Raw genomic sequence first — 72089 nt, 5'->3', positions numbered from 1 at the left:
ACTTCGATCGGCGGATCCGGCGGAGGCTGCGGCGCAACCCCGCCAGACGCAATGAGTATCATCTGCTGGAACTGTCGAGGCCTCGGGTCGGACTCGACAGTTGGCGAGCTTCGCTGGCTAGTGAAGCTTTACCGACCCACCCTCCTCTTCCTGTCTGAAACGAAGATGAGGGATTCTCGTGTGAGGAACTTTATGTGGTCACTGGGCTTTTCTGGCTGCTACGCTGTAAGTAGTGAGGGTCTCGGAGGTGGTCTGACTTTGTTCTAGACATCAGCTGCTGAGGTAACAGTTAAGGTGGCTAATAAGCGATGCATCGACACTTTTGTTAAGTTCAATGATGGTGGTTCTTGGCGTGCTTCTTTCGTTTATGGGGAGCCCCAGAGAGAAGATCGGCCTCAATTCTGGGAGCTCCTTCGTCGCCTGCAACCTATGTGGGATGGACCGTGGCTATGTTGTGGTGACTTCAATGAGGTGCTTGCTCAGGACGAACATTGTGGTCCTAGGGACCGGTCCGAGTCTCAGATTCAAGCTTTCAGAGAGTGTTTGCTGGACTGTTGTCTAACGGACTTGGGATACTCAGGACTGAGGTTTACTTGGTGCAACAAACAAGAGCCGGGCTGTCATGTCAAGTGTCGGCTGGACCGTGATGTTGCAAATGGTGCTTTCACGAGTTTGTTTGATGACTGTGGGGTAGAGAATCTTATTGCAACTTCTTCTGATCACTACCCTGTGCTGGTTTCTTTAGTTTGCAGCGATCGCCAGAATCGGATATCTCCTGTCCAGCAAGGTTTCAAATTTGAGGCTATGTGGTTGAGGGCCGACGACTACAAGGGGACTATGGAACAAGCTTGGTCTGACGTTCGAGCGGGCTGCCCGTCCTTGGAGTCCACCTGGTCTAATCTGAAACATGTCGCTGGCTCATTACGATCCTGGAGCAAAGAGGCCTTTGGTTGCATCAGAAGGAAAATTGGGAAACTGGAGCGACGCCTGGCTTCTATTAGGTCATCGCCTCCAACTCCTGCTCTGCTCGCGGAGGAACGGTCGATCGAGGGACAACTTTGCGAGCTTTTTGAACGTGAGGAAATTATGGCACGTCAACGATCCCGGATTGATTGGCTGCAAGCGGGAGATCGCAACACGGATTTCTTTCATGCTAGGGCGACTGCTCGTAGGCGGACGAACAGGATACACTCGCTGATCCGTGAAGATGGCTCCTGCTGCAATTCCCAGGGGGAAATCAAGGGCCTGGTTCAAGACTTCTATGATAAACTTTTTACCTCTGAACCTTGCCAAACTGCGGACAGGGTCATAGATGCCATTAATCTTAAGATCACGCCGGAGATGAAGGAGGATCTCTGCAAGCCGTACTCTAATGAGGAGATCAAAACCGCTTTGTTTCAGATGGGCCCGACGAAGGCGCCGGGTCCTGACGGTTATCCAGCTTTATTCTATCAAACTCATTGGAGTTTTCTTGGGGAAGATATATGCCAGGCCATGCGTGGTTTCCTTGAAGGGAGGCCCATCCCTGAGGGCTTTTGTGACTCTGTCATTGTTTTAATCCCCAAAACTTCTTGACCCAAGCACTTGAAGAATTTCCGCCCAATCAGCCTCTGCAATGTGCTTTATAAGATTGCTTCCAAGGTTCTGGCCAATCGGTTGAAGGTTCTCCTACCGGTTGTGGTTTCAGAGTGTCAGAGTGCTTTTGTGCCGGGAAGATTAATCATCGACAATACTTTGATTGCTTACGAATGCTTGCACACGATCAGAAGGCAACGAGTGAAGAAACCTTTCTTTGCTCTCAAGATTGACATGATGAAGGCTTATGATCGGGTGGAGTGGAGCTACTTGCATGCTTGCTTGGCCAAGTTGGGTTTTGCTCTGCATGGATTGACACTGTTATGAGATGTCTCACCAAGGTCCGTTATGCTGTTCGAGTCAATGGTGAACTCACTGATCCGGTGGTACCCTCTTGAGGCATCCGCCAAGGGGACCCAATTAGTCCCTACTTGTTCCTCTTGTGTACCGAAGGTTTGTCTAGTCTGCTATTCCAGAAGGAGTGTTGTGGCGAGCTACATGGAATCAAAAACGGCCGGCAAGGCCCTCCTATCTCACACCTCCTATTTGCGGACGATAGTATCTTCTTTGCCAAGAGCGATCAACGTAGTGTGAACTCATTGGATTCGGTCTTATCCATGTATTGTGAAGGTTCTGGTCAGGCCATCAACAAGGAAAAGTCATGTATCTTTTTTGGACGACACTGCCCGGAGGAGGTCAAGAACAGAGTTAAGAACCAGCTGGGGATTTTCAATGAGACTTTTCACGATTCTTACTTGGGCATGCCTACGGAGGTTGGTAACTCACCCACCAGCACCTTCAAATTTTTGACGGACAGAGCCTGGCAGAATATTTTTGGGTGGTCAGATCGGCTGTTGTCAAGGGCTGGGAATGAGACGTTGCTGAAATCTATCACACAAGCTATTCCAACCTTTGTCTCGAGCTGCTTTCGCCTTCCGGTTGCCACCCGTGAAAAATTCAGGCAGATTGTCTCCGATCAGTGGTGGGGTAGAGAGGATGGAAAGAAGAAGCTACAATGGCGTTCCTGGTCATGGTTGACAGCCCCTAAGTTTCTCGGGGGTATGGGCTTTCGTGATATGGCGTTGTTCAATCAGGCTCTTCTTGGTAAACAAGGATGGAGGCTTCTTTTTGAACCAGGTTCGTTGTGCGCCCGTGTACTGAAAGGCAGATATTATCCAAATGGAAACTTCTGGAATGCCTCCGTGCCCCGGTCTGCTTCGGCTACCTGGCGTGGTATTATTCATGGCAGGGACCTGTTGAAGAGAGGGGTTCAGTGGGGTATTGGCAACGGACGGGACACAAAAATTCTGTCGGATCACTGGATTCCGTCTATGCCTCCGGGTGTGCTGCAGCCCCTGTCGCCTATTCCGCCCTCTGCTACGGTCCATTGCCTTATGCAGGAGGAAAGGGGGGAGTGGGACGCGGACACTATCCGAGCCTTTTTCCCTGATAGAGTGGCGGATGACATCTTGCAAATCCCGATCGCCAGGAGCGGTGGGAATGATTTCCCTCGATGGCCTTTCACGAAGCTTGGTGTTTACACTGTCAAATCTGCTTACAATATGGCACGAACTAACAGTTTTCTGAATGCTAGGAGCAGGAATGGCCTCGGCCAAGGCTCGAGATGGCCGGACGAGGAGAAGTTGTGGAAATCTTTATGGCGTGTCAAAGTGCCCAACAAGATGAAGATCGTTTTGTGGCGTTTGGCTCACGACTGCCTCCCGTCTGGGGAACAATTGTGGCGGCGCCATGTCCCTGCCAGGACGGACTGCTGCTTTTGCGCTCGGCCGGAGAGTGTGGAACACACCCTGCTGTTCTGTCCTCACGCTCGCGCGGTGTGGGACGCGCTCAAGGACTCCTTCTGCATCAGGCTCCGCCGGTCGTCCTTCTCTTCCCCCAGGCAGTGGCTTTTCGACACCCTGGCTGGCTGCTCTGACAAGGAAGCGACAATTGTCACCGTCGCGTTATGGCATATATGTGAGGCGAGGAACGAGGCGAGGAATGCACCGGTGCCACCTGCGCCGGCTTCTATGGCGTCCAGGGCCAAGGTATATATTGATCTGATTTTCCAACATCTCTACAAACCAGTCCCTGTTTCCGGGCGTGGGATTCCGTCTTCAGAGTGCAGTTGGGCTCCGCCGCCGCAGGGTTCAGTGGTGGCCTTTTCGGATGCTGCGGTGTCTGGGGAAGGGCAGAAATCTGGTTTACGGGTGGTGGTGCTGAACCATGAGGGTGCTTGTGTTGCTGCTTGTTCTGAACCCATGAGGGGTGCGATATCTCCTGAAGTGGCTGAAGCTTTTGCTCTCCGGCGTGCCGTCAAGCTTGCTCGTGAGATAGGTTTTGATGATGTTATCTTCAACACGGACTGTCTCTCTGTGGTGCAGCGCTTGCACTGTCCTGCCAGGGATCATTCGGTGGTAGGATCCATTGTTGCAGATGTCAAAGATTTGGCTAATGGCCTTTCCTCTGTGGCTTTCCAACATGTTCGTCGGCAGTACAATGTTTTAGCTCATATCTTAGCTAGATCAAGTTTGATCTCGTCTAGTCTTTGTGTTTTTCTTTCTGCTCCGGATTGCATCCGGGAAACTCTATGTAAATTTGTTGCTTGATCAATAAAGCCCGACGTTCTCTCTCTCAAAAAAAAGGTTTGTCTTCCAAAAAACATGTTTGGTCAAACTAGGGCAAAATTCATTCAAACTTAAAATAATTTGATACAACTTCATTGAAACTAAGAGAAGATAATTTAGAGGCAGACCACGGTGGTGGAGCTCCTCCTGCGAACTGCCAAGATGTTTCAATGGCGGTCTGCATGCTGGGCCACACCTCCTCCTTCTCCTCCTGTACCAGAGGTAGGCTGCGCAGCATCTTGCTCGGCTGCTGCTGGCAAGAGTTCTTCATCTTCGTCATCAAATTTGAAGTCATCCTCTTCGTCTTCTTCATCGTAGTCGCTGGAGTGCGCATGGGAGAGAAAGTCATCCGAGGACCACCAATTGTACTCCTTCTCCACTTCTCTGTCCCAGTAAGATGATGATGACCGTGTGTACTTGGGGTCCCAGCGTAGCTCCAATGGCAACCCTTGATACTCCCTTTGGATGAACTCAATTCGCGCCTGCCCGAGGAGCGGCGGCGCCACCGGGACGTGGACGACGTTGGTCATCCAGCCCTCGGGGAGAGGACGCAACCAGCCGGCACGGGCGAGTTGTCGCGCAGGTGTTTGAGCGCCTCCGCCTCCGTTAGCAGGCGCGCCTCGTGACGCTGACTCTGGCGGAGCCGCTCCGAGGACACCTCACGCTCACGGCGAGACGCCGCGTCGCGGTCGGGGTTGCGGTTGCGGCGATACATGGTGGTGGCCTCTCGCCGCGGGAGACGCCGCTCCGAGGACACCTCACGCTCAGGATGAGATTCCGACTCCGCGTCCGTGCGTTGGAGCTGCAGGTGACGCCGCTGCGAGGACAACTCACACTCACGGCGAAACATGGTGGTAGCAGCGGGGGGAGACGGTCTGGTCTGGCAATGTGGGGGGAGAGCGGCGGAGACGAGAGGAAACGTGAAAATGCGAGAGAGAAGAGGCAGGCGGCCGGCGGCACGGGCGAGTTGTTAATAAAGATGGACGCATGCATCACCATGATGCATAGGCCGGGGGGCATGCCTCTATTTCAAAAAAAAAAAAAGGCAGCCGGCGGCTTAAAAGCATCACCGGACGAGAGGCAGGCGCCCAGTAACGCCGAATATATCAACGTGCAATCTTTTCGCCCTTGTAAAACTCAACTGAATTAGGTACGAAATAAATCCCATAGTTTATGGTAAATGTTTGGGGCCGAAGCGCAGGCTAAAGCGCTCGGCTGGTCGCTTCCTTTTCTCACGCGCGTGATACACGCTGGCACGCGCGTGCTCAGTGGACCCAAACGTCTTCCTTCTCTTTTTCATTTTCTTTCTTCCTTTTTCTCTGCTTCTTCTTCCTTCCGTCTTCGTTTGATCCCATCACGCCTCCCGCAGTACGAGCTCACCGGCATCAACGGCGTGACCCCCTGCTGCTTTCATTAGCATCTCCTACCGCACCATTGCAAGCATCTTCTTCCCCCAATGAAACCCACAACATGCTCCTCCACCGATGGTGCAACCGGCGACCCAAAAGCTACAACCAACGACAACAAAAAGCTTCAACCTGAAGACACCGGTGCGCGTCCTGCGATGGAGCAAGCCACAACCTGGAGCTGCGACAGAGCTAACGAGATGTTGCAACCGGCGACCAAGTTTGCTGGAACCGGCGGGGAGGTTTGCTGGAACCAACACCCAGAAATGCTACCACCGGAGTTTGTTCTGCTGGAACAACGACGTTTTTGCTACAACCGTAGCCTGTTTTTGCTGCCACCAGTGACTTTTTTTGCTACATGCATGCATAGCGGTGTTGGTCGACGGCGGCGATGACTTTTTTTTTGCTACAACCGTCGTTGTTTTTGGCTACGACCGGCGAGGTTTTTTGCTACATGGCATTGACTGGTGGCCGTCGTTCGTGCAACCCAGTGCAGCGACCGTCGACGAAAAAAAGCTAGAACGGGCATGAGTAAAAGCTTCAACCGGTGCGGGGAAAAGCTTCAAAGGCGGGGTGGATAAAAGCTTCAACGGGCGTGAAAAAAAGTTTCAAACCGAGGTGCGAGCGGTGACGCTGAGAGCTGCAGCCGACGGTCCGGTGGTGCTTCGATGGAAGTGCTACAACGGTGGCTAGGTGCTGCAACATAGAGACGTCGGGTGGCACGGTTTTGCTACGAGGGGCAACGACGTACTGTTGAAACTGGCGAGGACGGGTGCGAGGAGGGCGGCGACCTGTCTAGTGCAAAAAAAAAAAAAAGAGGGCAGCGACCGGTGTCGAAGCAAGCGGTGAGGACGCCCAGCGTGCTGGCTGCCTTAAGGCCTACTGGCTACACGTGATGGGGCGCCATAGGCCCATAGCTTTTCCTTTTTTTTCGAAATAAACATCCTCTTTATTTATTAGTAATAATGGTTACATCATCTATAAGAAAATTTACAATATCATTCATAGGTTCCTCAAACCAGTCCTTTGTCTCAGAAAATTTGGCTACTCTAGCAACTTCATGAGCTACTTTATTTGCCTTCCTATTACAGTGTTCAAATCTAACTAACGAAAAATCACAAACCAAAAAATAACAATCCTCAAACACAGCTGCCGCCGCTCCCGCTGTATGTCCTCCATTCTTCATCGTGTCAATTACTTCCATATTATCAGAGTTAACAACAAGTCGGTTACTTCCCGCCTTTTGTGCAACCGACTTGTTTCTCTAACGGAGCAATTTCTTTTTCTTTGACAACTCAAACGAAGCAGTTAGCAATTGGGAAGGCTATACATGCAAATCCTGCCGCTCTAACTTAAATCGTATGGTACGGGCGCGATGCGACCGGCCGAAATTTCGGCCAGCGCACCCGCGCGTATCACTGCCCATAGTTTATGCATGCGATCCACCCGGCTTTACTGTCGCCTACTAATCAGGGCACGTCTCCTCTTCATGCAATGCAATGCATAGGTCCTGGAGAGAAGGGGAAGAGACGAGGATGCGGGCGATTTTTTGGAGAGAAATCAGGGCGCGTTGTGATCGAGTGAGGTGGGTCAAACGAGCCGCGTGGGGAATCAATCGATGCTGAGTTAATTCCATTGTGACCATTTTTTCTCTCCGAAAGTTCGCTTCACCGTTCAAACCTATATATCTATACTCTGAACCATTGAAACAGAGTCCTTGTCACGTCAAAGAGTGGAATCAACGCAGCTGTACACGCAATCTACGGCGCCACAGATCTTTGGAAAGCCCAGCTAGTGCAGCTTTGGGGTACGGCGGATTTTGTCTAACCTATTGCGCGCGCAACCCATATCTAGTCCACCCATCATGCACGTCAAATCAACTATCCCACATGCACATCAAGTCAACAGGCTGCATGTATCTCTCTCTTCTTTCTCCCAAACAAACCCATCATTTTACCACCCCTTTGTAAACTTAAATCATTTATATCCTCTAAACCATTATTTAAATTTTATTTTATTTTATATATTTGAACCTCTGACGCAAAGACCTTTAGAACAAGATCAATGTTGAATATATTTGAACTAGTTTGAATTTTTTATATTTAAGTTTACCACAAACACATTTTCTAGCAACATTCTTTAATTTGTACATGCCTCAAACAAGTTCCATCAACATTTCATCGAAGTTCAGGAAAGCTGTTTATAAAGTTCTCCAACTTCAAATACATTTTCTAGCAAAGTTCTTTAACATTTCTAACAAAGTGCAAACCCATTGTTCAAAAAGTTCTTCAACTTCTGATTTCATTTATTTAGCACTTTACAATAAAAATGAGAAGTTCTTCACAGTTTGCAGAAAAATGCAAACCCACTATTCAGAAAGTTCTTCACTATTTCAAACAAAAATGTGTTTCAAATGTATCCAAGACTGATCTTGCTTTAAAGGGCTTGGCGTCACGAGTTCAAATATGCAAAAAGTTTCAAAAACGCAATTTTGGTTTTAAAGATACGAGCCATCTAAAATTGTCAAAAGAAAATTAAAAGTGATGGAGTTAGAGGAGAGGGAAGATAAAGTAAGCATTGATGTGTTGATGTAAGACATGCATGTGTCAGTGTGTGCACAGGAAGAGAGAGAGAGAGCGCCATGCACATGCAAGGGCTCGCATCCACATGAAGGGGAAATGGCAGGGATTGGAGTTGCGCGCGTAACCAGTTGGGCATAGACATATTGGCGATGTGATTCAGGCATGCATGCAGACTACTGTACATGTACGACGAGATGGCGCAGCAGAATGCATGGAGTAGGGTCAATGGTGGTGCACGTGGTATTGGCCCAATATGAAAAAAGCTAAAATCTGTGACTGCATGCATGCAGAGCTGGGGACGTGAAGTTCTCGAAGGGCCACTGGCCGATCTTCGTTAGAAGAAGAAGAGCAGTACAACACCGAGAACAGTCCAGGAGGTCTGGGTCTACCGGCAGGTGATCAGAGAATACAAGCGCAGGACAATGAGCTGGCTAGCTAGCTAAATCAGCCACACATCCGGCGGATCTCCACACTCCAAACGAGATAAAATTGAGGGGCGACTCGGGAGGCGATCGTCGATGCGGACGCCGGGGTTCGCCCCCGCCTCTCCCGATGACGGTGGGAGGCACGTGGGGGGGCCGGTTCTGGGCGCTGGCTGAGTGTTGGAAACGATTGTTTTGGCAATGCTTCACGATATATTGATCGGTGCAAAGCGCACGTATATATGGAGTACAAAGTGGGCCACAACCTCAACTATACAAAGACTAGGAGGTGGGCCAGGCTATACAATATACATGCACAAACCATATATTTAACACCCCCCGCAGTCGAAGCGTCGCCGGAGACGCAAAGATTGGACCTGAACTCCTCGAAAACAGAAGTAGGCAGTCCTTTCGTCACGACGTCGGCGAACTGCTGCGCCGTCGGGACGTGGAGGACCCGGATGCGCCCAAGAGCCACCTGCTCACGAACGAAGTGTATATCGAGTTCAATATGCTTCGTTCGACGATGATGGACCGGGTTGGTGGAGAGGTAAACGGAGGAGACGTTGTCGCAGTAGACGAGCGTAGCCTTGTGAACATCACAAAGCAATTCCTGGAGCAGCTGACGGATCCAAGAGCATTCAGCAACGGGGTTAGCCACTGCTCGATACTCAGCCTCGGCACTCGAGCGGGAGACGGTTGATGACCCACAAGTATAGGGAATCTATCGTAGTACTTTCGATAAGTAAGAGTGTCGAACCCAATGAGGAGCAGAAGGAAATGATAAGCGGTTTCCAGCAAGGTATTCTCTGCAAGTACTGAAATAAGTGGTAACAGATAGTTTTGTGATAAGATAAATTGTAACGAGCAACAAGTAACAAAAGTAAATAAAGTGCAGCAAGGTGGCCCAATCCTTTTTGTAGCAAAGGACAAGCCTGGACAAACTCTTATAATAGGAAAAGCGCTCCCGAGGACACATGGGAATATCGTCAAGCTAGTTTTCATCACGTTCATATGATTCGCGTTCGGTACTTTGATAATTTGATATGTGGGTGGACCGGTGCTTGGGTGCTGTTCTTACTTGAACAAGCATCCCACTTATGATTAACCTCTATTGCAAGCATCCGCAACTACAACAAAAGTATTAAGGTAAACCTAACCATAGCATGAAACATATGGATCCAAATCAGCCCCTTACGAAGCAACGCATAAACTAGGGTTTAAGCTTCTGTCACTCTAGCAACCCATCATCTACTTATTACTTCCCAATGCCTTCCTCTAGGCCCAAATAATGGTGAAGTGTTATGTAGTCGACGTTCACATAACACCACTAGAGGCTAGACAACATACATCTTATCAAAATATCGAACGAATACCAAATTCACATGACTACTAATAGCAAGACTTCTCCCTTGTCCTCAGGAACAAACGTAATTACTCACAAAGCATATTCATGTTCATAATCAGAGGGGTAATAATATGCATAAAGGATCTGAACATATGATCTTCCACCAAATAAACCAACTAGCATCAACTACAAGGAGTAATCAACACTACTAGCAACCTACTAGCACCAATCCCGGACTTGGAGACAAGAATTGGATACAAGAGATGAACTAGGGTTTGGAGATGAGATGGTGCTGGTGAAGATGTTGATGGAGATTGCCCTCTCCCGATGAGAGGAGCGTTGGTGATGACGATGGTGATGATTTCCCCCTCCCGGAGGGAAGTGTCCCCGGCAGAACAGCTCTGCCGGAGCCCTAGATTGGTTCCGCCAAGGTTCCGCCTCGTGGCGGCGGAGTCTCGTCCCGAAAGGTTGCCTTCTATTTTTTCTCATCGAAAGACTTCATATAGGAGAAGATGGGCGTCGGAGAGCCACCAGGGGGCCCACGAGGTAGGGGGCGCGCCCAGGGGGGGCGCCCCCACCCTCGTGAGCAGGGTGTGGGCCCCCTGGCCTTCATCTTTGGCGACGATTTTTCTTTATTTATTTTAAGATATTCCGTGGAGTTTCAGGACTTTTGGAGTTGCGCAGAATAGGCCTTCAATATTTGCTCCTTTTCCAGCCCAGAATTCCAGCTGCCGGCATTCTCCCTCTTCATGTAAACCTTGTAAAATAAGAGAGAATAGCCATAAGTATTGTGACATAACGTGAAATAACAGCCCATAATGCAATAAATATTGATATAAAAGCATGATGCAAAATGGACGTATCAACTCCCCCAAGCTTAGACCTCGCTTGTCCTCAAGCGAAAAGCCGATAACAATAAATATGTCCTCATGTTTAGAGGTAGAGGCGTCGATAAAAATAAAATACGGACATGAAGGCATCATGATTATTTCATAACAGCAACATATATAGATTTTGTCATATGATTACTCATGTTCAAGTGATGATCTTTTCACAAAGCCAAAGTATGAATCAGAAACCTTATTGAGCACCAACAAATTATAATCTCAGTCATTGAAGCAATTGCAATTTATCATAACATCGGAAAGAGTCTATGTCAGAGCTTAAAAGCAAGTCCACATACTCAACTATCACTTAGTCCTTCATAATTGCTAACACTCACGCAATACTTGTGGTTACAGAGTTTTAATCGGACACAGAGAAAGATAGGGGCTTATAGTTTTGCCCCACAACCTTTTACCTCAAGGTCAATGTCAACAGTAATAATTCATGCTCCCCCACATCCAATTAGATATATATATATCATGTTCTTTCCAACATGCTGAGCTTGCCAAAGGATAAAATGAAAAAGGAAAGGTGAAGATCACCGTGACTCTTGCATAAGGTAGAGGATAATAATAAAAGATAGGCCCTTCGCAGAGGGAAGCAGAGGTTGTCATGCGCGTTTAGGGTTGATGCACAAAATCTTAATGCAAAAGAACGTCACTTTATATTGCCCCTTGTATGTGGACCTTTATTATGCAGTCCGTCGCTTTTATTACGTCCACAACAAGTTCGTACAAAGCTTATTTCTCCGCACTAATAAGTCATGCATATTTAGAGAGCAATTTTTATTGCTTGCACCGATGACAACTTACTTGAAGGATCTTACTCAATCCATAGGTAGATATGGTGGACTCTCATGGCAAAACTGGTTTAAGGGTATTTGGAAGCACAAGTAGTATTTCTACTTGGTGCTGAGAATTTGGCTAGCATGAGGGGGAAAGGCAAGCTCAACACGTTAGAGGATCCATGACAACATACTTTATCTCAGATGTAAGAAAACATAACTCATTATGTTGTCTTCCTTGTCCAACCTCAACTCTTTAGCATGTCATATTTTAATGAGTGCTCCCAATCATAAAAGATGTCAATGATAATATATCTATATGTGAAACCTCTCTTTCCTTATTACTTCCTATTAATTGCAACGATGACCAAAGCTATATTTGCCAACTCCCAACAACTTTTAATCATCATACTCTTTCTATGTGAAGTCATTACTTTCAATAAGATCAATATGAACTCTTTGATTCTTTTTATTCTTTTTCTTCTATTCACCCAAGATCATGGCAAAATAATCAAGCCCTTGACTCAACACTAATCTTTATTATATAGCTCACGGACTCGATTACAAAGAAGGATCGTAAAGCAAAACTCAAAACTAGATCATGCCATGACTTTATTCTACTAAATCAAGATACTACTAATAGGATCGAACTAAGAAAAACGGTAAAGATAGGAGTTGTGATGGTGATACGATACCAGGGCACCTCCCCCAAGCTTAGCAGTTGCCAAGGGGAGTGCCCATACCCATGTGATTATGTCTCCTTCTTTGTTGTTGGCGGTGGAAGTGTTGTTGATGATGGAGTCGTTGCATTTTTCTTCTCTAGCTTGCGTCTGAGGCTAAAATTTTCCTCCCTCAGATCCTCATTCTCGAGCTCAAGTTTCATTATCTTTTTGCATAGTGTTGCCTTGTTGTCCTGCAAAAAACGAGGTGGGATAGATTGGACCTTAGGGAGGCTTGACTTCTTGAACTCCACATGCATATCACCAGGTTGAGGTAGTGGGTCGTCCTCTTCATCGGAACTCGTTTCCTCCTCCCTCTTTTGATCATAGTCTTCTTCTTCCTCCGTGGTCCATCCATAATGCTCCACATCCCCATATATTTTTGGATTTGCAATATAATCAGCCATGTAGCTCTCTCCCTCAGAATCTTGGGAAGACATCTTGCTCTAATCTGCAGCAGCAACAGCTCGAAACAAAAATAGAGGATATTTGCGTGATACGAGAGTCAAAACCTTCGCGAGTATATATAATAAATTTTTACCGACCAAAATACGTATCGTGCAAGGAAACGGAGTCCGGAGGGCACACGAGGTGCTCACGAGGTAGGCGGGCGCGCCCAGGGGGTAGGGCGCGCCCTCCACCCTCGTGGAGGCCCCTTGTCCTTCCCGGACTGCCACTTATTTTTCTATTTTTCTAAATATTCCAAAATGGAGAAATATTGCCTTAAAAATTGTTTTGGAGAAATATTGTCCTTACCGTACCACATACCTATTCCTTTTCGGAGTCTGAAGCCGGATGGAAAGTGTGCCTTATGTATTCCTCCGGGGTTACGGTTTCAATAATATTGGCTTCAACATTTATAGGATTACCTGAGATATAGTGTTTGATTCTTTGACCGTTTACCACCTTCGGGTTTGTGCCTTCGAAGTTGTTGATTTTTATGGCACCGGGAACGATAGACCTCCTCGATAACGTAAGGACCTTCCCATTTAGAGAGAAGTTTTCCTGCAAAAAATCTTAAACGAGAGTTGTATAGCAATACATAATCACCTACATTAAACTCACGCTTTTGTATCCTTTTGTCATGCCATCTTTTAACTTTTCTTTAAACAACTTGGCATTTTCATAAGCTTGGGTTCTCCATTCATCAAGTGAGCTAATATCAAATAACCTCTTCTCACCGGCAAGTTTGAAATCATAGTTGAGCTCTTTAATAGCCCAATATGCCTTATGTTCTAGTTCGAGAGGTAAGTGACAAGCTTTTCCATAAACCATTTTATACGGAGACATACCCATAGGATTTTTATATGCAGTTCTATAGGCCCATAATGCATCATCAAGTTTCTTGGACCAATTCTTTCTAGACCTATTGACAGTCTTTTGCAAAATTAATTTGAGCTCTCTATTGCTCAATTCTACTTGACCACTAGACTGCGGGTGATATGGAGATGCAATTCTATGATTAACGTCATATTTAGCAAGCATCTTACGGAAAGCACCATGAATAAAGTGTGAACCACCATCAGTCATTAAATATCTAGGGACTCCAAACCTCGGAAAAATAACTTCCTTAAGCATTTTAATAGAAGTGTTATGATCAGCACTACTAGTTGGAATAGCTTCTACCCACTTAGTAACGTAATCAACAGCAACTAAAATATGTGTATATCCATTAGAGGCAGGAAAAGGTCCCATATAATCAAAGCCCCAAACATCAAATGGTTCAATAACAAGTGAATAATTCATAGGCATTTCTTGACGTCTACTAATATTACCAATTCTTTGACATTCATCGCAAGACAAAACAAACTTACGGGCATCCTTGAAGAGAGTAGGCCAATAAAAACCGGATTGCAATACCTTATGTGCAGTTCTATCTCCAGCGTGGTGTCCTCCATAAGCTTCGGAGTGACACTTGCGTAGGATCTGTTCCTGTTCATGCTCAGGTACACAACGTCTAATAACACCATCTACTCCTTCTTTATAAAGATGTGGGTCATCCCAAAAGTAATGTCGCAAGTCATAGAAAAACTTTTTCTTTTGTTGGTATGTGAAGCTAGGTGGTATAAATTTAGCAACAATATAATTAGCATAATCAGCATACCATGGAGTGCTACGAGAAGTGCTTATGACATTTAATTGTTCATCAGGAAAGCTATCATCAATAGGTAGTGGGTCATCAAGAACATTCTCTAACCTAGATAAGTTGTCTGCAACGGGGTTCTCAGCTCCTTTTCTATCAACAATATGCAAATCAAATTCTTGCAGCAAGAGAACCCATCTAATAAGTCTAGGTTTTGCATCTTTCTTTTCCATAAGATATTTAATAGCAGCATGATCAGTGTGAATAGTTACTTTAGAATCAACAATATAGGGTCTGAATTTATCACAAGCAAATACAACTGCTAAAAGTTCCTTTTCGGTAGTAGCATAATTTCTTTGAGCATTGTCTAGAGTCTTACTAGCATAATGGATAACATTTAATTTCTTATCAACTCTTTGCCCTAGAACAGCACCTACAGCATAATCACTAGCATCACACATAATTTCAAAGGGTAAATTCCAATCAGGTGGCTGAACAACAGGTGCAGAGACTAATGCTTTCTTAAGTATTTCAAATGCTTCTACACAATCATCATCAAAGACAAATGGTACATCTTTTTGTAATAAATTAGTCAGAGGCCGAGAGATTTTTGAGAAGTCCTTAATGAACCTCCTATAAAATCCGGCGTGACCAAGGAAACTTCTTATACCTTTGATGTCCTTGGGACATGGCATCTTTTCAATAGCATCAACCTTGGCTTTATCAACTTCAATACCTCTTTCAGAAACTTTGTGCCCCAAGACAATACCTTCATTAACCATAAAGTGGCACTTTTCCCAATTCAAGACAAGATTAGTTTCTTCACATCTCTGCAAAACTCGAGCAAGATTGCTCAAGCAATCATCAAAAGAGGAACCATAGACGGAAAAGTCGTCCATGAAAACCTCACAAATCTTTTCGCAAAAGTCAGAGAATATAGCCATCATGCATCTTTGAAAGGTAGCAGGTGCATTACATAAACCGAAAGGCATACGTCTATAAGCAAAAGTACCAAAAGGGCATGTAAAAGTAGTCTTTGATTGATCTTTAGCCGACACAGGTATTTGAGAGAAACCAGAATAACCATCTAGAAAGCAATAATGTGTATGTTTGCATAATCTTTCTAGCATTTGATCAATAAAAGGTAAGGGGTAATGATCTTTCTTAGTAGCCTTATTTAATTTGCGGAAATCAATTACCATCCTATAACCTGTGATAATTCTTTGCGGAATCAATTCATCTTTATCATTAGGGACAACAGTAATACCTCCCTTCTTAGGGACACAATGGACAGGACTTACCCACTGACTATCAGCAACGGGATAAATTATACCTGCCTCCAGAAGCTTGAGTATTTCTTTTCTTACCACTTCTTTCATTTTAGGATTCAAACGTCGTTGAGGATCACAAACTGGTTTGGCATCCGCTTCCAAATTTATTTTATGTTGACATAGAGTGGGACTGATGCCCTTAAGATCATCCAGAGTATATCCAATAGCGGCATGGTGCTTTTTCAGAGTTTTCAATAATCTTTCTTCTTCATGCTCTGAAAGGTTAGCACTAATAATGATAGGATATATTTTCTTTTCATCAAGATAAGCATATTTAAGATTATCAGGCAACGGTTTAAGCTCAAACACGGGATCACCCTTGGGTGGAGGAGGATCCCCTAGGATTTCAACAGGCAAATTGTGTTGCAGAATAGGTTCCTGTTTAAAGAATACTTCATCTATTTCCCTTCTTTCATTCATGAACATATCATTTTCATGGTCTAGCAAATAGTGTTCTAAAGGATCACTAGGAGGTACGGCAATAGAAGCAAGACCAATAATTTCATCCTTACTAGGCAATTCTTCCTCACGATGTTGTTTACTAAATTTAGAGAAATTAAACTCATGAACCATATCATCCAAGCCAATAGTAACAACATTCTTTTCGCAGTCTATCTTAGCATTAACAGTATTCAAGAAGGGTCTACCAAATATAATGGGACAAAAGCTATCTTGTGGAGAACCAAGAACAAGAAAATCAGCGGGATATTTGGTTTTTCCACACAAGACTTCAACATCTCTAACAATTCCCATTGCAGATATAGTATCTCTATTGGCAAGTTTAATTGTAACATCAATATCTTCTAACTCAGCAGGTGCAATATCATGCATAATTTCTTTGTATAAGTTAATGGGTATAACACTAGCACTAGCACCCATATCACACAAGCCATGATAACAATGATCTACTATTTTAACAGAAATAACAGGCACGCCTACCACAGGTCTATGTTTATCTCTAGCACAAGGTTTAGCAATTCTGGCAGTTTCACCACAGAATTGAATAACATGCCCATCAATATTATCAGACAAGAGATCTTTAACAATAGCAATATTAGGTTCTACTTTGACTTGCTCAGGAGGTGTATAAGTTCTAATATTGCTTTTACAAACAACAGTTGAAGCTTTAGCATGATCCTTCATTCTAACAGGGAAAGGTGGTTTTTCAGCATAAGAAGTGGGAACAATAGGATCATTATAAGTGACAATCTTTTCTTCAACTTTAATAGGTGCAGCTACTTTTACTTCTATGGGAGGATGATATTTAAACCACTTCTCCTTGGGGAGATCAACATAAGTAGCAAAAGATTCACAGAAAGAAGCTACTATCTCAGAGTCAAGTCCATATTTAGTGCTAAACTTACGGAAAATATCAGTATCCATAAAAGATTTAACACAATCAAACTTAGGCGTCATACCTGACTCCTTACCTTCGTCGAGGTCCCAATCTTCAGAGTTGCGTTTAATTCTATCCAATAAATTCCATCTGAATTCAATAGTCTTCATCATAAAAGAGCCAGCACAAGAAGTATCGAGCATTGTGCGATTGTTATCCGAAAGCCGAGCATAAAAACTTTGCATAATCACTTCTCTTGCGAGCTCATGATTGGGGCATGAATATAACATTGATTTAAGCCTCCCCCAAGCTTGAGCGATGCTTTCTCCTTCGCGAGGCCAAAAATTATATATATAATTGTGATCACGATGAACAAGATGCATAGGGTAATACTTTTGATGAAATTCCAATTTCAATCTTTTATAGTTCCATGATCTCATATCATCACATAGCCTATACCATGTCAATGCGTCTCCCTATAAAGATAAAGGGAAAGCCTTCTTCTTAACAACATCATCGGGTATACCTGCAAGCTTAAATAGTCCACAAACATCATCCACATAGCGTAGATGTTCATCAGGATGCTTTGTTCCATCTCCTGTAAAAGTGTTAGCTAGCAGTTTTTCCATCAAACCCGAAGGAATCTCAAAAGGAGTTTCATTTTCAATAGGTTCAGTAGGTTCAGTAGGTTGAGGAACAAATCTTTGCTCTACTGGACGGGGTGAAGATACCCCGAACAAGCCCCTCACACAATTACTTTCCATAGTAACAAGTGACAGAAAATTTCAGCACACTAAATAAATTTTTCCTTACCAAATTCCACCTACCAAAGGCGCTTCACTCCCCGGAAACGGCGCCAGAAAAGAGTCTTGATGACCCACAAGTATAGGGGATCTATCGTAGTCCTTTCGATAAGTAAGAGTGTCAAACCCACGAGGAGCAGAAGGAAATGATAAGCGGTTTTCAGCAAGGTATTCTCTGCAAGTACTAAAATAAGTGGTAACAGATAGTTTTGTGATAAGATAAATTGTAACGAGCAACAAGTAACAAAAGTAAATAAAGTGCAGCAAGGTGGCCCAATCATTTTTGTAGCAAAGGACAAGCCTGGACAAACTCTTATAATAGGAAAAACGCTCCCGAGGACACATGGTAATATCGTCAAGCAAGTTTTCATCACGTTCATATGATTCGCGTTCGGTACTTTGACAATTTTATATGTGGGTGGACCGGTGCTTGGGTACTGCCCTTACTTGGACAAGCATCCCACTTATGATTAACCTCTATTGCAAGCATCCGCAACTACAACAAAAGTATTAAGGTAAACCTAACCATAGCATGAAACATATGGATCCAAATCAGCCCCTTACGAAGCAACGCATAAACTTGGGTTTAAGCTTCTGTCACTCTAGCAACCCATCATCTACTTATTACTCCCCCCGTTCCTAAATATAAGGTGTATTAGTTTTTCAAAAAGTCAACTGTTGTCTATGTTTGACCAAGTTTACAGCAAAATATATAAAGATTTAGAATACTAAATATATAAAATGTAAAAATATAGTTCATGATGGATCTAGTGATAATGATTTGGTATTCTAGATATTGATATTTTTGTCTATAAACTTAGAGAAGTTTGACTTTTTGGAAAAATAATACACCTTATATTGAGGAACGGAGGGAGTACTTCCCAATGCCTTCCTCTAGGCCCAAATAATGGTGAAGTGTTATGTAGTCGACGTTCACATAACACCACTAGAGGCTAGACAACATACATCTTATCAAAATATCGAACGAATACCAAATTCACATGACTACTAATAGCAAGACTTCTCCCTTGTCCTCAGGAACAAACGTAATTACTCACAAAGCATATTCATGTTCATAATCAGAGGGGTAATAATATGCATAAAGGATCTGAACATATGATCTTCCACCAAATAAACAAACTAGCATCAACTACAAGGAGTAATGAGCTTTTTCGGAAAGCGTGAAAACATTTTTAAATGACATAACAAAAATGATGAGAGTCCCACCTCTCCCCACACCGGCGCCCTAGGCTCTCCGGCAATCTTCTTCTCCAACCAGTAATTCTTGTTCCCTCTCCACCCATCTTCTCCGGTGTTCTCTGATCTACCACCCTATACCCATCTCATATGGGTTCTCATGGTGGATCAACTTTGGATCTGGATTTCTCCAAAGGTGTGGATTTTGCGGAGGAGGTTTTTAGATATTGTGGGAAAACCATTCATCCCTCGGATGACACGGGCCATTTTATTATGGTTGTGTCTTTCAGCAGACATAGATTTCGTCTTGATGAGGATTCGGTTGCGGCGGCTTTGGAATCTGCAATCGGGGGATCTGCAATTGATTTGTCTGTTCAACTCATAAAGGAAAAGGTATTCTCATTTATGGTATCATGCAAGAGTGTTGGCATTATTATTCTTCACTTGAGATCTTTTGCATGCCCGCAATTCAAATGTTTTTTCCATCTTTGGGGTAATGGTGGTTCTAATTGGAAACGTGAGTTTGTTATTTGGAAGAAAGCATGTGATGCCGAATGGATTATCATCAGTCCTTCTAAGAGGAGGGCTTCTCTTGGTTTGATTGCTATGCATAAACCACCTTCCAAGTCAGCTCTGCGTTCGGGTCATAGATCGTCGAAGAAGATCTTTTTTGCCACCTTCCAACAGTATGATGCTTGCAAGGGTTACTCTTTTCCTGCTTCACCAGGCCTTATTGATGTGGTTGCTAGTGATGGATATGATTTGCTTCCTCGTGAGAGGGACAGTTTGCCTCCGCCGCCGCCGGCTGAACTCCGATGGACGGTGGCAGAACCACCCATCATTTTCGGATCGGTCAACGCCTCAGCTATTTCTCTGGCAAGGATTCCTGTGGCTTCTCCATCCAGTTCGGACGTGAACCTGCATGTGCATGGTAGGGATCTGGCTGGCCCAGCGGCGCCCCGGCTCAGGTTAGTCCTTCGGCCCAGGATGTTTCCCCGGCCCAGATTGTTCTTGCCCATGATGGTTCCGTATCTTAGCATGGTTCTTCATCTGTTATTGAAAATGAGGAGTCTTTTCTCTCCAAATCACCGGAATCACCTGGCAGTTATGATAAGTTTAATGAGCTTGTTGATGACATGGTTTTTAAAGTCTGGAAATGTCAAAACTGTTTATCCATGAAACATTTATCCAGCGCGTGCACCAGCCGGGTTAGGTGTCGTAGATGCTTTCGGTTGGGGCACCGGGCTGTAGGCTGTTCGGATTCTAGCCTTTCTCCCTCTTACAGGTGGGTCCCTCGATGCAAATCCTCTGAATCCAACCGGTCAACAAGTTTTTCGGAGCGGGACTCCTCGGTTTCTCCCATAGGTAGTACCGCTCGGTCTCTGCCCAGTCCTGTCGAGACTGCCGCACCACCTATTCCACCATTGCCTGCTGAGCCACCACCCATAACGCCTCCTCCGCACGCCTCCCCGCTTCCATCGCCGGTCTTACCATCGCCGCCGGTCTTCACTGCAAACCACACTGCCGCCGATCAGTGCTGGCCCCCATCCCCGGCCCTGACCATGGCCAACTTTGCTCTGGACCCGATGGATTTCATCCCGCTTGGCTTCGACATCATTGACGGTGGTCAGCTGCGTCTGCCTCGCACTATCTTTGTGCCGGCGGTGGCTCCAGATCGGCAGGATGAGGAGTATGCCATCGCCATTGTTGAGCCAGCTCCTTTGCCTGAAGAAGTCGTCATCTTCCAGAATTTGGTTAGTGATTTTGTTGTTAATAATCTGGGGAGAGCTGTGATGGACACGCAGCCGTGGATTCAGGGGGTTGGTCTATTTCGCTTCCGTAGTGCTCTAGCTTGTCAAGCTTTGGTTGATCATCCACCTTTCGATCTGGGAAACGATAGATTTGTCAGGTTTATTCCACACGATGAGGGTATCAACTACAGAACAATGCAGGGGTTTCGTCGGGGATGGATTATGTTTCTAAGAGTTCCTTTGGATTATCGACGCTCTCAATATCTTGCCGATGTTATCAGCACTTTTGGCTGCTTTCATCATTGGCACCAGGATGACCCGATGATGGTCCGCTCTCTTGCTTATGTGTCCTTCCCTGCTCCGTCTCTGGTTCCCAGATCAGTGGCATACAGAGAGTATGCTGATTTTGGAGGGGCAAGGATTTCTTGGACGGCGCCAGTTATATTCTCTCTGCAGATTTTGCTGATATTTTTCCTGCGGATGAGGACCCAATGCCCTTCAATGGCAACCCCCACCCTCTCCCTAGAAACATGCAGTTCAATAATCATAACTGGGTCATGCCTGAATTTCCAGAGCTGGGTTGGAATGATGTTCCACACCCTGTCAATGTGCAGCCTATGAATGATCCTCCACCTGTCCATGAGGCTGTGCAACATGCCATTGTTGATGAAGTTCAGTCTCAGGAGTCTATTGTGCTACAGCTTTCTGAAGATTCTATTAACAATGGGAATTTTGTTGCGGATTTGGCTGTTCTCCAGCACCCAATGGGACCACAGCAGCCTCCTCTCATGATCGGACAAGTTCTAACTGTCTTTGGGCCCGTTTTACCTCCTGTGATGCAGTGGAAGCGCACTTTTGAGAAGGTGCTGCCGTTGATTTGGTCATCGGACATCCCATGTTTTGTTTTCAAGCCTGAACTTGGTGCTTTTCTGAATAAACAAACAAGGGAGGCTCTTTTCGGTGATTCGGCACCCAATTTGCTGCAGCTACCAGCACCTGTTCCTTCGGCTTTCCTACGGAGGGAGATACCACCTGTTAAAAGGCCAGTTGCTCGAGCACTTTGTTTTGATGATCTTGATGAGCCGATTGCGGAAGCTTTTGAGTTCTCTGTTGTGCCACCTTTTTCACTGAAGCGTGGAAGAAAGCCCAAGGCAGCTCGTGTCTTTGTTGACTTGGAGGTCAGGCGCAGTGCTCGTATCAGTGCCCTGCGTGATGTATACCGCAAAGTGACTGCTGGTACTCCATCCAAGAAGCATCACACTCTAAAGAAGCGGAAATCTTCGGCATCCCAGCCTGATGATAACACTGCAGTACCTCCTCTGACTGCTATAGTTGATCTTTAGAGAATTGGAGCTTGCCTTCGCATTGCGCCGGAGAAGATCTCGTCGGATAAGCTTGCAGCTAATCCTTCCAAGTCCAGCACCAGCGACAGTTCTGATGTTTAGCTTCTCCATCCAGGTCTTAGGTTCATGGCGTACCTTAATCGCCATTTATCTGCTCGTGTTTGTTTGGAACATTGCAGTCCTCGTCCATTTAGGGTATTGTAGGTCATTGTGTGGCCTACTTTTAATGCACTTTCTGTTGGTTTGTAATGAATCAGACAATGTTTAGAGAGTGGAAAGTTCTTTGTTGGAACGTTCGGGGATTGAATTCTGATGCACGTCAGCTCGCTGTTAGGCAAAAGATTGAGGAAAGCGGATGCTCTGTGGTTTGCCTCCAGGAAACAAAATGCATGCATATTGATCAACGTTTCATTAGAAAATTTTGCCCAAGGCGTTTTGATAATTTTGTCTATGTACCCTCAGGTGGGGCGTCTGCTGGTATGGTGGTTATTTGGAATTCTTCTTTTTTCATTGGCAACTTAATTGAGGCTAAACTCTATGGTATTATTGTGAAATTTCAATCTAAGCATACTTCGGAATCCTGGTTTCTTGTTTCAACCTATGGCCCGTGTCAAGGTTCTGCGCGTGACGAATTTGTGCAGTAGTTATACAATCTTAATATCCAGTTTGAGGAGAATTGGTTACTTTTGGGAGATTTTAACTTTATGCGTTCGATTGAAAATCGTAATCAGCCGGGCGGTGATGTGAATGATATTATTCTGTTTAATGAGATAATTGGTCATTTGGGTCTTGTTGAGTTGCCAATCAAGGGCGGCAGTATACTTGGTCCAACATGCAAACCTCACCTCTTCTCGAGCAAATTGATTGGTTTTTCACATCTGTGGCTTGGACACATGATCACCCCAACACATTGGTACTTCCTCTGGCACGCACTGCCTCTGATCACGTCCCGTGTGTGGTTTCCATTGCCACTTGTATTCCCAAGGCGAAAGTTTTTCGATTTGAAAACTATTGGGTAGATTTGCCTGGTTTTACTGATTGTGTCTCGGAGGTGTGGAACAGGCCTGTGGGAAAATCTTCCATTGCTCTCACCATTTCTGCTAAGTTCAAAGCACTTCGCTATGCTCTTAAGAAATGGCACCTCAGCCTGTCCACAGTCAAGGCCCTCATTGCTGATTGCAATAAAGTGATCATTTTTTGGATACTATTGAGGAATTTAGACCCTTGAGTTGGCCAGAGTTCAATTTTCGCAGGATTGTTAAATTGCATCTTGAGGATATTTTGCATTGGCAATTTATTTATTGGAAGCAACGCTGCACGATCAGAAACATCAAAGTTGGTGAGGAGAATTCTAAGTTTTTTCACGCTATGGCTACCGAAAGGTTTCGGAGGAACACTATATCCTCGATCAAATCTATGGATGGGGAAGTGATCTCTGATCATCAGCAGCTGGCGGGGATGTTTTGGGCGGATTTTAACCAAAGAATGGGCCAGGCCAAAGGAATCCAAATGGGTTTTGATCTTGACTCATTAATTACTCGGATTGATGGCCTTGAGGATTTGTCCTTGCCTTTCATGGACTCTGAGGTGGATAGGGTCATTAAAAACATGCCCTCTGATCGCGCTCCCGGCGCGGATGGGTTTTCTGGTCTTTTTTTAAAGAAATGTTGGCATATTTTGAAGGAAGACTTTATGAAGTTAGTCCAAGATTTTTATGATGGCAAGTGTGATCTGGAGTGTCTGAATACATCTCTCATTACCCTCATTCCAAAGAAGTTGAGCCTGGAATATGTTGGTGATTTTCGACCAATATCATTGACAAATACTTGCTTAAATTTTTTAACCAAACTCTTGGCAAACCGCTTGCAGGGTGTGATCTTAAAGTGTATTCATCGTAATCAATATGGGTTTCTTCACTGACGATCCATACAAGATTGCTTGGCGTGGTGTTTTGAATACATTCATCAATGTAAGGCATCCAAAAGGCCTATAATCCTGCTCAAACTTGACTTCACGAAGGCCTTTGATACCATTGAGCATGAGTTGATTCTTCGGATCCTAAAATGCAAGGGTTTTGATAATCGTTGGACAAATTGGATTGATAGCATCTTGTCCACTGGGTCCTCTTTGGTTCTTCTGAATGGCGTGCCTAGTAAACACTTTGTTTGTCGTTCAGGTGTGCGTCAAGGAGACCCTTTATCTCCTTTGTTAGTTGTGATTGCTGTGGATTTATTACAATCGGTGGTAAATGAGATGTGCGCAAGGAACATCCTTACACTGCCAATACCAACCGCTTCAATGGATTATCCGATTGTGCAATACGCGGATGACACTTTAATTGTTCTTCATGCTGTGGACAGCCAGCTCACTGCCTTCAAGGACATGCTTGAGGTCTTTGCCAAGTCTACAGGTCTGTGGGTCAACTTTAGTAAATCTTTGTTGATCCCATTAAATGTGTCCGATGATGAGGGGAAACATGTAGCTGCTTTGCTTGGATGTGACGTTGGTTCCATGCCTTTTACCTATCTTGGTCTGCCAATGGGTACCTCTTGACCCACAATTTATGACTTGTTACCATTAGTGGATCACATTGAGAGAAGATTATCCGCTTCCTCTTGCCTGTTGAACCAAGGGAGTCGGCTGCAGCTTTTGAAATCTGTTCTTTATTCCATGCCAATTTATTTTTTGTGCACTCTCTCATTACCTCAAGGCATTTTGAAGCAGATTGAACGTATCATGAGGCAATGTTTGTGGAGGGGGAACTCTGATGCACCGCGGAAATCTTTGGCGGCTTGGGATTTGGTCTGTCGGCCTAAGAATCGGGGAGGCCTGGGTGTGCTCGACCTAGGCATACAAAATGATGCTTTGTTGATCAAGCATCTCTTCAAATTTTTTAATAAGGCGGATGTGCCCTGGGTTTCTCTCATATGTGATACATATTATGCTGCTTCACCACCCCAAGTCACTCAAAGCTGTGGTTCTTTTTGGTGGCGCGACGTTTTGATGTTATACGACAAATTTTGTAAGGTGGCTGTCCCTCATGTGCGATCGGGGGATATGGTAGTTTTTTGGTTGGATCGTTGACAGTTGAATAACTCTGTGGTTATCATGCAACATCAATTCCCGAGGCTCCACTCTTTTGTGATTGATGACACGCTTACCATCAAGGATGTGATGGCCTTGTCTGATCCAACGAGCAATTTCTACTTGCCTTTATCAGTTCAGGCCTTCGAGGAATTCAATCAACATCTGGCTTTAATGCCCTTGATCCATCTACATGAAGGGGAAAAGGATGTCTGGAAATGGCCCTCGAAATCTGGTGCTTATCATTCAAGAATATACTACTTGTCTTGTTTTTCTGAAATCGTGGTTGACCCCTTATTAGGCTGGATCTGGAAAGGTTCTTGCACCCTCAAAATCAAAGTGTTTGGTTGGATCCTATTGATGGACCGACTCAACACTAGAGACATGATGCAGCGAAGGCATTGGATTATTCAAGATGATACGTGTGCCATGTGTCTATCAGCTTTGCATGAAGATAGAGCCCACCTTTTCTTTGTTTGCAACTTCAGCCAACGTGTCTGGAATTACTTGGGCATCTCTCGGAGTGTTCACCCAAACCAGACTACTTTTGAGATGGCTTGCAATGCTAGGAAGGACTTTGGCTACCCTTTCTTTTCTGAGGTAGTCTTCACGGCTACTTGGAATATTTGGACTCAAAGGAACGGGAAGATTTTCAGAAATGAGCTGCCTACTTTCAGATCCTAGAGGAGGAACTTTGTCCATGATATTTCTCTGTTAGCTCATAGAATCAAGTGTAAATATAGGAATAGTCTAACTTCTTGGATAGCTTCCTTACCTTAATATCTCTTTGTAAGTAGCCTTTAACCCATAACCTCATTTCTTTTGTTGCTTTGTAACTTTGTATTTCTGGTGCTACTTGGCCTTAATAAAGGATTGTGAGGCTGTTGCCTTGCAGTATATAGTAAAAAAAACTATAAGGAGTAATCAACACTACTAGCAACCTACTAGCACCAATCCCGGACTTGGAGACAAGAATTGGATACAAGAGATGAACTAGGGTTTGGAGATGAGATGGTGCTGGTGAAGATGTTGATGGAGATTGCCCTCACCCGATGAGAGGAGCGTTGGTGATGACGAAGGTGATGATTTCCCCCTCCCGGAGGGAAGTGTCCCCAGCAGAACAGCTCTGCAGGAGCCCTAGATTGGTTCCGCCAAGGTTCCGCCTCGTGGCGGCGGAGTCTCGTCCCGAAAGGTTGCCTGTTATTTTTTTCTCATCGAAAAACTTCATATATGAGAAGATGGGCATTGGAGAGCCACCAGGGGGTCCACGAGGTAGGGGGGCACGCCCAGGGGGGGGGGGCCACCCTCATGAGCAGGGTGTGGGCCCCCTGGCCTTCATCTTTGGCGACGATTTTTCTTTATTTTTTTAAGATATTTCGTGGAGTTTCAGGACTTTTGGAGTTGCGCAGAATAGGCCTTCAATATTTGCTCCTTTTCCAGCCCAGAATTCCAGCTGCCGGCATTCTCCCTCTTCATGTAAACCTTGTAAAATAAGAGAGAATTGCCTTAAGTATTGTGACATAACATGAAATAACATCCCATAATGCAATAAATATTGATATAAAAGCATGATACAAAATGGACGTATCAACGGTGGGCTGTCGCTTGGTAGACCAAGAGATCAGGGACGGCCCAAGGTAGACACAGTACCCCGAGGTGGAGCGTCGTGTGTCCGGGCAGCCATCCTAGTCCGCATCAGAGTAGGCGACAAGGTCGGTGGAGGCGGAGGCCGTCAACGTAAGTCCCAAGGACTGGGTGCCGCGTATGTATCGGAGGATAAGCTTCACCAGAGTCCAGTGAGAGTCGCATGGAGCATGCATGTAAAGACAGACCTGCTGAACGGCATACTGCAAGTCGGGGCGCGTCAGGGTCAGGTACTGCAGGGCGCCCACAATGGAGCGGTAGAAGGCCGCATCATATGCAGGCAAACCCTCCAAAGCGGAGACCTTGGCCTTGGTGTCGACTGGCGTGGGAGCAGGCTTGTAGTTAAGCATGCCAGCTCGGTCGAGAAGCTCATGGGCATAGCGCTGCTGATGTAGGAAGAACCCATCTGGCCGTCGAACCACCTCAATGCCAAGGAAATAATGCAGAGGACCCAAATCCTTCAGGGCAAACTCATCACGAAGACGAGCAGTAAGCCGCTGGAGGAGCGCGACAGTGGATGCCGTCAGAATGATGTCATCGACGTACAACAGCAAGTAGGCCGTGTCAGCTCCGTGATGATACACGAAGAGCGACGCATCAGAGCGAGTCGATGTAAATCCGAGCGTCTGCAGGAAGGCGGCGATGCACTGGTATCAGGCTCGAGGTGCCTGCTTCAACCTGTAGAGCGAACGGGAGAGCAAGCACACATGATCTGGATGTGAGGCGTCGATGAAGCCGGTGGGCTGCTCACAAAACACCTGCTCAGCCAGGTGGCCGTGCAAGAAGGCATTGGACACGTCCAACTGATGCACAGGCCATGCTCGGGACACGGCTAGCTAGAGCACGGAACGGATCGTGCCCGGTTTGACAATCGGGGCAAATGTGTCGATGAAGTGCACGCCCGCGCGTTGTTGAAAACTCCAAACCACCCAGCGAGCTTTATAGCGCTTGAGAGTGCCATCCGGACGACTCTTGTGCCGAAAGACCCACTTGCCCGTGATGATGTTGGCACGGGGCGGCCGAGGGGTGAGCTGCCAGGTACGGTTCCGCTGGAGCGCGCCAAACTCTTCCTGCATCGCAGCGAGCCAATGAGGATCCCGAAGGGCGGCTCGAGCTGACGATGGGAGAGGAGAAGGCTCAGAGGCGGAAGCAGCAAGAAGATACTCATCGCTGGGGTACCGCGTGCTCGGGCGAAGGGTGCCAGCCCGAGAGCGAGTCACCGGGCGGGGCAGCGGGTCCGGAGGGGAGGCGGGCGAGGACGAAGACAAGCCCGCCTCCGATGTGACCGCCGTGGGCGAGGCCGCCGGTGAGGCGGCGGGCGAGGCCACCGGCGTGGTGGCGGACGAGGCCACTGGCGTGGTGGCGGGCGAGGCCACCGCGGGCGAGGCGGCGGGTGAAGCCGCCGGCAGGGTCGAGGTCGGGGACGCCAGGGGCGTCGCGGGCGTCGATGGAGGTGCGGCCCCTAGGGCAGCCAATCGGGGAGAGACTCGACCCATGGCGCAGGGGGCACCCTCAAAGCCGGGAGGCGGCCCAAGAGAGGCACGTGGGCGGCCATCACCGGGAGCGGGCAAGGCCGCAACATCCAAAGGTACCTGCTAGAACGGAAAAACCATCTCATCAAAGTAAACGTGTCATGAAGTGATCACCCGATGAGAGATAGGATCATAGCAGCGGTAGCCTTTGGTGTTAGGAGGATAGCCGAGAAAGATGCAGGCCACAGACCGAGGTGCGAGCGTATGAGGAGCAGTGGAAGCGATGCTGGGGTAGCACAGGAAACCGAAGATGCGGAGCTCAGCATAGGAGGGTGGCATGCCAAACAAGAGGTGATGAGGTGCAAAATTCCCGCGAGTGCGACAAGGACGAATGTTAATGAGTAGTGATGCGGTGGCAAGCGCGTCGGGCCAAAAACATGGGGGCACGTTGGCGTGAAAGAGGAGGGTGCAAACACATTCATTGAGAGTGCGAAGCACGCGCTCAGCGCAGCCGTTTTGTTGCGAAGTATACGGGCAAGTGAGACGAAAGATCGTGCCGTGTGTGGTGAGAAGGTTGCGGATTGCAAGGTTATCGAACTCCTTCCCGTTGTCTGTTTGCAACGCATGAATGGGACGTCCAAACTGTGTGGAGACATAGGAGTAGAAGGCGGTGAGAGTGGCAACAGAGTCTGACTTTCGCCGCAACAGGAAGGTCCACACATAGTGCGAAAAATCATCAAGTATTACAAGGTAATAAAGATAGCCCGTGTTACTTGCAACAGGAGAGGTCCATACATCACTATGAATTAACTCAAACGCGTATGATGCGACATGCGAGGAAGTGCTAAAAGGAAGACGAACATGTTTGCCGAGGCGACAAGCATGACAAGGGTGATCGTCGATCTTATTACACGTGAATGAAAAACTCCGAAGAATATGACGAAGGGTGGCGATGTTGGGATGACCGAGACGAGCGTGCGAAAGGTCCACTCCGGCGGAAAGCGCCATGGGTGCAGCAACGGATGAGGTAGGTGAGTGGACCGGGTAGAGCTCGTCAGGGTTGTCACATCGGTGGAGCACCATCCGGGTACGGGCATCCTTGACAGAAAAGCCAAACATGTCAAACTCAACGGTAACAGGATTTTCATGTGTAAGAGAATGAACGGAAACAAGATTTTTAATGATGTCAGGAGAAACAAGCACATTAGAAAGATATAATGGCATGGAGTTAGAAGGAAAAGCAGCATGGCTGACATGAGTAATGGGCATGGAAGAACCGTCACCCACGGTAATGCGAGCAGCGGTGTGAACAGGGTGAGCGGCAAGAAGGTTACCGGGGTTGGCGGCCATGTGAGCCGTGGCTCCGGTGTCCATATACCAGACGCCACCGCCAGTGTACTGCTGCGGCGTGGGGGTGGTGTGGAGAGCCGTTAGGAGCACGGGGTCCCAAGGCGCCGGCGGGAGGGCCGGGGCGAACGACGCCGGCTAAGGCAGTGGCGCCACAAACCCATATGCAGAGGGCCCATAGAGCGGCGCGGGCTGGTACACCTAAGGGGCCGCGTACAGGGTCTGATGAGGGGCCGGGCGGGCGCCAAAGGAACCGGGGATGGGGGCACGTGGTATAGGCATGGAATACGCGTACACAACCCCCGTCCAAGGGTTCTGGCCAGCCTGTCAGGGTGCCGGCGGTAGCTGGTGCTGCGGTTGGCGGGGCACCCCTCCGTGGGCAGCCGACTACTGCGGCTGCTGCTGCTTGCGGCCACCTCGGCCACGACGCCCGCCCCGGCGCTGCTGCTGCTCGGCGGGGGGCAGAGGGGCCTGCGGCGGCGCCGGGTAGGGAAACCCGGGCGGCGGGAGCACCTGGAAGGGGCCCGAGGCGGGCCGCAGCGGTGGGGCCGGGGCGGTGGGCGGCGCACCGCCACGGGTACCAGCGGTGAGGGCCGTGTGGGTGGCCCGGGTGCGTGACATCCGCATCCGCCGCTCCTCCAGCTTCATGTACGCGATGATCTTGGGGAAGGTCGGGTTCGTGATGAGGGGGATGTTGGAGGCGGCGTTCCCGAAGTCGTCGTTCAGGCCGGCGATGAGCGTGCTAAGGAGAAGCTCATCAGAGACCTTCTCGCCGAGGTCACGGAGCTCGTCAACAAGCTTCTTGAGGCGCATGCAATAATCGTCAACAGACGACTCAAGCTGCTAGCACCCAAAAAACTCACCGTGCAAAAAGACCTTGCGTTGGAGCGCGTTGTCGGTGAAGAGGCCGTTGAGCTTGGTCCAAACGGCGTGAGCGCCATCGTCGGCGGAGACCACCGTGTGGAAGAGGTCCTTCGAGATGGTGGTGTAGAACCAACGGGTGAGAGTGGCGTCGATGGCCGTCCACTCCTCATCGTCCTCCATGAAGCGGGAGTCCACGGAGCCATCGATGTGATCCCGGAGATTGTACTCATGGAACACGAGGGAGAAGTACGTCTTCCAGGCATAGTACATGGAGGTGAGGTGGTCGAGGACGACGGGAACCCGGGCGAGGATGTTGAGGTCACGGATGACGACGGGATCGGGACCTTCGAACGGGTTGGTGCGGCGGCTGCGGGAGGTACCTGTGGAACCAGGGGAGGCCATGGCCTAGAGGAGTGGTGCGGCGACGCTTGGGCGGCGGCGCGGTAGGGAAGGAGGCGGCGCTGCTTGGGGGCGGCGCGGCAGGGGCGTGCAGAAGCGCGGGCGGCAGCGGCAGACCAGGGCGGCGGCGCGGCGGCGGCGGCACGAGGTGGCGGCGGCGGCGGCGATGGGATCGCGATGGCGGCGGCGGCACGGGTTAGGGTAGGGATCGTAGGTATGATACCATGTTGGAAACGATTGTTTTGGCAATGCTTCACGATATATTGATTGGTGCAAAGCGCACGTATATATGAAGTACAAAGTGGGCCACAACCTCAACTGTACAAAGACTAGGAGGTGGGCCAGGCTATACAATATACATGCACAAACCATATATTCAACACCGAGGATGGAAACGGCGATTCTGACGACAACGATGGCGATTCAGACGGCGGGCCGGCAGGTGCGTCCTCCCCTTCCCCGTCTGACGTGATTTGCGAAGCCCTGCGGGTGGGATATCCCGAGGAGGAGGTGGCTTTGCTTGTTGACTTGGCGGTTCCTTCCGGCGATCTGGCAAGGCGAGGGTTGCAGGCAGAGGATAAGATCGAGATTGTCAGACGAGTGGTTCATCAAGTGGTCCAAAACAGAGCGTCGCATCATAAAAGGATAAGTACTCTTCGTGCCTTACAAACGGAGGATGGCTCCAAGTGTGTTGTTGATGAGGAGGAGATGCGGCTGCTGGCTGCCAACTTTTATGATAACCTGTTCACATCAGAGGGGTCTATGGATGCTGATCGTATTTTGCATCGGGCCAATAGCTCATGTGCGACATCTTTGATGTGAATTGGAAAGGGTGCGACGTTGTTGAAATGAATGGCTGTGATGCGACACATTTGAGCGTGTAAATAGCCCAGGTCCACATGGGGTGTTAAATGTGGTTAAATTGGTCGTCAACCAAGCCCCCGTTTATGTTAGGACATGTGGGTCCAACTTAATTGCTCCTTAAAACAGTTGACCATGCCCTGCCACCCGACTGAGCCGGGCCCGCCACTCTGCCTCCCCCCCTTCTTCTCCGGTGGTGGCGGATCTTGCGTACTCGGTGGCGGCGGCGGAGCCCTCGTTCTCAACGGCGGCGGAGCCTTCGTCCTCAGAAAATGGTGAGTGAGAACCCTAGTCGCCCTCCCGTTCTTCTCTCTGTCCCGTAGATCTCAGCTCATTTCCTCTATTTTCACTTGTTGAATCGATAGGTTGTGAGGGAAGCCCATGGGCATACTGAGATGGAGCTGCCAGATTCAACTTTGAATAGGTAATGCGCCTCTCTCTGATCCAATTTTGCATGCAATTACGGCCTGGTCTGCTCTTTCTCACGGGCTCACACTGTCCGCCACTAATACAGGGGATGCTGCCGCTCGGACCTTCGAATTGACGGTCATTTTCTTTCCATCAAAGGCAAAATTAGTTGATGGTAGCATTCAGAATATTGAGAGAGACACAATTATTAAATGGGAGGTTGAGTTTATAGAGATTGATCCACAAGTTCTACAGAACATGGGAGAGAAGGCAGTGAAGAAATGGGTGGAAAAAATTGGGGAGAATATAGTTTGGGGTCCAGAGCAAGAAGTATCACTGTTGTGGTTTGATGATTGGGAAGGAGAGTATGTGAGAATAGAAGATGGTGAACAGTTTATTGAAGAAATCGATCGGCAAAACGGCTGGACAAGCAAACGGGCTAATTTTTTTGCTGAGCTCATTGATCTGAATATTTTTTCGAATGTTGGATATGTGCCATCACAATTGGCTGCGCAGATGGTAGATGATGATTGGGCTACACACAGGCCATTGATTCCCATGTGTACAGAACTTACAGTAATAGCCGAAGAGGGACATGTGACTGGAACTGAAACTAAAACTGCAGCAACTGTTGATTCGAATGTAGTTGAATTAGATGAGCCTACTGATTTGGTCATTGCACCAATGCCTGACATTGAGATGGCCAAACTTTTTGGCATTCCAGTCGATGACAGAGTAAGCAGGAGAGGGGCGAATCTAGTTTGCCTGCTAATATAATGCTGATGAAGATGTAGATGGACAACTGATGGAACAAGCTACAGATGAAGTAGATGATGCACATGATGATGAGTTGGTGCATGTGTATGACAAAGAAAACCCTGTCATTGAAGTAGGCAAGTTGTTCCCAAGCATGAAGGAGTTTAGGATGTGTTTCAAGACTTATGAAGTGAAACATGAGTTTGATGCCAAGACTGTTTGGACTGATAGAAAGAAGTTTTATGCTAGGTGCAAAGGATTTGATGGTAGTGTCAAGCCTTACAAGTGGTACATATCTGCTAGACTGCAACCTGATGGAAGTACTATCAGGGTTAACCAAATCCCCAATCAACATACTTGTATTACAAGTTCACAGAGAGTATCAACCATGACATCACAACTTTGGGTTGCAGAAAAGATCACCCCAATTTTAGCCAAAACACCAAACAATACTGCCAAGAAACTCAAAGTAGACTTGGAAAAGATGTACCCCATTAAACTGAAATATACCACAGTGTGGAAGGAAAAACAAAGGGCAATGAAAAATTTATATGGTGATTGGGCAAATACATTTAGGATGCTTTACAACTTCAAAGCAGAGGTGGAAAAAAGGTCAGCTGGCAGTGTTGTGGAGATAGATACAGAGGTATCAGCCAAAGCTGAAGTCAAGTTCTCCAAGTTTTTTATGGCTTTGAAGCCTTGCATCGATGGCTTCAAAGCAGGGTGTCGTCCATATTTGAGCATAGACTCATCATTTTTGACAGGCAAGTGAATGGTCAGTTGGTAGCATGCAATGCTCTAGATGGACACAACTGGATGTTTCCTATTGCTGTTGGCTTGTTTTAGTCAGAAATAGAGGCTTCATGGAAATGGTTCATGATCCAGTTGAAAAGATGCCTAGGGCCAGTGTCACCTTTGGCTATACACACAGATGCATGTAAGGGGCTTGAAAATTCAGTGAAAAATGTTTTCCCACATGCTGAGCAGAGGGAGTTCTTCGGTCATTTGTGGATGAATTTGATCAAAAAAATTAGAGGAGAAGAATTTGGGCGCATGTGGCCAGCAGCAAGATCTTACACTAGACAGACACACAAATATCATTTTGATAAGATAATAGCAGCATGTGATGAGTTTGGTCCATGGCTGAACACCTACCATTCTTTGTTATGGTACAGGTCAGCATTCAACACTGCCATCAAGTGTGACCACATCAACAACAATTTGGCAGAGAGTTTCAACAACAAGGTGAAGGAGTTAAAAGATTTGCCTGTGCATGACATGGTTGACCAAATCAGGATCATGCTCATGCGGTTGTGGGAATTGAGAAGAAGGATAGGTGATGGTCTGCAAGGTGATAAGCTTCCAGCAGTGGTACAACAGGTGGTCAATAGGAGCAGATGTCTTCCACATTTGTTTGTTGAAAAATATTCACCTTGGGGTGCTGAAGTTAGAGATAACAAAACTGGAAGGAGACATGTTGTTAACACTGAATTGCATGATTGCACTTGCCTCGAGAGGCAACACACTGGTAAACCATGTGAGCATGCCATTATTTTCTTAGCATCCCAACCAAAGATAAACATGCACCCATATTTGCATGAATATTATTCGGTAGCAAGATTCAAAGCAGCATATGCTACTCCAATTCCAGCACATACAGATCAGTCTCAGTGGCCTGAAGTGGACATTGAATTTTTCATGTGTCCTCCCTTGACGAAAAGAAAGGCTGGCAGGCCTAAACAGAGTAGATTCAAGGCATGGTTTGAGAAAGGTGGGAGTAGTAAGAAGGGAAAGAAAGATGAAAAGCCAAAAAGGGCCCAAAAAGGTAACAAAAACAAGTGCAAGTTGTGCCAGGAACTTGGGCACAGAGTGGGATCTGTCAAATGCCGTTACACTCCTGATAAGCCAAAGTATGTTCTTGTTTATTTGTCTGTGTTTTGATTTGGTGCTTTTTTCCAATTACTATATCTATAACATTTTCCCAATGGCCAGGAGGAAGCGAGCAAGTCAGCCCCTTGTTGTTGAACAATGTTGGCCAACAAAAAAAGCAAGAGTCAATGGCAGTAGAAAGAAGAGAAGTGTGCCTGAGCCTGAGCAGACTAAAGAAAATCCTGCTGTAGTCAACATTTGGACTGAAGAAACTGATGTGGAGGTGCACACCGAAGAAACTGAAATTGCAGTCAACATTCAGAGTGAAGAAACTGCTCTCGAGGTTGAAACTGAACCTGAGCGTGTCAAGGTTCAGACTGAAGAAACCCATGTTGAGGTACACACCAAAGAAACTGAAACTGGTGTCAACATTGAGACTGAAGACACTGATCACGAGGGTGTTGGCGAGGTGTTGAAAAGACCAGTGAAGAAAACCAAGATGATCAGTGAACTTGTGTGTGTAGTAGAACCAAAAAAGAAGAAGTGCTAAGGCGAAGAAGGGCACACGACGTGGTAGGAAGAGGTAGAACAGAGAACAGTTTGAAAATTTGGGGCATGTAATGATATTTGTAACTTGGTGCGTATTGGTAGTCACTATGTATCCCCGTATTTCTATTCGAACTTGTTTGTTGGTACCTTGTCTAAACCAGCCAAATAAAATTCAAATTTAAATTCAAATTTAAATTTAAATTTGGGCTCAAATTTGAATTAGGGATGGGGTATTGATGTTTTAGTGCTATCTAAAGTACCTCAACTGAAATATGTTTGCTTGCTGATCATTCCGAGCCCTTTTGGTAAGTTGAACTCATAGTCATGAAAAGTGTGTTTCAAATGACCTCTAAAGGTAGGGTAAACGGCCTCATATTTAAGCAAGTTTTTTTGGCACATTGTCTAAACCAGCCAAATAATTTTTCTACACATCTATTCTACCTATATAGTGTAAATCTAAAGTCTCACTATTTATTGAATTAATTTTATATTATTTTCTTTTCTTTTTGAAAAAACAAGGTTTAATAGAAAATTATATATAGAACAAGTTTAAAACATGAAAATGAGAAAAGTAAGTTAAGATCTTTCTTAGTCAATCCAAAATGAAGTTTTGGTGAGGTTTTCACACTTTTCATTTTCAAAACCCCACCTATTCTCGGGTGCCCACTACTCTCTCCCTTGAACTCCATACTACATTGTTTGAGGAATGACAATTTTGTGAAGGATTTTTCATAAAAATGTATGTAAACCATATTTATATATATTTTTTCTCGTTACTATACGACATAATAAGACTATGTGCGCAAGTTATATATTTTTTTGATTTTTTTGAATTAGTTATGCTCAACCCTAATCAATCAAAACCTCTCAAAACCCCTCTCAAAACCCCTCAAAATCCCGCACACTACATGGTCGTCGATCGTTGTGCGTGGACGGTTGAGATCAGGTGCTAGGGTTAACTACAATGTGCAGCGATCCGCATGAGACGCGCTAATTGGTTGACGCGGTGGGGTTTCGATCAGCCTCTCTCGTTGGGGCATCAGGACCGTTCATTTGAATCCAACGACAAGAGTTGACGCGGTGCGTGGACCAAGCCTACGCAGTGCCCTTTCCATCATTGCATGCGTGCTCGTGCCTACCCGCAGCATGCATGCCCACCTGCAGAACTGCGCCCGTGCGTTGCATGCATGCCCTCTACGTAGCCCTGCTCCGCCACCCCTATCGACGCAGTAAGTTGTCGCATGCCTACCATTAGAACCGATGCAGCGTCGCATCAAAGCATGCACCCAGCCACAATGCAGCAGCTCGATGAAGACAACCAAAAGTCCAACGCTGCATGGCGTGCTGTGCATGGCGTGCTCCCTTTTGAGGACGCAATACTAGCATGGGGTATCGATATGGGTATCGATGCAGTTCAAACAGCGTGCTGCCCGTTACAAGATGGGCAAATGAATGCGTCTCCCATCTTGTAACGTCACCTCTAGCCAGGCCCTTGCAAGATGGGCAAATTAATGGGCTACGGCATGAATGCACGGGCGGCACATGCAGAGAACACGGGGCAGGCGTGTCCCCTTGACCCACGACAGCACAGACACGTGTGTGAGCCCGTCCACCTTGACCCGCAACCGGTGGCACAGAAGCGTCGCAGTCCATTTCCCACGGCCACGCTCGTTGAGGGAGTCCTGGACTAGGGGGTGTCCGGATAGCCGAACTATCATCATCGGCCGGACTCCAAGACTATGAAGATACAAGATTTAAGACTTCGTCCCGTGTCCGGATGGGACTTTCCTTGGCGTGGAAGGCAAGCTTGGCGATACGGATATGTAGATCTCCTACCATTGTAACCGACTCTATGTAACCTTAGCCCTCTCCGGTGTCTATATAAACCGGATGGCTTTAGTCCGTAGGACGAACAACATTCATACCATAGGCTAGCTTCTAGGGTTTAGCCTCCTTGATCTCGTGGTAGATCTACTCTTGTAACACACATCATCAATATTAATCAAGCAGGACGTAGGGTTTTACCTCCATCAAGAGGGCCCGAACCTGGGTAAAACATCGTGTCCCTTGTCTCCTGTTACCATCCGCCTAGACGCACAGTTCGGGACCCCCTACTCGAGATCCGCCGGTTTTGACACCGACATTGGTGCTTTCATTGAGAGTTCCTCTGTGTCATCACCGATAGGCTCGATGGCTTCTTCGATCATCAACAACGACGCAGTCCGGGGTGAGACCTTCCTCCCCGGACAGATCTTCGTATTCGGCGGCTTTGCACTGCGGGCCAATTCACTTGGCCATCTGGAGCAGATTGAAAGCTACGCCCCTGGCCGTCAGGTCAGATTTGGAAGTTTGAACTTCACGGCTGACATCCGCAGGGACTTGATCTTTGATGGATTCGAGCCACAGCCGAGTGCGCCGCACTGTCACGACGGGCATGATCTAGCTCTGTAGCCGGACAGTACCCTGGAGGCCACACTCGAGTCCGCTCCGATCTTCAATTCGGAGCCGGCTGCGCAGATCGAGGACGGATGGCTAGACACCGCCTCGGGGGCTGCAACCTCTACGGTGATAGAGCCGAACACTGACCTTGTCCCTCATGAAGCTCGTGACTCCGAGGTGCCGGACTCCTTGCCAGACTCCGAACCTTCCGCGCCCCCTCCGATCGAATCCGATTGGGCGCCGATCATGGAGTTCACCGCTGCGGACATCTTTCAACACTCACCTTTCGGCGACATCTTGAGTTCGCTAAAGTATCTCTCGTTATCAGGAGAGCCCTAGCCGGACTGCGGTCAGGATGGTTGGGATGCGGACGACGAAGAAATTCAAAGCCCACCCACCACCCACTTAGTAGCCACTGTCGACGATCTAACCGACATGCTAGACTTTGACTCCGAAGACATCGACTGTATGGACGACGATGCCGGAGATGACCAAGAACCAGCGCCTACTGGGCACTGGAAAGCCACCTCATCGTATGACATATACATGGTGGATATCCCAAAGGATGGGAATGGCGAAGGAACAGCTGAGGATGACCCCTCCAAGAAACAGCCCAAGCGCCGGCGTCAACGGCGCTGCTCTAAATCCCGCCATAGCAAGAATGGAGATTCCGGCATCCGAGATAATAACACCCCAGACAGTGCCGATGACAACCCCCTCCAGCAAGATTCAGCATAGGAGGACGGAGACGCCAGCCCTCATGAGAGGCCGGCAGAAGAAGAGGTAGAGGACTAAATGCCTCCCTCCGGAGACGAGGCAAGCCTCGACGACGACGAATTCGTCGTGCCTGAGGATCCCGTCAAACAAGAGCGTTTTAAACATAGGCTTATGGCCACGGCAAACAGCCTCAAGAAAAAGCAGCAGCAGCTTAGAGCTGATCAAGATCTGCTAGCCGACAGATGGACTGAAGTCCTCGCGGCCGAAGAGCATGAGCTCGAACGCCCCTCCAAAAGCTATCCTAAACGCAAGTTGCTCCCCCGATTAGAGGAGGAGGCATATGAACCTGCATCACCAGAAGACAATTCGGCTGACCAACCACCCCGTGGCCGTGACAGAGAGGCCTCTAGGCCCTCCACTAAAACCGTACCCCGGCATCGCTCGAAAAGCACAAGGCCACAGGGGAACACTCTGGACTTGCGAGATATATTGGATGATAAGGCAAGACAATCAAGATCGACCTATGGATCGCGTGGGCGCCCCATGATACGTGATGACAACCGTCGCACCGGACACAGTAAGTCCGGCCAGGCCGAACAAAATAGACAAAGCTCTTTTGAACTCCGTCGTGATATCGCCCACTATAGAGGCGCCGCACACCCACTATGCTTCACAGATGAAGTAATGGATCATCAAATCGCCGAAGGGTTTAAACCTGTGAATATTGAATCTTACGATGGCACAACAGACCCCGCGGTTTGGATCGAATACTATCTCCTTCACATCCACATGGCCCGCGGTGATGATCTCCACGCCATCAAATATCTCCCACTCAAGCTTAAAGAACCAGCCCGGCATTGGCTTAACAGCTTGCCAGCAGAGTCAATTGGGAGTTGGGAAGACCTGGAAGCCGCATTCCTCAATAACTTCCAAGGCACGTATGTGCGACCACCAGACGCTGACGACCTAAGCCACATAATTCAGCAGCCAGACGAATCGGCCAGACAATTCTCGACACGGTTCTTAACCAAGAAAAACCAAATCGTCGACTGTCCGGATGCGGAGGCCCTCGCGGCCTTCAAACATAACGTCCGCGACGAGTGGCTTGCCCGGCACCTGGGACAGGAAAAGCCGAAATCCATGGCAGCCCTCACATCACTCATGACCCGCTTCTGCGCGGGTGAGGACAGCTGGCTAGCACGCAGCAACAACCTCAGCAAAAATTCTGGCAGTCCGGATATCAAGGACCGCAATGGCAGGTCGTGTCACAACAAAAACAAACGCCGCATTAACGGCGATAATAGTGAGGATATGGCAGTCAATGCCGGATTCAGAGGCTCTAAACCCGGTCAGCAGAAAAAGCCATTCAAAAGAACTACTCCGGGTCCGTCCAATTTGGACCGAATACTCGACCGCTCATGCCAGATACATGGCACCCCCAAAAAGCCAGCCAACCACACCAACAGGGACTGTTGGGTATTCAAGCAGGCAGGCAAGTTAATTGCCGAAAACAACGACAAGGGGCTACATAGCGATGACGAGGAAGAGACACGACCGCTGAACAATAGAGGACAGAAGGGTTTCCCCCCACAAGTGTAGACGGTGAATATGATATATGCAACACACATACCCAAAAGGGAGCGGAAGCATGCACTCAGGGATGTATACGCGATGGAGCCTGTTGCCCCGAAGTTCAACCCATGGTCCTCCTACCCGATCACTTTTGACCAAAGGGACCACCCCACTAGCATCCGCCACGGCGGATTCGCCGCATTGGTTTTAGACCCAATCGTCGATGTATTTCACCTCACCAGTCCTGATGGACGGCGGTAGCAGCCTGAACCTGCTCTATCAGGATACAGTGCGCAAAATGGGCATCGACCCCTCAAGGATTAAACCTACCAAGACGACCTTTAAAGGCATCATACCAGGTGTAGAAGCCAGTTGTACAGGCTCAGTTACACTGGAAGTTGTCTTCGGATCCCCGGATAACTTCCGAAGCGAGGAGTTAATCTTTGACATAGTTCTGTTCCGCAGCGGCTATCATGCTCTGCTCGGACGTACCACATTTGCAAAGTTCAACGCGGTGCCGCACTATGCATACCTCAAGCTCAAGATGCCAGGCCCTCGAGGAGTCATCACGGTCAACGGAAACACTGAACGCTCTCTCCGAACGGAGGAACATACAGCGGCTCTCGCGGCAGAAGTACAGTGCAGCCTCTTAAGGCAATTCTCGAGTCCGGCCGTTAAGCGACCGGACACGGCTAAATGCGCCCGGAGTAACCTACAACAAGACCACCTGGCACGTTCCGAGCACGCGTAGAAGTACGGCCCCAACCCCAGTCTCTCCAAAATTTCAAGGCAGGTCCTTCGCGTACACCATTACGCTCTGGAGATACCATGGGCATGGGGGGAGGGGCACGACCACGATAGGCCCAGAATGCGGCTTAACCACACCAGGGGCTCTCAAGTGTGTCGTTCTTTTTATCCTTTTTTTTGCATAGGACTCCGTTCATTAGAGGCCCTGTCCGGCAGCAGACCTGCCGAGCTCACGATGCAACAGCCAGGGAAGGAGAAAGGCTACTACGAATATTCAGGTGGTCTCCATTACGAGCATTAAATCTGTTTTATACACCATTCCGCAGCCTACCCCTAGAGGGGAACATGTTTAATAGTCCCATCCCTTGCTTATCGCACCATTTGTATCATTCTGCGTTCACAGCAGTCTTTCTTGAATAAACAATGCAACATCTTTTTGCTTTCACTTGCTTTTCTTTCTTATACATATGTTCATTTATGACATGTTGCATCCGTACACTTTGGTATGGCTAAATACACCAGAGGCTTATGTTTCCCGCATTATGGTGTGATAAGTCCGAACACTTTCACAAGTGCGGCACCCCGAACTTATAGCATTATATGCATCGGCTCCGAATCATGTCTTGGGTCAATAGTTGGGTTTGCCCGGCTCCCATGTTTTGGTACCTTACGTTCCGTTGTATCGGCTAAGGTAGCACTGGGAGAACCACTGTGATTGCTCCCCAGTTGAGCTGGGCGAGCGCCTCAGTGGAGAAAGCTAAAACTGACCGTCATGATGAGGCGAGAGCCGGTCGCTGTTTGAGAGGTTTTTGCGAGTCCCTAAAGACTTATGCCGCTTAGAGCGAGGAGCCGGCTTTGTACGGCCCAGGCGTGGATAGCGCCCCAAATTCGGCCTTCCGAATACTAGGGGCTTTGCCGAAATTTAAAATTATAGAATTCTATGGCTAAGTGAGAGTGTTTAAGCATTATAAGTCCGGTTGCCTTGTTCGTTGTGTTGAGCGCCTCCCTAGATGTACCCAAAAATGGGAACAAGAGTGCTCAAATTTATCCTGAACACCCCAGCACTCCTGGCATGGGGGCTGAAGCCAACGACTTGCCATCTCTCAGATTTGATAAACAGCCGCACAGAAGGTAATATTTTAAATTAACAAGCGTTGCTTAGCGCATATGAACAAAGTTTTCAGCGCACAGGATAACAAAATGCGAGTCTACTCAAAAATTACATCTGTGGAGCACTCACCCGCAATAATGCGGGCACCCTTCAGGACACTTTTATAATACATCTCGGGCGTGCGATGCTCCTTGCCCTGCGGTGGCGCGTCCGTCACAAGCTTCTGGGCATCCATCTTGCCCCAGTGCACCTTTGCGCGGGCAAGGGCCCGACGTGCACCTTCAATACAGGCGGAATGCTTGATGACTTCAACCCATGGACACGCATCCACCAGCCGCCGCACCAGGCCGAAGTAGCTCCCAGGCATGGCCACCTTAGGCCACAGCCGAACTATGAGGCCCTTCATGGACTGTTCGACCACCTTGTGGAGCTCGACCAGCTGCTTCAGCTGGTCGCTAAGGGGCACCGGATGTCCGGCCTCATCATACTGAGACCAGAAGACCTTCTCCGTCGAGCTCCCCTCCTCGGCCCTGTAGAAAGCGGCAGCATCGAACACACTGCGGGGCAGATCTGCGAACGCTCCTGGAGACCTCCGAATTCGGGTAAGTGATATGTAATTTGCACTCACATGCTTATTTGCATGAAAAATGCCTTACCCGCCGCTATTTTCTTCAACGCCTCGACTTCCTGGAGGGCCTTATAGGCTTCAGCCTTAGCGGCTTTGGCACTCTCAAGAGCCGTCGCAAGCTCGGACTCTTGAGTCTTCGAGTCACGCTCCAAACTCTCATGTTTTTCCATGAGAGCCTGGAGCTCTTGCTGTACCTCCGCCACCCGCGCCTCCTGCTTCTCTCGCCCGGTGCGCTCCGCGGCCGCATTGCATTCGGCCGCGGACACCGCCTCCTTCAGGGTTGCCACCTCGCTCGTGGCCCCTGCAATATCCACGTTATCCTTGTCATTTTTCTTGCAACCAAATCCTTTTCTGTAAGGTACAATTTTAATAAGGTATTACTCACCTTCCTTGTCCTCGAGCTGCTTCTTGGCACGGCCGAGCTTGTTCTCGGACCGCTCGAGGCTTTGCTTCAAAGTATTGACCTCCGCAGTCAGTGCAGCGGAGGTCAGCAGCACAGCCTGCAATCCCATATTGACATATTTTTTATGACTCCTGCGTATATCTTTTTAGATCCTCACTCCGGCTTTTCTTTCCGAACACCGAACCGAGCATCAGGGGCTACTGTCTATGCGGTACTATTTTACATATATCAAAATTCTTACCTCAAAGCCTGTTAGAAGGCTGCTACAGGCTTCGGTCAGCCCGCTCTTGGCGAGCTAAACCTTTTGAATAACCACACTCATAACAGTGCGGTGTTCCTCTTCGATGGAGGCGCCATTGAGCGCCTCCAGCAAGCTATCCGGCGCCTCCGGTTGGACGGAGGCTACCGGCGTCACGGTCTTGCCCTTCTTACGAAGGGGTCGCCCACCGGACTCCGGAGCCACTACGGGTTCCGGAGCCGAGTCCGGTGCGAAGTCCGAGAGGTTGTCCTACGACACCTCCAGGTCCTCCTCCTCCTGGTGGGTCCCTTCCCGGGATCCCACCTCGGTGTCGTCCGCATCACGGGGGGTGGAGGTGGTCGGAAGAGAATCCATATCCGACGCACCTAAGGACCCGCTCGACGAAGCGGGAAGATCATCCTTGGGCGGACTGCAGGGTTGTATGCGGCATTAGAAAGACACTGTGTGGCGAAAAGAAAAAAACCATGAAGTTATTCGGGAGTCCGGATACTTACGATCTCGCCAGGGGCTTGGCCCTTGGAGGCCAATCCTCGTCGTCGTCGCCGATGTTGACAGAACAGTCCGGGGGAGGAGTCCTTCCCTTCTTGGACTCCTCGGCCTCCCTTGTTGGGGAAGCCTTCCTTTTCTTCCCTCCCCCTGCTGGGGGAGAGGCTTTCTTCTTCTCCTCCTCGCCTTTGTGAGAGGAGTCGGCCTCGGAGTCATCATCCGATAACACCTGAAAACGGGAACTCTTCCGAGTGCCCGTGGCCTTCTTCTTGGCCTTCTTCTCCGGCACCACATGGGGTGCCGGAGCCAGCAGCCCCGTTAGGCGGGCGTCCGCTGGGTCCTCTGGTAATGGGGCCGGACAGATAGTCTGTTCAGCCTTCTCCAGCCAGTCCTGTCAAAGGAGAGGGAGTTTAGATCCCGCATAGAGTCAAACTATGGAAAACAAGTGTCACGTAAAGGGCAAAACCGCTTACCTCGTCAGCTGGATGCTGCAAGCTGAATCCGCGATCTTCGGTAGCGGATGCGGGGGCCTCGGCGCCCTTAAACAGCACCCTCCAGGCATCTTCATACATAGTGTCGAAGAGCCCGCTCAAAGTCTGGTGCTGCGCCGGATCGAACTCCCACATATTGAAGCCCTGTCATTGGCACGGGAGAATCCGGCGGATGAGCATGACCTGGACTATGTTGACAAGCTTGAGCTTCTTGTCCACTAGCTTTTGGATACAGGCTTGGAGTCCGGTCAGCTCCTCTGAATCACCCCATGTCCGGCCGCTCTCTTTCCAGGAGGTGAGCCGTGTGGGGATGCCAGATCTGAATTCGGGGGCCGCTGCCCATTCAGGGTCACGTGGCTCGGTGATGTAGAACCACCCCGATTGCCACCCCTTAATGGTTTCCACGAAAGTTCCCTCAAGCCAAGTAACGTTGGACATCCTGCCCACCATGGCGCCTCCGCACTCCGCTTGGCTGCCCTTCACAACCTTCGGCTTGATACTGAAGGTCTTGAGCCACAGGCCGAAGTGAGGCTGGATGCAGAGGAAGGCCTCACACACGACGATAAACACCGAGATGTTGAGGATGAAATTCGGGGCCAGATCATGGAAATCCTGGCCGTAGTAGAACATGAGCCCCCGGACAAAGGGATGGAGTGGGAAGCCCAGTCCACGGAGGAAATGGGGAAGAAATACTACCCTCTCATGGGGCCTGGGGGTGGGGATGAGCTCTCCCTCGTTGGGGAGCCGGTGCGCGATGTTGCTGGACAGATATCCGGCGCTGCGCAGCTTTTGGATGTGCTCCTCCGTAACGGAGGAGGCCATCCACTTGCCTCCCGCTCCGGACATAGTTGGAGAAGGTTGAGGTGAGATGCGCGGACTTGGGCGCTGGAGCTCGAGTTCGTGGAGATGGATAAGCCAAGTAGGAAGAAGGCGCAGGTAAAAGGGTTGGATCTCTATCCCCTTATATGGACGAACAAAAACATGTGTCCACACCGGCCTGATAAAACTCGCTTATCTCCCAAGCGCCGCAATCAATGGCGCGGTTGGGTTACCCACGTCCATATTGATGGGAATCCCAGAATAAGGGGAACACGATCTTTGCTTCGACAAGACGTGCCAAGGAAATCACTTCGCTAAACACGCTGAGGTGGTACAATAAAAACAATCCGAGTAAAGGCTTGGTTGTGGTGTGATGTCACGCCACGAAATACGTCAGCAGGTGGAATGTGTGTAAATATTATTCTCTCTATGGTGGTATGTGGAATTTATTTTGCAGAGCCGGACACTATCCTGGTGTTCACAATCTTCTATAAATTATTCGGAGGAGGAACCCGCCTTGCAATGCCGAAGATAATATGCGCCTCGGACTCGTCGTCATTGAAGCCTGGTTCAGGGGCTACTGAGGGAGTCCTGGACTAGGGGGTGTCCGGATAGCCGAACTATCATCATCAGCCGGACTCCAAGACTATGAAGATACAATGAAGACTTTGTCCCGTGTCCGGATGGGACTTTCCTTGGTGTGGAAGGCAAGCTTGGCGATACGGATATGTAGATCTCCTACCATTGTAACCGACTCTGTGTAACCCTAGCCCTCTCGGGTGTCTATATAAACCGGATGGCTTTAGTCCGTAGGACGAACAACAATCATACCATAGGCTAGCTTCTAGGGTTTAGCCTCCTTGATCTCGTGGTAGATCTACTCTTGTAACACACATCATCAATATTAATCAAGCAGGACGTAGGGTTTTACCTCCATCAAGAGGGCCCGAACCTGGGTAAAACATCGTGTCCCTTGTCTCCTGTTACCATAAGCCTAGACGCATAGTTCGGGACCCCCTACCCGAGATCCGCCGGTTTTGACACCGACACTCGTGTACACACTTTCATGGGGCGCCACCAAACGCCGCCCGCCCATTAATTCTAGGGTTTCTACGGGGTGAAACCATGTCGCACTTGGGCTATTTAAGCCGGGCGCTATCGTCTTCCTCTCCCTCCTCATCCATAATACCCCATCCTATGCCTCCTCTGCCGTCCTTCTTCCTTCTTCTCCATCAAACCCGATCGAGCCCTCGAGCCACCCCGGCACCATGCAGTACGTTGCCCCCACCTACCGCTTCCCCCCAACCTTGCCGGAAAGGCTCTACCCGGCCGGAGTGTATGTAGAGAGAACCCTTAGGGTTTGGGCGATCTCGAGGTGGAGGGGCGCAACGGAGTTAACGAAGTTCTTCCCTGTAGCCGGCTTCCGCCACCTCCCCCGCGGCTCTCCTCGGATGTACCATCTTGAGGAGGTCAACCACAACGGCGTTGTGGTTGGGCTCCTCGCCACGTTCACTAACCCTTTCGATGCTTTCCATCTCCTCGGGCGAGCGTATTGGGTTGGTTGTGAGTTCATAGCTTTCACCACCTACAATATCTTCACCGACTTCTAGAGCATCTTCCCCAACAACGGTGTTATGCACACACTCCCGTACCCCATCAACAACGGGGAGGAGTGAAGGGCGGCGCCCGGAGGAGCGAGGTGGCGTTGTTCACCCAGAGGAGGAGGAGGAGAAGAACCCGAAGAAGAACCCGCGTTTGGTGCCCCTCGATCTATCTAGCTTGCTATATATCTATCTTATTAGTTTTTTAAAGTTGTAACTGTTATGCTACTATTATTAAGTTGTATTAGTATTTTAAGTTGTAAGGCTATCGTGGAGTTGTAAGGCTATCGTGGAACTATGGGTTACAATCGTTATGCTACTATATATATTGTGTGTTTTGTGCTATTATTTGTAGATTGCTATGGGTTATTCTTGCTTATTCTTTTTGTATTGCTATGGGTTGCTACGAGCCCGGGTTGCGACACCCCAATCTGTTGGAAATACGCCCTAGAGGCAATAATAAAATGGTTATTATTATATTTCTTTGTTCATGATAATTGTCTGTTGTTCATGCTATAATTGTATTATCCCGAAAACGTAATACACGTGTGAATACATAGACCACAACATGTCCCTAGTGAGCCTCTAGTTGACAAGCTCGTTGATCAACAGATAGTCATGGTTTCCTGACTATGGACATTGGATGTCATTGATAACGGGATCATATCATTAGGAGAATGATGTGATGGACAAGACCCAATCCTAAGCATAGCTCAAAGATCGTGTAGTTCGTTTAGCTAGAGCTATTCCAAATGTCAAGTATCTCTTCCTTGAGATTGTGCAACTCCCGGACACCGTAGGAGTGCTTTGGGTGTGCCAAACGTCACAACGTAACTGGGTGACTATAAAGGTACACTACGGGTATCTCCGAAAGTGTCTGTTGGGTTGGCACGAATCGAGACTGGGATTTGTCACTCCGTATGACGGAGAGGTATCTCTGGGCCCACTCGGTAATGCATCATCATAATGAGCTCAATGTGACCAAGTGTCTGGTCACGGGATCATGCATTACGGTACGAGTAAAGTGACTTGCTGGTAACGAGATTAAACGAGGTATTGGGATACTGACGATCGAGTCTCAGGCAAGTAACGTACTGATTGACAAAGGGAATTGTATACGGGGTTGCTTGAATCCTCGACATCGTGGTTCATCCGATGAGATCATCGAGGAGCATGTGGGAGCCAACATGGATATCCAGATCCCGCTGTTGGTTATTCACCGGAGAGGCGTCTCGGTCATGTCTGCATGTCTCCCGAACCCGTAGGGTCTACACACTTAAGGTTCGGTGACGCTAGGGTTGTAGAGATATGAGTATGCAGTAACCCGAAAGTTTTTGGAGTCCTAGATGAGATCCCGGACGTCACGAGGAGTTCCAGAATGGTCCGAAGGTAAAGAATTATATATAGGAAGTCAAGTTTCGGCCATCGGGAAAGTTTCTGGGATTACCGGTATTGTACCGGGACCACCGGAAGGGTCCCGGGGGTCCACCGGGTGGGGCCACCTATGCCGGAGGTCCCCATGGGCTGAAGTGGGAGGGGAACCAGCCCCTGGTGGGCTGGTGCGCCCCCCCTTGGGCCCCCCGTGCCTAGGGTTGGAAACCCTAGGGGTGGGGGGCGCCTCCACTTGCCTTGGGGGGCAAGCCACCCCCTTGGCCGCCGCCCCCCCTTGGAGATCCAATCTCCAAGGGCCGGCGCCCCCCCCCTATGGGCCCTATATATAGAGGGAGGAGGGAGGGCAGACGCACCCATGCACTCGGCACCTTCCTTCCCCCTTGCTACACCTCTCCCTCTCGCAGACGCTTGGCGAAGCCCTGCCGGGATCCCTGTTGCATCCACCACCACGCTGTCGTGCTGCTGGATCTCCATCAACCTCTCCTTTCCCCTTGCTGGATCAAGAAGGAGGAAACGTCTTCCCCAACCATGCGTGTGTTGAACGCGGAGGTGCTGTCCGTTCAGCACTAGGATCATCGGTGATTTGGATCACGATGAGTACGACTCCCTCAACCCCGTTCTCTTGAACGCTTCCGCTCACGATCTACAAGGGTATGTAGATGTACTCCTCTCTCTCGTTGCTAGATGAACTCATAGATTGATCTTGGTGAAACCGTAGAAATTTTTTATTTTCTGCAACGTTCCCCAACAGTGGTATCAGAGCCAGGTTTATGCGTAGTTCTCTTTGCACGAGTAGAACACAAATTTGTTGTGGGCGTAGATGTTGTCAACTTTCTTGCCACTACTAGTCTTATTTTGCTTCAGCGGTATTGTGGGATGAAGCGGCCCGGACCGACCTTACACGTACGCTTACGTGAGACAGGTTCCACCGACTGGCATGCACTAGTTGCATAAGGTGGCTAGCGGCTGTCTGTCTCTCCCACCTTAGTTGGAGCGGATTCGATGAAAAGGGTCCTTATGAAGGGTAAATAGAAGTTGACAAATCACGTTGTGGCTTTCACGTAGGTAAGAAAACGTTCTTGCTAGAACCCTATTGCAGCCACGTAAAAGATGCAACAACAAGTAGAGGACGTCTAACTTGTTTTTGCAGCAATTTCCTTGTGATGTGATATGGCCAGAAGTTGTGATGAATGATATATATGTGATGTATGAGATCATGTTCTTGTAATAGGAATCACGACTTGCATGTCGATGAGTATGACAACCGGCAGGAGCCATAGGAGTTGTCTTAATTATTGTATGACCAGCGTGTCAATGAATTAACGCCATGTAATTACTTTACTTTATTGCTAAACCGTTAGCCATAGTAGTAGAAGTAATAGTTGGCGAGCAACTTCATGGAGACACGATGATGGAGATCATGATGATGGAGATCATGGTGTCATGCCGGTGACAAAGATGATCATGGAGCCCCGAAGATGGAGATCAAAGGAGCTATATGATATTGGCCATATCATGTCACTACTGTTTAATTGCATGTGATGTTTATTATGTTTATGCATCTTGTTTACTTAGAACAACGGTAGTAAATAAGATGATCCCTCATAATAATTTCAAGAAAGTATTCCCCCTAACTGTGCACCGTTGCGGAAGTTCGTCGTTTCGAAGCACCATGTGATGATCGGGTGTGATAGGTTCTAACGTTCACATACAACGGGTGTAAGACAGATTTACACATGCAAAACACTTAGGTTAACTTGACGAGCCTGGCATGTACAGACATGGCCTTGGAACACAAGAGACCGAAAGGTCGAACATGATTCGTATGGAAGATACGATCAACATGGAGATGTTCACCGATGATGACTAGTCCGTCTCACGTGATGATCGCACACGGCCTAGTCGATTCGGATCATGTATCACTTAGATGACTAGAGGGATGTCTAATCTGAGTGGGAGTTCATTAAATAATTTGATTAGATGAACTTAATTATCATGAACTTAGTCTAAAAACCTTTGCAAATATGTCTTGTAGATCAAATGGCCAACGCTCATGTCCACCTCAACTTCAACGCGTTCCTAGAGAAAACCAAGCTGAAAGATGATGGCAGCAACTATACGGACTAGGTCCGGAACCTGAGGATCATCCTCATAGCTGCAAAGAAAGATTATGTCCTAGAAGCACCGCTAGGTGAAGCTCCCATCCCAGAGAACCAAGACGTTATGAACGCTTGGCAGTCTCGTGTTGATGATTACTCCCTCGTTCAGTGCAACATGCTTTACAGCTTAGAACCGGGGCTCCAAAAGCGTTTTGAGCAACACGGAGCATATGAGATGTTCGAAGAGCTGAAAATGGTTTTCCAAGCTCATGCCCGGGTCGAGAGATATGAAGTCTCCGACAAGTTCTTCAGTTGTAAGATGGAGGAAAATAGTTTTGTCAGTGAGCACATACTCAAAATGTCTGGGTTGCACAACCGCTTGACTCAGCTGGGAGTTAATCTCCCGGATGACGCGGTTGTTGACAGAATCCTTCAGTCACTTCCACCGAGCTACAAGAGCTTTGTGATGAACTTCAATATGCAGGGGATGGAAAAGACCATTCCTGAAGTATATTCAATGCTGAAATCAGCAGAGGTAGAAATCAAAAAGGAACATCAAGTGTTGATGGTGAATAAAACCACTAAGTTCAAGAAAGGCAAGGGTAAGAAGAACTTCAAGAAGGACGACAAGGAGGTTGCCGCGCCCGGTAAGCCAGCTGCCGGGAAGAAGTCAAAGAATGGACCCAAGCCTGAGACTGAGTGCTTTTATTGCAAAGGGAAGGGTCACTGGATGCGGAACTGCCCCAAATACTTAGCGGACAAGAAGGCCGGCAACACTAAAGGTATATGTGATATACATGTAATTGATGTGTACCTTACCAGTGCTCGTAGTAGCTCCTGGGTATTTGATGCCGGTGCCGTTGCTCATATTTGTAACTCAAAGCAGGAGCTGCGGAATAAGCGGAGAGTGGCGAAGCACGAGGTGACGATGCGTGTCGGGAATGGTTCCAGAGTCGATGTGATCGCCGTCGGCACGCTACCTCTACATTTACCTACGGGATTAGTTTTAAACCTCAATAATTGTTATTTAGTGCCAGCTTTGAGCATGAACATTGTATTTGGATCTCGTTTAATACGAGATGGCTACTCATTTAAATCCGAGAATAATGGTTGTTCTATTTATATGAGAGATATGTTTTATGGTCATGCCCCGATGGTCAATGGTTTATTCTTGATGAATCTCGAACGTGATGTTACACATATTCATAGTGTGAATACCAAAAGATGTAAAGTTGATAACGATAGTCCCACATACTTGTGGCACTGCCGCCTTGGTCACATTGGTGTTAAGCGCATGAAGAAGCTCCATGCTGATGGACTTTTAGAGTCTCTCGATTATGAATCATTTGACACATGCAAACCATGCCTCATGGGCAAAATGACCAAGACTCCGTTCTCCGGAACAATGGAGCGAGCAACCAACTTATTGGAAATCATACATATTGATGTGTGCGGTCCAATGAGAGTAGAGGCTCGCGGAGGATATCGTTATGTTCTCACTCTCACTGATGACTTAAGTAGATATGGGTATGTTTACTTGATGAAACATAAGTCTGAGACCTTTGAAAAGTTCAAGGAATTTCAGAATGAGGTAGAGAATCAACGTGACCGAAAAATAAAGTTCTTACGATCAGATCGTGGAGGAGAATATTTAAGTCCCGAATTGGGTACGCACTTAAGGAAATGTGGAATCGTTTCACAACTCACGCCACCTAGAACACCTCAGCGTAACGGTGTGTCCGAACGTCGTAATCACACTCTATTGGATATGGTGCGATCTATGATGTCTCTTACCGATTTACCGCTATCATTTTGGGGACACGCTCTAGAAACAGCTACATTCACTTTAAATAGGGCACCGTCTAAATCCGTTGAGACGACACCGTATGAATTATGGTTTGGGAAGAAACCTAAGCTGTCGTTTCTAAAAGTTTGGGGATGCGATGCTTATGTCAAGAAACTTCAACCTGAAAGGCTCGAACCCAAGTCGGAAAAATGCGTCTTCATAGGATACCCTAAGGAAACCATTGGGTCTACCTTCTACCTTAGATCCGAAGGCAAGATCTTTGTTGCCAAGAACGGGTCCTTTCTGGAGAAAGAGTTTCTCTCGAGAGAAGTAAGTGGGAGGAAAGTGGAACTTGATGAAGTACTACCTCTTGAACCGGTAAGGAGCACAGCTCAGGAAGATGTTCCTATGGTGCCTACACCGACTGGAGAGGAAATCAATGATGATGATCAAGGTACTTCGGATCAAGTTGCTACTGAACTTCGTAGGTCCACAAGGACACGTTCCACACCAGAGTGGTATGGGAACCCTGTCCTGGAAATCATGTTGTTAGACAACGGTGAACCTTCGAACTATGAAGAAGCGATGGCGGGCCCAGATTCCAACAAATGGCTTTAAGCCATGCAATCCGAGATAGAATCCATGTATGAAAACAAAGTATGGACTTTGACAGACTTGCCCGATGATCGGCGAGCGATAGAAAACAAATGGATCTTTAAGAAGAAGACGGACGCGGATGGTAATGTTACCATCTATAAAGCTTGACTTGTCGCTAAGGGTTATCGGCAAGTTCAAGGGGTTGACTACAATGAGACTTTCTCTCCAGTAGCGAAGATGAAGTCTGTCCGAATCATGTTAGCAATTGCCGCATACTATGATTATGAGATATGTTAAATGGACGTCAAAACGGCATTCCTTAACGGCAATCTTAAGGAAGAACTATATATGATGCAGCCGGAAGGTTTTGTCGATCCCGAGAATGCTAACAAGGTATGCAAGCTCCAGCGATCCATTTATGGGCTGGTGCAAGCATCTCGGAGTTGGAACATTCGCTTTGATGAGATGATCAAAGCGTTTGGGTTTATGCAGACTTATGGAGAAGCCTGCGTTTACAAGAAAGTGAGTGGGAGCTCTGTAGCATTTCTCATATTAATATGTAGATGACATACTTTTGATGGGAAATGATATAGAACTTTTGGATAGCATTAAGGCCTACTTGAATAAGTGCTTTTCAATGAAGGACCTTGGAGAAGCTGCTTACATATTAGGCATCAAGATCTATAGAGATAGATCAAGACGCCTCATAGGTCTTTCACAAAGCACATACCTTGATAAGATATTGAAGAAGTTCAATATGGATCAGTCCAAGAAAGGGTTCTTGCCTGTATTGCAAGGTGTAAGATTGAGCTCGGCTCAATGCCCTGTTGGAAATATGCCCTAGAGGCAATAATAAAAGTATTATTATATTTCATTGTTCATGATAATTGTCTTTTATTCATGCTATAACTGTATTATCCGGAAATCGTAATACACGTGTGAATACTTAGACCACACAATGTCCCTGGTAAGCCTCTAGTTGACCAGCTCGTTGTGATCAACAGATAGTCATGGTTTCCTGACTATGGACATTGGATGTCATTGATAACGGGATCACATCATTAGGAGAATGATGTGATGGACAAGACCCAATTCTAAACATAGCATAAAAGATCGTGTAGTTCGTTTTGCTAGAGCTTTGCAAGTGTCAAGTATCTCTTCCTTCGACCATGAGATCGTGTAACTCCCGGATACCATAAGAGTGCCTTGGGTATACCAAACGTCACAACGTAACTGGGTGACTATAAAGGTGCATTACAGGTATCTCCGAAAGTAGCTGTTGGGTTGACACGGATCGAGACTGGGATTTGTCACTCCGTATGACGGAGAGGTATCTCTGGGCCCACTCGGTAATGCATCATCATATTGAGCTCAATGTGACCAAGGTGTTGGACACGGGATCATGCATTACGGTACGAGTAAAGTGACTTGCCGGAAACGAGACTGAACAAGGTATTGGGATACCGACGATCGAGTCTCGGGCAAGTAACGTACCGATTGACAAAGGGAATTGCATACAGGGTTTGATCGAATCCTCGACATAGTGGTTCATCCGATGACAACATCGAGGAGCATGTGGGAGCCATCATGGGTATCCAGATCCCGCTGATGGTTATTGACTGAGAGAGTCTCGGTCATGTCTGCATGTCTCCCGAACCCGTAGGGTCTACACACTTAAGGTTCAGTTACGCTAGGGTTATAGGGATATGTATATGCAGTAACCCGAATGTTGTTCGGAGTCCCGGATGAGATCCCGGACGTCACGAGGAGTTCCGGAATGGTTCGGAGGTAAAGATTTATATATGGGAAGTCCTGTTTCTGGCATCGGGACAAGTTTCGGGGTTATCGGTATTGTACCGGGACCACCGGAAGGGTCCCGGGGGTCCACCGGGTGGGTCCACCTGTCCCGGGGGGCCACATGGGCTGTGTGGGGGTGCGCCTTGGCCTAATGGGCCAAGGGCACCAGCCCCACATAGGCCCATGCGCCTAGGGTTCAAGGGGGGCAAGAGTCCTAGGAGGGTAAGGCACCTCCTAGGTGCCTTGGGGGGAGGGAAAACCCCCCTTGGCCGCCGCACCCCCTAGGAGATTTGATCTCCTAGGTCCGGCCACCCCCCTTGGCACCCCTATATATAGTGGGGGGAGAGGAGGGACTTCATACCTGAACGCCCTGGCCTTTGGTTGCCTCCTTCTCCCTCCCCAACACCTCCTCCACCTCCATAGTGCTTAGCGAAGCTCTGCCGGAGTACTGCAGCTCCACCAACACCACGCCGTCGTGCTGCTGCTGGTGCCATCTCCCTCAACCTCTCCTCCCTTCCTTGCTGGATCAAGAAGGAGGAGACGTGGCTGTTCCGTACGTGTGTTGAACGCGGAGGTGCCGTCCGTTCGGCGCAGGTCATCGGTGATTTGGATCACGTCGAGTACGACTACATCATCACCTTGCAAGCTTCCGCACGCGATCTACAAGTGGTATGTAGATGAAAACTCTCTCCCTAGACTCGTTGCTTAGATGAACTCATAGATGGATCTTGGTGAAACCGTAGGAAAAATTTTAATTTTCTGCAACGTTCCCCAACAGTGGCATCATGAGCTAGGTCTATGCGTAGTTCTCTTTGCACGAGTAGAACACAACTTTGTTGTGGGCGTGGATTTTGTCATCTTACTTGCCTCTACTAGTCTTTTCTTGCTCAACGGTATTGTGGGATGAAGCAGCCCGGACCAACCTTACACGTACACTTACGTGAGACCGGTTCCACCGACTGACATGCACAAGTTGCATAAGGTGGCTGGCGGGTGTCTGTCTCTCCCACCTTAGTTGGAGCGGAATCGATGAACAGGGCCCTTATGAAGGGTAAATAGAAGTTGACAAAATCACGTTGTGGTGATTCGTAGGTAAGAAAACGTTCTTGCTAGAACCCAATTGCAGCCACGTAAAAGATGCAACAACAATTAGAGGACGTCTAACTTGTTTTTGCAGCGATTGATCATGTGATGTGATATGGCCAGAAGTTGTGATGAATGATGAATTGTGATGTATGAGATCATGTTCTTTGTAATAGGATTCACGACTTGCATGTCGATGAGTATGACAACCGGCAGGAGCCATAGGAGTTGTCATTATTTTTTGTATGACCTGCGTGTCATTGAATAACGTCATGTAAACTACTTTACTTTATTGCTAAACGTTAGTCATAGAAGTAGAAGTAGTCGTTGGCGTGACAACTTCATGAAGACACGATGATGGAGATCATGATGATGGAGATCATGGTGTCAAGCCGGTGGCAAGATGATCATGGAGCCCCGAAGATGAAGATCAATGGAGCTATATGATATTGGCCATATCATGTCACAACTATATAATTGCATGTGATGTTTATTATGTATTATGCATCTTGTTTACTTAGGACGACGGTAGTAAATAAGATGATCCCTTATAAAATTTCAAGAAGTGTTCTCCCCTAACTGTGCACCGTTGCTACAGTTCGTCGTTTCTAAGCACCACGTGATGATCGGGTGTGATGGATTCTTACGTTCACATACAACGGGTGTAAGACAGTTTTACACAGCGAAAACACTTCGGGTTAACTTGACGAGCCTAGCATGTGCAGACATGGCCTCGGAACACGGAGACCGAAAGGTCGAACACGAGTCGTATGGAAGATACGATCAACATGAAAATGTTCACCGACGATGACTAGTCCGTCTCACGTGATGATCGGACACGGGCTAGTCGACTCGGATCGTGTAACACTTAGATGACTAAAGGGATGTCTAATCTAAGTGGGAGTTCATAATTTGATTAGAACTTTATTATCATGAACTTAGTCTAAAACCTTTGCAAATATGTCTTGTAGATCAATGGCCAACGCTAATGTCAACATGAACTTCAACGCGTTCCTAGAGAAAACCAAGCTGAAAGATGATGGCAGCAACTATACGGACTGGGTCCGGAACCTGAGGATCATCCTCATAGCTGCCAGGAAACAATATGTCCTAGAAGGACCGCTAGGTGACGCTCCCGTCCCAGAGAACCAAGACATTATGAATGCTTGGCAGTCTCGTGCTGATGATTACTCCCTCGTTCAGTGCGGCATGCTTTACAGCTTAGAACCGGGGCTCCAAAAGCGTTTTGAGCATCACGGAGCATATGAGATGTTCGAAGAGCTGAAACTAGTTTTTCAAGCTCATGCCCGGGTCGAGAGATATGATGTCTCCGACAAGTTCTACAGTTGTAAGATGGAGGAAAACAGTTCTGTCAGTGAGCACATGCTGAAGATTTCTGGGTTGCACAACCGTATGACCCAGCTGAACATTAACCTCCCAGATGAGGCGGTCATTGACAGAATCCTCCAGTCGCTCCCACCAAGCTACAAGAGCTTTGTGATGAACTACAACATGCAGGGAATGGAAAAGACCATTCCTGAAGTGTTCTCGATGCTGAAGTCAGCAGAGGCTGAAATCAAGAAAGAACATCAAGTGTTGATGGTCAATAAGACCACTAAGTTCAAGAAGGGCAAGGGTAAGAAGAACTTCAAGAAGGACGGCAAAGATGTTGCCGCGCCTGGTAAGCCAGTTACCGGGAAGAAGTCAAAGAATGGACCCAAGCCTGAGACTGAGTGCTTTTATTGCAAGGGGAAGGGTCACTGGAAGCGGAACTGCCCCAAATACTTAGCAGATAAGAAGGCCGGCAACACCAAAGGTATATTTGATATACATGTGATTGATGTGTACCTTACCAGTACTCGTAGTAACTCCTGGGTATTTGATACCGGTGCCGTTGCTCATATTTGTAACTCACGGCAGGAGCTGCGGAATAAACGGAGACTGGCGAAGGACGAGGTGACGATGCGCGTCGGGAATGGTTCCAGAGTCGATGTGATCGCCGTCGGCACGCTGCCTCTACATTTACCTACGGGATTAGTTTTGAACCTTAATAATTGTTATTTAGTGCCAAGTTTGAGCATGAACATTGTATCTGGATCTCGTTTAATACGAGATGGCTACTCATTTAAGTCTGAGAATAATGGTTGTTCGATTTATATGAGAGATATGTTTTATGGTCATGCTCCGATGGTCAATGGTTTATTCTTAATGAATCTCGAGCGTAATATTACACATGTCCATAGTGTAGATGCCAAAAGATTTAAAGTTGATAACGATAGTCCCACATACTTGTGGCACTGCCGCCTTGGTCACATTGGTGTCAAGCGCATGAAGAAGCTCCATGCCGATGGACTTTTAGAGTCTCTTGATTATGAATCGTTTGACACGTGCGAACCATGCCTCTTAGGCAAAATGACCAAGACTCCGTTCTCCGGAACAATGGAGCGAGCAACCAACTTGTTGGAAATCATACATACCGATGTGTGCGGTCCAATGAGCGTTGAGGCTCGCGGAGGATATCGTTATGTTCTCACCCTCACAGATGACTTGAGTAGATATGGGTATGTCTACTTAATGAAACACAAGTCTGAGACCTTTGAAAAGTTCAAGGAATTTCAGAATGAGGTGGAGAATCAACGTGACCGAAAGATAAAATTCTTACGATCAGATCGTGGAGGAGAATACTTAAGTCACGAATTTGGTACACACTTAAAGAAATGTGGAATCATTTCACAGCTCACGCCGCCTGGAACACCTCAGCGAAACGGTGTGTCCGAACGTCGTAATCGCACTCTATTGGATATGGTGCGGTCTATGATGTCTCTTACCGATTTACCGCTATCATTTTGGGGATACGCTCTAGAGACAGCTACATTCACTTTAAATAGGGCACCGTCTAAATCCGTTGAGACGACACCGTATGAATTATGGTCTGGAAAGAAACCTAAGCTGTCGTTTCTAAAAGTTTGGGGATGCGAAGCTTATGTCAAGAAACTTCAACTTGAAAAGCTCGAACCCAAGTCGGAAAAATGCGTATTCATAGGATACCCTAAGGAAACTATAGGGTATACCTTCTACTTAAGATCCGAAGGCAAGATCTTTGTTGCCAAGAACGGATGCTTTCTGGAAAAAGAGTTTCTCTCGAAAGAAGTAAGTGGGAGGAAAGTAGAACTCGATGAAGTACTACCTCTTGAGCGGGATAGTGACGCAGCACAGGAAACCGTTCCTGTAATGCCCACACCAACTGAAGAGGAATACCATGATAATGATCAAAGTACTTCGGATCAAGTTACTGCTGAACTTCGTAGGTCCACAAGGACACGTTCCGCACCAGAATGGTACGGCAACCCTGTCCTAGAAATCATGTTGTTAGACAACAATGAACCTTCGAACTATGAAGAAGCAATGACGGGCCCGGAATCCAACAAATGGCTTGAAGCCATGAAATCCGAGATAGAATCCATGTATGAAAACAAAGTGTGGACTTTGACAGACTTGCCCGATGATCGGCGAGCGATAGAAAACAAATGGATCTTTAAGAAGAAGACGGACGCGGATGGTAATGTTACCATCTATAAAGCTCGACTTGTCGCTAAGGGTTATCGACAGGTTCAAGGGATTGACTACGACGAGACATTCTCTCCCGTAGCGAAGCTAAAGTCCGTCCGAATCATGTTAGCAATTGCCGCATACTATGATTATGAGATATGGCAGATGGACGTCAAAACAGCATTCCTTAACGGGCATCTTAAGGAAGAACTGTATATGATGCAGCCGGAAGGTTTTGTCGATCCTCAGAATGCTAACAAAGTATGCAAGCTCCAGCGATCCATTTATGGACTGGTGCAAGCATCTCGGAGTTGGAACATTCGCTTTGATGAGATGATCAAAGCGTTTGGGTTTATGCAGACATATGGAGAAGCCTGCGTTTACAAGAAAGTGAGTGGGAGCTCTGTAGCATTTCTCATATTATATGTAGATGACATACTCCTGATGGGAAATAATATAGAATTTCTGGACAGCATTAAGGCCTACTTGAATAAGTGTTTTTCAATGAAGGACCTTGGAGAAGCTGCTTATATATTAGGCATCAAGATCTATAGAGATAGATCGAGACGCCTCATAGGTCTTTCACAAAGTACATACCTTGATAAGATTTTGAAGAGATTCAGAATGGATCAGTCCAAGAAGGGGTTCTTGCCTATGTTACAAGGTATGAGACTGAGCTCAGCTCAGTCACCGACCACGACAAAAGATAAAGAAGAGATGAGTGTCATCCCCTATGCTTCAGCCATAGGATCTATTATGTATGCCATGCTGTGTACCAGACCCGATGTAAACCTTGCCGTAAGTTTGGTAGCAAGATACCAAAGTAATCCCGGCAAGGAACACTGGACAGCGGTCAAGAATATCCTGAAGTACCTGAAAAGGACAAAGGACATGTTTCTCGTTTACGGAGGAGACGAAGAGCTCGTCGTAAAGGGTTACGTCAACGCTAGCTTCGACTCAGATCCGGATGACTCTAAGTCACAAACCGGATACGTGTATATGTTGAATGGTGGAGCAGTAAGCTGGTGCAGCTGCAAGCAGAGCGTCGTGGCGGGATCTACGTGTGAAGCGGAGTACATGGCAGCCTCGGAGGCAGCACATGAAGCGATTTGGGTGAAGGAGTTCATCACCGACCTAGGAGTCATACCCAATGCGTCGGGGCCGATCAAACTCTTCTGTGACAACACTGGAGCTATTGCCCTCGCAAAGGAGCCCAGGTTTCACAAGAAGACCAGGCACATCAAGCGTCGTTTCAACTCCATCCGTGAAAATGTTGAAGATGGAGACATAGAGATTTGCAAAGTGCACACGGATCTGAATGTCGCAGATCCGCTGACTAAACCTCTCTCGCGTGCAAAACATGATCAACACCATAACTCTATGGGTGTTCGATTCATCACAATGTAACTAGATTGGTGACTCTAGTGCAAGTGGGAGACTGTTGGAAATATGCCCTAGAGGCAATAATAAAAGTATTATTATATTTCATTGTTCATGATAATTGTCTTTTATTCATGCTATAACTGTATTATCCGGAAATCGTAATACACGTGTGAATACTTAGACCACACAATGTCCCTGGTAAGCCTCTAGTTGACCAGCTCGTTGTGATCAACAGATAGTCATGGTTTCCTGACTATGGACATTGGATGTCATTGATAACGGGATCACATCATTAGGAGAATGATGTGATGGACAAGACCCAATTCTAAGCATAGCATAAAAGATCGTGTAGTTCGTTTTGCTAGAGCTTTGCAAGTGTCAAGTATCTCTTCCTTCGACCATGAGATCGTGTAACTCCCGGATACCATAAGAGTGCCTTGGGTATACCAAACGTCACAACGTAACTGGGTGACTATAAAGGTGCATTACAGGTATCTCCGAAAGTAGCTGTTGGGTTGACACGGATCGAGACTGGGATTTGTCACTCCGTATGACGGAGAGGTATCTCTGGGCCCACTCGGTAATGCATCATCATATTGAGCTCAATGTGACCAAGGTGTTGGACACGGGATCATGCATTACGGTACGAGTAAAGTGACTTGCCGGAAACGAGACTGAACAAGGTATTGGGATACCGACGATCGAGTCTCGGGCAAGTAACGTACCGATTGACAAAGGGAATTGCATACAGGGTTTGATCGAATCCTCGACATAGTGGTTCATCCGATGACAACATCGAGGAGCATGTGGGAGCCATCATGGGTATCCAGATCCCGCTGATGGTTATTGACTGAGAGAGTCTCGGTCATGTCTGCATGTCTCCCGAACCCGTAGGGTCTACACATTTAAGGTTCAGTTACGCTAGGGTTATAGGGATATGTATATGCAGTAACCCGAATGTTGTTCGGAGTCCCGGATGAGATCCCGGACGTCACGAGGAGTTCCGGAATGGTCCGGAGGTAAAGATTTATATATGGGAAGTCCTGTTTCTGGCATCGGGACAAGTTTCGGGGTTATCGGTATTGTACCGGGACCACCGGAAGGGTCCCGGGGGTCCACCGGGTGGGTCCACCTGTCCCGGGGGGCCACATGGGCTGTGTGGGGGTGCGCCTTGGCCTAATGGGCCAAGGGCACCAGCCCCACATAGGCCCATGCGCCTAGGGTTCAAGGGGGGCAAGAGTCCTAGGAGGGTAAGGCACCTCCTAGGTGCCTTGGGGGGAGGGAAAACCCCCCTTGGCCGCCGCACCCCCTAGGAGATTTGATCTCCTAGGTCCGGCCACCCCCCTTGGCACCCCTATATATAGTGGGGGGAGAGGAGGGACTTCATACCTGAACGCCCTGGCCTTTGGTTGCCTCCTTCTCCCTCCCCAACACCTCCTCCACCTCCATAGTGCTTAGCGAAGCTCTGCCGGAGTACTGCAGCTCCACCAACACCACGCCGTCGTGCTGCTGCTGGTGCCATCTCCCTCAACCTCTCCTCCCTTCCTTGCTGGATCAAGAAGGAGGAGACGTGGCTGTTCCGTACGTGTGTTGAACGCGGAGGTGCCGTCCGTTCGGCGCAGGTCATCGGTGATTTGGATCACGTCGAGTACGACTACATCATCACCTTGCAAGCTTCCGCACGCGATCTACAAGTGGTATGTAGATGAAAACTCTCTCCCTAGACTCGTTGCTTAGATGAACTCATAGATGGATCTTGGTGAAACCGTAGGAAAAATTTTAATTTTCTGCAACGTTCCCCAACATGCCCGACCACGGCAGAAGATAAATAAGAGATGAGTGTCATCCCCTATGCCTCGGCCATAGGATCTATTATGTATGCCATGTTGTGTACCAGACCTGATGTAAACCTTGCCGTAAGTTTGGTAGGAAGGTACCAAAGTAATCCCGGCAAGGAACACTGGACAGCGGTCAAAAATATCCTGAAGTACCTGAAAAGGACAAAGGACATGTTTCTCATCTATGGAGGTGATGAAGAGCTCGTCGTAAAGGGTTACGTCGACACTAGCTTCGACACAGATCTGGATGACTCTAAGTCACAAACCGGATACGTGTATATTTTCAATGGTGGGGCAGTAAGCTGGTGCAGTTGCAAGCAAAGCATCGTGGCAGGATCTACATGTGAAGCGGAGTACATGGCAGCCTCGGAGGCAGGGCATGAAGCAATCTGGGTGAAGGAGTTCATCACCGACCTAGGAGTCATACCCAATGCGTCGGGGCCGATCAAACTCTTCTGTGACAACACTGGAGCTATTGCACTTGCCAAGGAGCCCAGGTTTCACAAGAAGACCAGGCACATCAAGCGTCGCTTCAACTCCATTCGTGAAAATGTTCAAGATGGAGACATAGATATTTGTAAAGTACATACGGACCTGAATGTAGCAGATCTGTTGACTAAACCTCTCCCTAGGGAAAAACATGATCAACACCAGAATTCCATGGGTGTTCGATTCATCACAATGTAACTAGATTATTGAACTCTAGTGCAAGTGGGAGACTGTTGGAAATATGCCCTAGAGGCAATAATAAAATGGTTATTATTATATTTCTTTGTTCATGATAATTGTCTGTTATTCATGCTATAATTGTATTATCTGGAAATCGTAATACACGTGTGAATACATAGACCACAACATGTCCCTAGTGAGCCTCTAGTTGACTAGCTCGTTGATCAATAGATAGTCATGGTTTCCTGACTATGGACATTGGATGTCATTGATAACGGGATCACATCATTAGGAGAATGATGTGATGGACAAGACCCAATCCTAAGCATAGCTCAAAGATCGTGTAGTTCGTTTAGCTAGAGCTTTTCCAAATGTCAAGTATCATTTCCTTAGACCATGAGATTGTGCAACTCCCGGACATCGCAGTAGTGCTTTGGGTGTGCCAAACGTCACAATGTAACTAGGTGACTATAAAGGTACACTACGGGTATCTCCGAAAGTGTCTGTTGGGTTGGCACGAATCGAGACTGGGATTTGTCACTTGTATGACGGAGAGGTATCTCTGGGCCCACTCGGTAATGCATCATCATAATGAGCTCAATGTGACCAAGTGTCTGGTCACGGGATCATGCATTACGGTACGAGTAAAGTGACTTGCCGGTAACGAGATTAAACGAGGTATTGCGATACCGACGATCGAGTCTCGGGCAAGTAACGTACGATTGACAAAGGGGATTGTATACGGGGTTGCTTGAATCCTCGACATCGTGGTTCATCCGATGAGATCATCGAGGAGCATGTGGGAGCCAACATGGGTATCCAGATCCCGCTGTTGGTTATTGACCGGAGAGGCGTCTCGGTCATGTCTGCATGTCTCCCGAACCCGTAGGATATACACACTTAAGGTTCGGTGATGCTAGGGTTGTAGAGATATGAGTATGCAGTAACCCGAAAGTTTTTCGGAGTCCCGGATGAGATCCCGGACATCAAGAGGAGTTCCGGAATGGTCCGGAGGTAAAGAATTATATATAGAAAGTCAAGTTTCGGCCATCGGGAAAGTTTCGGGGATTACCGATATTGTACCGGGACCACCGGAAGGGTTCCGGGGGTCCACCGGGTGGGACCACCTATCCCGGAGGGCCCCAAGGGCTGAAGTAGGAGGGGAACCAGCCCCTGGTGGGCTGGTGTGCCCCCCCTTGGCCCCCCTGCGCCTAGGGTTCGAAACCCTGGGGGTGGGGGGCGCCTCCACTTGCCTTGGGGGGCAAGCCACCCCCTTGGCCGCCGCCCCCCTTGGAGATCCAATCTCCTAGGGCCAGCCCCCCCCCCTAGGGGCCCTATATATAGAGGGGGGAGGGAGGGCAGCCGCACCCATGTAGTTGGCGCCTCCCTTCCCCCTTGCTACACCTCTCCCTCTCGCAGACGCTTGGCGAAGCCCTGCCGGGATCCCTGCTGCATCCACCACCACGCCGTCGTGCTGCTGGATCCCCATCAACCTCTCCTTTCCGCTTGCTGGATCAAGAAGGAGGAGACATCTTCCCCAACTGTACGTGTGTTGAACGTGGAGGTGCTATCCGTTCAACACTAGGGTCATCGGTGATTTGGATCACGACGAGTACGACTCCCTCAACCCCGTTCTCTTGAATGCTTCCGCTCACGATCTACAAGGGTATGTAGATGCACTCCTCTCTCTCATTGCTAGGTGAACTCATAAATTCATCTTGGTGAAACCGTAGAAAATTTTTATATTCTGCAACGTTCCCCAACACAATCACCACACACACCATCTTCAAAATATTGGCCAAACCATGGACATGCAACTAGGAGGCCTATGCAAACCAACTATGTACATGCAACTAGGAAATGCAAACTAATTTACTTCATGCAAGCATGCAACTCATTTAGTTCATGGAACCGTAGACATGCAGAAAAACAATTAACATTTAATTTTAGTGCATCAAAAAATGATCCATCACAAAATTTAGTGCAAGAAAAAGGCCAAAGTAAAAAATAAGTAACATTTTATTTGCCGAAGTTAGAGGCGGGCTGGTGCCCCTACGCGGGTGGGCTGGTGCCCCTACGCGGGTGGATAACATTTAGTTTTAGTGCATCAAAAAATGATCCATCACAAAATTTAGTGCAAGAAAAAGGCCAAAGTAAAAAATAAGTAACATTTTATTTGCCGAAGTTAGAGGCGGGCTGGTGCCCCTACGCGGGTGGGCTGGTGCCCCTACGCGGGTGGACTGGTCTCTATTTGGGCATGGTTATTTTCTCAGGGCCCATTTTCTAACGGTCCAACATCCATTCGGCAGGCCCAACATCTACGCGGGTGTACTCTGTTAACTGAAGAACAAAAGCAGAGGAAACAGAGCATGAACACTGAATAGGGCCCTTGAGAATATCATTACAATAATTCAAGCAAGTTTTGCTTCACACAAATTCAAATTCATCTAACAAATGATCCCTGGCTAACTCAAACTACTGGGCACCCCTGAAACTAGCGGACTAACTAACTGAAACTCTAACAAATTCTAGCGATTGATGAACATCAAGTAAAATAAACCCATAGCAATGACACAACCATAAAATGCTCCAGCCATCATATTTGCTTCCTGCTTCAAATCGATCAGATGTTTTAGTTGCTTGCCGATTTTCTTCAATTCACACTTCAGTTCTGCACTGTGCATCATCGGATCGGCTCTGTCCTCCAAATTGGGGGCTTGTTCCACGGCAAGCCGCCCACCAAAATTGAGCTCTTGGGTTGGGGTTGATCCCTTCAATTTCAACCTTTCAACATAGTCATCGAGCCACTCAAAATGCCCACATTTCTTCAGAACCTGAAAAGCAGGGGGCCGGCGGCGCATGAATCCTAGATCCACCACCCAGATCCACCGCCCTAATTCGAGGAAAAAAGAAAGAAATCGGGAGAAATTAGACCATAGGATTGGTCAAGAACACAGATCTAACGTGCCCCGGCTGTGGCTTGCTCAAACATTTCACAAACTTGCGCCCACGGTTGCCATTTTCTTCCCTCACACAAGTCAAACGCTTGAGAGGCACCATGCGCGGGCAACCGGGGCATCTAGTCAACGGCAGTGGACCGTACTGCGTCCATTATTGGCGGGTGGCCGAAGTCGAGCTAGACGTCACTCGCCGGCGGCGCGCTTCGTTGCCGGAGCAGAGGAAGAAGGTGGGAAAGGAAAGGGGCAGGGCAAGCAATGGAGGGGGGCGGGCTGGCTCGGGTCGGGGCACGCTAATGAGCACGGGCATGCTTGTGTGGATAAGTTGTGGGTCCCACCCGCATGCGAGTAACTGGTGGGTTCCGCGTGTCATAACTCAAATCGCTAACCCCTCGTGTTTTTCAATTCACGGTTAAACAGAGCCATGTCCCATTGGAGCTATTGTTGGCTTCAAAGACGTCGCATCACAGCCATTCATTCCAACAACATCGCACTCCTTCCAATTCGCATGAAAAACGTCGCACAGGAGCTATTGGCCCATTTTGCGTCACATGAAGAGTTCGGTTTCTGATGACATGAACGTACGTCTGACGGGCAGAGAGGTTTCTGACGAGGAGATTGAAAGAGCACTGTTTCAGATGGGACCCACAAAATCGCCGGGTCCAGACGGACCTCTATATTCTATCAAAGACACTGGTCTTTGCTTCGTGATGATACATACCGGGCTGTCAAGGATTTTCTTACTGGCGTGGTTTCACCGGATGGTGTTAATGACGCTATTATTATTATGGTCCCTAAGGTAAATTCATCGGAGTTACTCTCCCAATTTCGTCTTATAAGTATTTGTAACGTTTTCTATAAGATTGCTACGAAGGTTCTAGCAAACAGAGTGAAGGTGATTTTACCTCCTGAGGGATATAAGGTTCATGAGGGCATTATATAACGATTTGCATATTATATCATGCAACGGTATGCTGGGTCACCACAGCACATCAACCTTCGCGACCTGCCACCACTCACGCTTGGCCCGCCATCATTGGCGGTGCAAGAACAAACCAAAGAGGAGCCAGAAAACGCAATCACTCGAGAAGAATCGGATCAAGCGGCGTCGAGAAAATTGTGTTGACGGCAGCTCCACCTTCTACCACAATTAATTAGTTGGAAAGCCTCCATCATCCATTGAAAAGGCAAAATTTAAGTCCACAAACAGAGAAAGTTACAGCGAACAAATTCAGCTCGAGATTAGCTTAGGATAAGGTATATTTCTACAGTTGCTTCATCTAAGTAAGATAGCTTGAGTGAAAAGCAAATTATTAGTTCTGCTCTGATTGCTAGAACATGTAGGTTCATGACTGCAAAATTCTCATGGAGACCAGTACAAGATTCCGGATGTAGATTTATTGACATCACATATTCCAAAATGTGCTCAGAAAATAGCCTTGAAATATTTTCATGTAACAATCGGTAACTCCTTTTTGAATCTTGCATCCACTAAAGTTTGATAGTTCATTCATGAGTGTTGCAAGTTATGTGGCAGGCCACATCGATGATGTATTGTGGAATTTTTTAGAGATATTTGACAAGATTGCATTTGTCGAATACTCCAAAAAAGGATTTGTCTATGGGGAGGTTGATCTTTGTTTCCTGTGCCCTATTTTCGTATCTACATTTTTGTTTTTTCATTAAGTTACTTTCTTCACAAAACGTACCTTTTTCTCTAAGTTCTTTTACATGTGAAAGTTGAAATAAGAGAATCAAGAGATAGCTAATCTGTTTTTTAAATCTAAGAAATGAAATAAAATACACCAATCATCTCCTTTTTCAAAAGATACCTAGAAGTATTGCAGCTTACAAGTACTCTTTGAGTTCTCTATATCGATATATCATTAGTGGACATGGTGCTTATCACTCATTGGAAAGAGGGAGGAAGACGCAATTTGTTAATCATGTAAGTATGCATTAGACATGAGGAATTCTAAAAGCTACCTAGAAGTCGACGACGGGGAATTCTAAAAGCATATGTTAGACATGATTAGTTTATTTTCAAACTTTTAGGACGTACTTGACACACTTGAAATACTTTTAGAACCACCAGTGTATTTTACTCTATCTAATAAGTGCACATCAACAGTAGCTGCACACACTCAATACTCGTTGTGATAAGTGGCTAATACATAGTTTTGTTAACCCGCTGCAATGCATAAGCCCTTTTGCTAATGACTAACATTGTATGAAAGAACTTGTCACAGAAAGAATGTATGAAAGAATCACCTAATTAAGCTACTTTCTATGTTCATTTTTATAAGGCTTTGTAGACATTTCAGACATCATGTAAAACAGGTTAATTTCAGTTGTGTGAAATGACTTATAGAGTGAATGGAGGGAGTATGTGAAATATGATCACTGCAGTATGGATCACGACGGTTTGCGGCTCCGGCACGGGGATGAACTTGACAGCCCAGCTGATGGGCCACGACACGACAACGATGATGAGGCAGACTGTTGTTGCCGCTCTCTCTCTCTCACTCAAGACTAGAGGCAGAAGGAGCAAGGTACACTGGAGTTTCATCCGGCCGCACACAGCCCGGTTTTTCTTCCAAGAGCACCAACTCTTCTCAACAAATACATGGTCGCGTCCACGGCTTTGTAGTCCTGCAGCTACGCAGCGCCCACGTCTCCTGCGCAAACATGCACGTAGCGGAGCGAGCGATCCGCCCGGCCAGCGCGCACGACGCGCACAGCGCTCTACGGCGGCACGAACCGGGCGCGCGCACGAGGCGCACACAACGCGCTCGACGCGGCTCGATCCATCTGATTGTAAAGGCCTCCATACTGCATGGTGCATGCACAGCTCCTCCACGCTACATGCACGTCAAGCTAGCTAATTCCAACACACGCACGCACACGGACTCACGCATACACACGCACCTACGAACCTTGACGCGGCCACACACCGCCCATACACACATATACGCCACGCAGCCGCTGCGTCCCGCATGTCCCGCGCGTATCTGATGCGTCAGCCAGACCGCATCAGTGCGTCCCGCACGTCCCGCGCGCACCCAATGAGGCCGACCGCATCAAGCCGTGGCTTATTCCAACACAGACGCCCCACTGTCCCAATCTCAGCCTCTTGGTGCCGGCAACCTCGACCATGACCACCTGCAGGACGAGCGTCTCGGCGACGGCGATGATGACCAGGAACATCATCCTGTTCTTGAGCACCCCGACCCGGCGAACACGTTCTTCTTCTCAACCTCCCGCGTGTTGAACTGGTTGAACACCTACCAGAGCACGAACACGCCGAAGATCATGGTGCTGTTGACCTTCTCATCAGTGCCGAAGAGGTCCCGGCCCCGGTACTGGAGCGCCAGCAGCACGGCGATCTGGAACGCCGCCTGCACGGCGAGGTTGCTGGTGAGCGGCGCCGTGCGGCCAATGGGCGGGCGGTCCATGAGCGTCTTGGTAGGCGTATCCGTGGCCAGCGCCAGAGCGCCCATGGTGTTCATGATCAGGTTCACCCGCAGGAGCTGCATGATGGTGAGCGGCATCTTGCCCGTGGTGATCGCTGACACAAAGTTGATGACGAGGGCTGCGACGTTGACGGTGAGCTGGAACTGGATCAACTTCCGGATGTTGTTGTAGACTCGGTGTCCCCAGCGCGTGGCGTGAAGTTGCTGGGTGGTGCAGCGACACGGAGGATCAAGTGCTCGTCTTGGTGATGATTCGTTGGAGTTCAAGCGGTGTGCACGGTGTTCCGTGAGTCATGTCCATGTCCTCGTGGAGCGTTCTGGTTGCGACCAGTGTGGGTTCGGTGTGATGGCGAAGGCGGACGATGATAGGTGAAGCCATCGTAAAGCGAGGAGGTGTGCAAACAGTGGAGAGAAGATCTATTGTAAGCAAGTATACGTAGTATGGTGCGAACAGAGTGAAAGGCAGAGGGCAAGTAATGGCGGTGGCACAACATGGCAAAGCAAGGAGGCGCATTGCATGTTGTCAGCAAGGTGGCGGAATGAGGTCGTTGATGGGAGAGGTGGTGCCGAGGTGTAGTGCTGGAGCTCATGCCGTGACATTGTGAGATTAAGGCAAGATTATTGCCAACATGTCAGCACCGTGTCCAAGTTGTCGTTGAGGATGATGATGTCGGAGCTCTCCTTGGCCACCTCGGTGCCCTGGACAGCCCGACGCCGGCCTCCTTGAGCACCAGCGCGTCGTTGGTGCCGTCGCCGGTTACAGCCCGACGCCGGCCTCCTTGAGCGATGGCGCGTCGTGGGTGGCCCTTCTGCCCCGGCGACATGGCGTGGAACTCGTGCCACGAAACCGCTGGGGTCGTTGCCTGGCCTGGTGTGGTGTGGTTGCTGACAGCGGACACGGCAGCGACGAGACGAGGAACACCGCGAGGAAGATGCTGCCGCCGTTGTACCCTCCGTCCTTGAGGCCGTGCTCCTTGATGCCGAAGCCAAGGGAGACGAGGAGCACGATGAGGAAGACGTCCTTCAGCACGTGGCTGAAGAAGCTCTTGGGCTAGGGTTTCGGGTTCGTGTTCCCTGCGGATGCCGCGCTCGGCGTCGGACGCTTGAATGAGCCGGCGCCGTCATCGGCGGCGACAATGGCGTTGTCGGAAGAGTTGGCGTCGTCCGAGTCAACGTCGTGGTGGATCTTGATGGCGACGTAGGAGGCTCCCCGTGGCAGGACGCCGGCGGACAGAATGCCGAGTCGCGCCAGCCTGCGGCACGTCCGGATGACGTTGAGCGCCTTTGCAACATTGCCTCCCTGGCTGGCACGACGAGGACGGCATAGGCGACGTCGACCGCCGGCCCGCGGCGATCAAGATGTCGGCACACTTTCTCCATCCGCTCAGTCATGCTGATAGTTGCTGCTCCTTGTACGATCTAGTCTCGTCAGGAAGTGTCCCAGCCGCAGAAACAGCTTCCCTCTTCCTGCATGCTAGGTCAGACAAAACATCATCCTCGTCATGCTGATAATTTTTCTTTGTTCGTCAAGCACAACTGCACTAAGGAGAAGAAGAAGAGGGTACTGGATCAAGACAAGATACGATTTGGGAAGAATCTACGGCTTAATCCTAGGAAAGGGATTTGGAAAGTGAACACAAGGAGGAAGAGAGAGGCCAGGTCCGAAACGAGACGACGGAACAAACATGTGTTCCGTTCCGTTCCGTTCCGACACAAAAAACTCCTCGTATTTGGGGCCTGCTCGCTATATACTGGCCCGGTGCAGCGGAAGGCAAACCCTAACCAGCAGCCCTCTTGTTTGTTTGCAGGCCTGCGAGCGACGATGGCGGCTTCCCTCCGCTCAGCAGCGACGAGGGTCCTGCGCCCGGCGGCGGGGCATCTTCGCCGGCTCGTGCACACCGAGCAGGTAGCTTCCCTCTCCGATCTCATCTCCCGTTGCTAGTATTGTATTGCAGAAACTGTTATATTGATCTACGCTGTACTTGCACCACATCTCATGTCTAAGATTATTTGGTCATCATCAAATCTCAATGCTCCTTCTGTGTTTCCAGCTTTCCAGACCCACTCCTCCTCCCTTGGAGAAAGGGTGCCTTGCGCAGCCCAAATCCAGCAGAAGAAGGAGGAGTTGTACGATCTCGTGGCTCTAGCCCAGGCCAGTTCCATGGCTTCCCGGCCAGACAAACATGTGCTCAACACTCTCTGCACTCAAGTCAAGCCAAGACCACATGACCCGCAATGGTATGTACAATATATATTAGCCATATGCAGACATAAATATTTGCTCTGTTTCTCCTCTGCCACACGAGTTGATATATACCCCCTTCGTCCTGAAATAAGTGTCTCAACTTTGTACTGGAGCTAGTACAAAATTGTACTAAAATTGAGACATATATTTTGAGACGGAGGGAGTATTGGTGCCAATAATTGGCATGCCAATTGTTGGCAAGTCTAAAAATTTGGCTCTCAATTGGTTGGCTAGAGAAATTCCAAGGCGGCTCGGTAGACATTCCGGTGCGCTGGCGAAACCACCGGACTCCCTCCCCACGCTGCGCTGGGCGGCGAAGTTCTCCACTGCCGCTCTAGATGGCTCGCGGGAATGGCACGATGGATCGCTGTTCCTAGATCGGCCTGGTCTTTGTTTCCTTCGGAATGGCGACGGTAAGATCGTGGAGGGGCGTCATCTACGCTCGGGCGAGAAGATCGAGAAGGGGAAGGAGATGGTGCTTCTTGAATGCGTTGTGCGCATCG

This window comes from Triticum aestivum, chromosome 1B (assembly GCF_018294505.1).
Source record: "Triticum aestivum cultivar Chinese Spring chromosome 1B, IWGSC CS RefSeq v2.1, whole genome shotgun sequence".
In the NCBI taxonomy this organism is placed as follows: Eukaryota; Viridiplantae; Streptophyta; class Magnoliopsida; order Poales; family Poaceae; genus Triticum; species Triticum aestivum.
Note: the sequence above shows the minus strand (reverse complement) of the source record.